The sequence below is a fragment of the Nicotiana sylvestris genome, chromosome 1 (assembly GCF_000393655.2).
Source record: "Nicotiana sylvestris chromosome 1, ASM39365v2, whole genome shotgun sequence".
NCBI lineage: Eukaryota > Viridiplantae > Streptophyta > Magnoliopsida > Solanales > Solanaceae > Nicotiana > Nicotiana sylvestris.
Genome location: NC_091057.1, coordinates 142,301,022 through 142,373,110, shown reverse-complemented (window position 1 = coordinate 142,373,110; position 72,089 = coordinate 142,301,022). Strand labels below are relative to the sequence as shown.

At 38.7% G+C, this 72,089-nt stretch overlaps 3 protein-coding genes across 3 annotated transcripts; 2 read left to right on the top strand and 1 right to left on the bottom strand.

Annotated features, from left to right (window-relative positions):
• Positions 1–43,008: 43,008 nt before the first annotated feature.
• Positions 43,009–43,422, top strand: LOC138875493 (uncharacterized). Its single transcript, XM_070154327.1, has one exon. The coding sequence runs from the start codon at positions 43,009–43,011 to the stop codon at positions 43,420–43,422; it is 414 nt and encodes a 137-aa protein (XP_070010428.1).
• Positions 43,423–45,251: 1,829 nt separating this feature from the next.
• Positions 45,252–56,217, top strand: LOC104213488 (lysM domain receptor-like kinase 3). Its single transcript, XM_070168593.1, has 12 exons — positions 45,252–46,479; positions 47,171–47,204; positions 47,310–47,314; positions 47,410–47,568; positions 47,968–48,107; positions 53,772–53,861; positions 54,569–54,656; positions 54,784–54,935; positions 55,016–55,107; positions 55,501–55,636; positions 55,795–55,893; positions 55,979–56,217. The coding sequence occupies exons 1-12, from the start codon at positions 45,816–45,818 to the stop codon at positions 56,084–56,086; spliced, it is 1,767 nt and encodes a 588-aa protein (XP_070024694.1). The 5' UTR covers positions 45,252–45,815; the 3' UTR covers positions 56,087–56,217.
• Positions 56,218–58,081: 1,864 nt separating this feature from the next.
• Positions 58,082–68,221, bottom strand: LOC104213487 (autophagy-related protein 18h-like). Its single transcript, XM_070168590.1, has 9 exons — positions 67,673–68,221; positions 64,850–65,293; positions 64,301–64,744; positions 63,059–63,304; positions 62,161–62,955; positions 61,899–62,077; positions 59,594–59,679; positions 58,951–59,508; positions 58,082–58,607 (listed from the first exon to the last, which is right to left on the bottom strand). Exons 1-9 carry the CDS (start codon positions 67,868–67,870, stop codon positions 58,603–58,605), a joined length of 2,955 nt encoding a protein of 984 aa, XP_070024691.1. The 5' UTR covers positions 67,871–68,221; the 3' UTR covers positions 58,082–58,602.
• Positions 68,222–72,089: the final 3,868 nt, after the last annotated feature.

The following is a 72,089-nucleotide window of genomic DNA, read 5'->3' as shown; positions in this document are numbered from 1 at the left end:
GATCACAATTCAATAAAAAGTTCATTCCCCCCCCCCCCTCGCAATTGGAAACTAGGGCAGAATTTTGAGGGGGACCCTAAAAATTCCGAAGTAATTTCAGCCAATCACCACAAGCAACCGTCAAAAGCGTCGACTCATCAAACTGGGGCAGAATTTTGAGGAGGACCCTCAAAATTCTGTAGCAGGAGAGGTTGCAATGTCCTGAACTACGTCGTAATCATTGGTTCATCTAAAAATTATTTTAATTATACATTTATGACATACTTTCACAAAATCATGCCTGTTTATTATTGAAATTACTTTGTTTAGCAACACTACCCCAACGATACATGCAGTATCACCAGATCAAAGCCGAGCAGGTCCAGCAGAGCCAGCGGAGATACGAACTAACCTTCCCTTTTTTTGCAAAACTCACGATTTTTCTTTGGATGTAGGCACTTGGATTGCTAAACCATCAAAAATACTATACACTCACGAGATAAATGTTGTTCAGAAATACAACTCTCAGAACCGTTGCATTTATTCACATTTGCTATCCACACACAACAGTGTCCCCAGCAGGCAAAATGTCCCCAACAGTCACAATATCGTAATTTGCTATTAGCTAAGAAAGCTTATTACCATTTGCCATTTTATTTCTTGCATAAGGCTACTATTCTGCCTTCCGAGACTAAACGTTGTCTCCATCTGTATTTTCGCATTGCATAAGGCTACTATCCTACCTTTCAAGACTAAACGTTGTCTCCATCTACATTTTTGCATTGCATAAGGCTACTATTCTGCCTTCCGAGACTAAACGATGTCTCCATCTGCATTTCTGCATTGCATAAGACTACTATTCTGCCTTCCAAGACTAAACGTTGTCTCTATTTGTATTTCCGCATTGCATAAGGCTACTATTCTGCCTTCTGAGACTAAACATTGTCTCCATCTGCATTTCCACATTGCATAAGGCTACTATTCTGCCTTCCGAGACTAAACTCTATCTCCATCTGTATTTTCGCATTGCATAAGGCTACTATTCTGCCTTCCGAGGTTAAGCTCTACCTCCATCTACATCTACGTGGCTGAAAGATCGCCACCTACTGCATTGCATGGCTGAAAGATTGCCATATCTATATCTTATGAGCTGAAAGATCGCCACCTACCACATTGTATGGCTGAAAGATCATTGCATGGCTGAAAGATCGCCACTTATTGCATCTCATGGGATGAAAGATCACCACATACTACATTTCATAGACTGAAAGATTGCCAAATTATCCAAAGGCATCATCATTCAGAGGCACCATTTTCATAGCCTGAGAACACCATGTCATCGCTTGAGGATCCCTTTTAATCTTTTGCATATCATTATTCAAAGGCATCATGGTTTGGAGGCATCATTCTCATAGTCCGAGAGCATACTTTTATGGCCTACGAATCTTTTATTATACACTTCATGGCCCAAGATTGCATGGTCTAAGGACGTCATTCTAACCGTCCAAAGACAACCTTCATGGTCCGACGGAAATTTGCATCATGTTTGAATTTATGCACAATATATGATTGTATTTGTAGGTAAACCGGCAAGCAACGGCCATCTCGGCAGGAGAGATCCCGCTCCAATTTCCGCAGCCCTATCAAACCTAAAACATTCCCGCAAACCTACCACACATTGCGTTCGTTCTTGAAAAGTCTCCATCGCCATACTCCACCGACGGATCCCGAACTACATATGGCCTGATTCTTGTAAGACCAGGGATATGTAGGCAGCTTAGAAGCCAGGTCAAAACCTAAACCTCTTCGAACCATTCCGCTTGGTCAAAATTGGCTATCATATCTTTACCCGGCAACTCTTTCATCCTTCCCGGGTAAAGAGGGGCAGTTGTTGATACCCAATTTTTCCCTGTATATTTTTTAATATGCAAAATAATTACAAAATAGCATATGTATGCATATATAAGTATGTCCAATTGTTTTATTATTATTTTTAAATTTTTAAAGATTTTTAAACCAATTTATTCCCCTATTTTATTCATAAAAACCCAATAATATTTCCAAAATTATCATTTTGGTAATTTATTTGTTGGATTCTCATATGTATGCCAAAATATAGCTAAAATAATTTTTGTACATTTTTACAAATTTATTTTGTATTTTTAAAGCTAAATTGCATATAATTGCGATATTAGCCTCTTTTAGATTTAATTGCGTTTATATCTATAAATATTTATTCTAGTATTTCTAATTTGATAATTATATGTTATAAATCATTTTAGTACTTTTAATGTATTTTCAGAATTTAATTTGCTATTTTTATAAAATAAATGGGGAAAATTAGATATTTAAAAACTAGCCCAATTACCTTTCAATTATAGCCTAACTTGAACCCCAATTGGAACCCAATTTTACCCCAACCCAATTCCCTTCAAATCCGACCCTTTACTCGTTTAAATGACCCACCCATACTCCTGCCTAATCTCAGCCGTTGATCGTGTAGATCAACAGCTCCCATTACTCCCTCCTTTTTTAACCCAAACGACCCCTTCACCCTAATCCATTTCTCACAATACGCCGACTCTTAATCCCCCTCCTCTCTCAAATCCTCTCTACAACAACATCAAACCCTATCCACCGCCACCTTAATCTACCCTAATCCATGGCTCTCGGGATCATCTACGACCTATTTGAGTCCCCCCTAGGCTTCTATGTGGTCGTTTCTGTAGTCTCATGACCATATTCTGAAGGGGCTTGGTCCAGTCTTTGATCGATGAGTGTTCTTCGGTCGTCTCTGACCTTTCTCCGGCCAGCCATGGCCATTCGAGTCAGACCCTTGACTCTCCTGTTTAGATCGATAGCTTTCAAGGCCTTTCTCGTCACTTGGGGCTCTTCTGAAACCCTAATCTCTAAGAGCTTCTCGACTTCTTTCAGGTTCACTTAAGATCTATGCTTGCTATGTGTTTTTAAATTCCTTCTCGAAGCTTCTTTAATTTTGCTTTCAGAAAAAAGACTCTTCATCTTTTTCCGATTAGGGTTTTCCTTCAAGTTCTTCTTTTCAAAATCTTTTATGAGTTTAGCATGATAAAAACCCTAATTTCTTTTGGGGTTTCTGAGACTATTTGTTAAGTGTTTGTTTGATTTACTTGTTTATCATCTCTAGACTCGATGGGTGATAAAAACCCTAATTCCTTTGGGTTCGTTCGAATTTTTGAGTCTATTTGCTAAATATTGTCTGATTTATTTGTTCATCATCTTTAAACTCGATCGATGTTGAAAACCCTAATTTCTTTTGTGGTCTATTTGAGTTTCTGAAACTGCTTGTGCGATTTATTTGTTTATCATCTTCTAAGCTTGAATGTTATTAAGGAAAAACCTATGTCTTTGGGTTTGAAATTGCTCGTTGGAATACCTGACTTGATTTTAAGTTCCTTTGTTTCAGCATCTCTTTTCTTTATGTGATTCCTTTGATTCTAGGTTCTTACTATCTTTGAAACTCAACTATGTTTTTCAGAAGGGTTTTCGCACTTGACCCTTTGCATACTTCTGATACTCTATCCTTTTTTTTCTTTTCTCTATACTACTGATTCAATGAAACTTGACCTACGTGACTATCCTGCTTCGAATGTTTGTTGTCTACTAACTTTGTTCTACTATTGCATGTTGTTTCTTTTGCCAATAGTTTGGCCTCGCATGTCCATCATTTGTGCACTCTATTTATATGCAGAGGCCCCTTCTTTGATTGATTCTAAATTTTGAGACTGATTTCAAAACATCTCTTTTTGTTAACTCTAATTTTACTCGCCTGTTAAAGTGATTGATCCCTTTCCTTAAATATTGCCTTACTGAATCATTTCCCCAAAACAAGTGTATCTCTCTACTTGGACTCTATTGTATACTCAATGTTGTACTACTTCCTTTTATGGTAATAACCAGTCGGCCTACAAATTGATTTTCTTTCCTTCTTTAAAACTTGTTAGCCCCGTTAAAAAAGTGATTCCTCAATTAAAGTGGAATCACTTGGTTGATTGATTCTGATTGTTGATTACTTCCATATGTACATTTATTACCTTATTTCTTACATGATTTCAAAACTATAAATACTCACCTTCTCTTCTTTCAAACACACAAAGACAAGGCATAAAACGCTTGAGTTCAAACACACACTCCACTAAAATCTCTCTCTTTTCTCTGTTGCTACTTGTATTGCTGTCTTACCTAGTCAGCTGAAAGCCAAGGCTAGGCTGTGGGAAGCTTGCATACTTTTCTCTGAATTTTCATCTTACTGGTATGTTCTAATTAAGCTTTTGCACCAACAACAACATGTTTCTTTACTGTCTCTTCCATCCTTGTTTGTATCATGTTTGCATTTAATCAAGTTCCATTATTAAACATGTTGTAATCTTCCCCTTCCTGTTGTGAGTTAATACTTCTGTTCATTACTTATTATGACTCGTGAATCTTAAATACCCGTCCCCAACGTGTTTAGTATCTGTGGTTGGTTTGGGGAATGACAGCATTGGACATTGTTGTGCATGACCCAAACCTGATCCCACTGGGATCATAACCTCCATGTCTCTTCTAGATGTTGTGTGTTCTGATTGGTTTATAGGCATGTCAGCACCTTCTATTGGTATGCATGCCCAAAGCTGATCTATGCCTAAGTACATGGGCTCCTTGCAATGGATTTCCAATCCCTGACCCCCTTTGTATGAAGTTATTAACTCCGTGTGTTACTAATTACTGTCTCCTTGTCACCCTTTACCCCTCTACTTTATCCCCTCAGTTTTAAGACTTTGTTCTTACACTTTCACTATCATCATACACTTAGGTTCTACCCCTCTTATGTGAGCCTTGCCTTGGTACCCATGAGCTTCCTCTGAACTTGGACACATAAGGGTTGGCACTTCCACACTGCACTCATCCCAATCTGGTTCTATGAACCTGGGTGTAAACACTGCCCGGGGTCTTTTATGACCCTTAGGGAACTTTGATACACCCAGGTCTGAGAAAGGCTTTGAAACAAATGGCATTTGAGGTGGTTTATTCCATAACTCAGAGAGGAAGTCAAGAATCAGGCTTCCTCTGGTTGTAACTCTTCTTTTGTACTTTTTTGATTTAATTCATTATCCAGTCTGTAATAATTTGTAATAAACATTGGGGTTGGCTAGTGAAAAGGGTTGGGCAATTATGCATGCTTAAGGGTAGAAATCATGCCTATAGGATCTGCTGTTTAAATTCTATATGTTTTGAGTTTTGCATTTTAGAAACCATGCCTATAGGATCCGTTTGTTTAAATTATGCATTTGTAATTCTGCACGTTAGATACCATGTCTATAAGACCTGCTTTCATTAAATTTCTTCATGTTCTACATCTAGAGAGTATGCCTATAGGACTTGCTTAAATTTTGCATATTATGGTCACATTTAGATACCATGCTCCTAGGATCTAAATGGTTTAAATCAAATATCGTGTTCATAAGGTTAAGAATCAGTACCCCTTTTAGAAATCATGTCTATAGAAATAAAATGAGCAATATTAGACATCCTGCCTATAGGATCTGCAATCAATTTAAAATTTAGTCTATTCTGAACCAGTTTTAAACAACTTTCCTTCTTTATCTAACGAGGCTTAGAAAGCATGTCTATAGGATCTCAATCGTTCATTTTCAAAATGTTACTATTTTCCCACTTTCTAAATCAGTAATAGATATCATTTCACCCAAACGCTTAGGCAAGCCTTAGGTGATGATAACAATAAAAATTGAATCCCCTTTTGTTAATTGCTACAACCAGCAGGCAGGCCTGATTCAGACTTCTTATCTGAGTTATGTAATAAACTAATCTTCTTCAATAATTAACTCCCCTCATCTTTAGTATTTTAATCAGACCTTAAAAGTATGTGCAAGTCATGCTATTTATGTGTTTTGTTTGAGGAGGTATGCATGAGCCTTTATCTGTTTACATACTTCCCCCAACATGCAGTCTTATATGTTTTTTATGTCGCCTTAGATTTTTACCTTTTGAAACCAAAATCAGCCTAATATCCCTCCCCTTTAGGAATAGTAGTCCTAAACTCCCCCGGGACTGATAGGAATAGGACGGGTAATAGCAAGCAATAGTAGTCGAGACCAATCCGCGCTTTAATCCGCGCTTTAAGTTCGAAATGTTTGATGGTACAGGGGATCCAAGGGTCCATTTGAGAATGTACTGTGACAAGCTAGTTGGGGTAGGGAAAGACGAGTGAATCCGCATGAAGCTTTTCATGAGGAGTTTGAAGGGAGATGCTTTGTCTTGGTACAATAGCCAAGATCCAAAGAAGTGGTCAAACTAGGTAGGCATGGTGTCCGACTTTATGGACAGGTTCATGTTTAACACAGAGAATGCTCCAGACGTGTTCTATATTTAGAATCTAAAGAAGAAGCCCATAGAAACATTTTGTGAGTATGCTACTCGCTAAAGGTCCGAAGCTACTAAGGTCAGACCTACCTTAGAAGAGGAACAGATGAACAAATTCTTTGTCCGAGCTCAGGACCCGCAGTATTATGAAAGATTAATGATGTTTTAGAGCCACAAATTTTTTAATATTATCAATTGGATGAAAGGATTGAAGAGGGCATCAAAAGCGGTATGGTTACAAATTTCGAGGCCTTGCAAGCTACAAATAAGGTCTTACAGTCTGGTGGTGTGTCCAAGAAAAGGGACGTGGGGGCCGTAATGGTTGCACAAAGAACCAAATCTCCTATCAATTACCAAACTTACCCAATACCTCCACTCACATATCAACTAACTCTGAACTACCAAGCACCATCACCCGAATACCAAGCTCCACCACCCACTTATCAATCACCTCCACCTCCCACATACCAGCCCACTTTGCCCAGATATTCCCAACCCGCACATGTATACCAAACCTACAATACTCAACCATCCCACTATCAATAACCTCCTGCACGCCAAAATTTCCCTAAACCTCAACCAAATTTTGATCGCAGACCCCCAAAACAATATACAACCATTGCTGAACCTATTGACAAGTTGTACGAGAGACTCAAAGCTGCTGGTTATGTTACACCCATCCATGTTGCAACCCTTGAGAACCCTTCCCAATGGGTTAACCCAAACAAATCCTATGTCTACCACTCCGACATGAAGGGGCACACCATCGATGAATGTCGTTCTTTGAAAGATAAGATCCAGTCATTGATCGATAACAAGATTATTGTGGCAAAAGAACCCGCTCTGAATGTCTGCAATAACTCCCTGTCAGACCATAAGGGTGGAGGCATTCACATGATTAAAATAGAGGATGATTGGGATCCCGAAGGATCAATCGGGTTGATCACGGAAGGAGATGACCCAAAGAAGCTAATAGTTATTCTTAATCTGATCATAGTCCAGATTCAACCATCTGGGGACGCTGAGGTAAATATGTATGTGCCATTTGAATTTGAAGCAACGTCATCCACAAAGACACCAGCGCCAATTGAGGTTGAATTCGTGTCTTTGGCAAATGCACCCACGCCGTTTGAAGTTGTAGTCTTGTCGCCCAAGGCACATGCTCCGTTCAGAGAAAGGATAGCCAAGTCGATCCTAGTGGCGATGTCGACCATGACACCATTCCATACAAAGGTTGTACCCTGAGACTATACAGCCGAGGCAAGGAGAAAAGGCAAGGTCAGGTTCGAAGATACTGTTGTCGCACAGGGTATGACGAGAACTGGTAGGGTTTATACCCCGGAACACCTAGCTGAGTCAAGCAAGCAGGCCTCCAACTGGCCAAACATTATTGAGGCAGGTCCAGACGATCTTTGGATAAAGATACAAGCCAAGGAATACTCGATCATCGACCAGTTGAATAAAATGTCGACGCAAATCTCTAGTCTTGCTTTACTACAAAACTCTGAGGCCCACAAAAATGCTCTGCTAAGGGTACTAAGTGAGGCATATGTACCAGGCAACATCACTAGAGGAGAAATAGCTAACATGGTAGCACAAGTGTTGGAAATCCATAAGATCACTTTTCACGAGGACGAGCTACCACTTGAAGGTTTGGGGCACAACAAGGCACTGCACATCACCGTGCAATACGAGGACTATTTTATCACCAGAATCCTGATAGATGGAGGTTCCAGTCTCAACATTTGTCCACTAGTAACACTCAAGAAATTGGGTAAAGGACTGCACGAGATAAAAGATAGAGCAATCAATGTGAAAGCTTTTGATGGTTCTCAATGGTCCACCATTGGTGAGATTAGCCTATGCCTGCAAATGGGACCAACATGGTTCGATATCAATTTCTAGGTTATAGACGTGCCAGCATCTTACAACCTGCTGTTGGGACGACCATGGATTCATAATGCTGGGGTCGTAGCATCAACACTGCACCAGGAAGTAAAATTCGAATGGAATCACCAAGAGGTGATCATTCAGGGTGACGGTAGCAACCCTATATACAGTCGTCAAACCATTCCAACAATCTAAGGAAGAAAGAAGCTGGGTGGAGAGACTTACCATCACATTGAACGGGTAAATTTTGTTGACAAGGACAAATGGTACGATAACAAAATCGAGAGTATACTGAATTGGAGTGGGTACGAACCTGGCAAGAGGATTGGCAAGAACCTCCAAGGAATCGCTAAGACTATAAAATTCAAGAAGCATGGCACTACTTTCGGTCTAGCATATGACTACACCTGGGAAGAATTCAACAACTGGTCGCCACCATAGTGCGGTCTTTACTATCCACTAGAGCAGCCAATACTGCGTTTGGAGCGAACTTCCCAACAGGCTGACATTGTTTATGGATCAGACGAAGAAGAAGCACTGGCAGCGGTGAAGAACTTGTTCCTAGAAGACAATGACATGGACTATTGTGTTGTTCTCGAGGAAGAGGGGAGGAAGGCCCTTCCATACAGACTGTGAGCAGAGAGGCACGCCTCAATAATTGGACCATCAGGACAACCAGAGCCCGACGAGCCTCAAGGTAGCAAGTCTAAACAAGCATCATGCAATGTTTTATTTACTAAATGAATTTTTTCGCATTCTTTCAGTTCCCGCAATAAGATCTCCAAATGTTCAAAATAGTTATGCAATTTATCAAAGCATTTTGACTTTTCTTATAAATCAACAGTCATTATCATTTTCTCTCATTACTTTACTTATACAGCATTACTATTACTTATCTTGATGAATCAATGACTGTGACATGCAATGAGACAACGCAACAAACAGACATAGATTCAGAGGAAAACGATAGAGAAGCACAAACAGTGGCACGAGAAGTTATCATTTGCTCTATTGGGGTATCGCACCACAGTCGGCACATCAACCGGAGCAACCCCCTATATGTTGGTTTATGGTACAGAGGCTATCATTCCCACTGAGGTAGAAATCCCTTCCCTAAGGATCATACAAGAAGTCGATCTCGACAATGCAGAATGGGTAAAAAGTCGTTATACACAACTAGCTCTTATAGACAGAAAGAGAATGAATGCAGTTTGCCATGGTCAACTCTATCAGAAGAGAATGTCCAAAGCCTTCAACAAAAGAGTCAAGCCGAGATGGTTTGCACTAGGGCAACTGGTGTTAAAGAAAATGTTCCCGCATCAAGATGAAGCCAAAGGGAAGTTCTCTTCCAACTAGCAGGGTCCATACATGGTTCACCGGGTTCTGACAGGAGGAGCCCTCATACTCACAGAAATAGACGGAGAAGTTTGGCCAAAATCGATCAATTTAGATGCAGTCAAGCGTTACTATATGTAATTTTCATGCTTTCCTCATTAATATAATTGAACTATGCCTGACCTGATTCCCGTTTAAGAGGGGATACGTAGGCAGCCCTAAGAGTTCGGTCACAATTCAATAAAAAGTTCATCCCCCCCTCCCCGCAATTGGAAACTAGGGCAGAATTTTGAGGGGGGCTTCAAAATTCCAAAGTAATTTCAGCCAATCCCCACAAGCAACCGTCAGAAGCGTCAACTCATCAAACTGGGACAAAATTTTGAGGAGGACCCTCAAAATTCTGTACCAGGAGAGGTTGCAATGTCCTGAACTACGTCGCAGTTGTCGGTTCGTCTAAAAATTATTTTAATTATACACTTATGTCATACTTTTACAAAATCATGCCTGTTTATTAATGAAATTGCTTTGTTTAGCAACAATACATGCAGTATCACCAAATCAAAGCCGAGCAAGTCAAGTAGGGCCAGCGGGGATACGAACTAACCTCCCCCCCCCCTTTTTTTGCAAAACTCACAATTTTTCTTTGGATGCAGGCACTTGGATTGCAAAACCATCAAACATACTATACACTCACAAGATAAACGTTGTTCAGGAATACAACTCTCAGAACCGTTGCATTTATTCACATTTGCTATCCACACACAACAGTGTTCCCAGCAGGCGCAATGTCCCTATCAGTCAAAATATCGCAATCTGCTATCAGCTAAGAAAGCTTATTACCATTTGCCATTTTATTTCTTGCATAAGGCTACTATTCTGCCTTCCAAGACTAAACGTTGTCTCCATCTGCAATTTCGCATTGCATAAGGCTATTATCCTGCCTTCCGAGACTAAACATTGTCTCTATCTGCATTTCCGCATTGTATAAGGCTACTATTCTGCCTTCCGAGACTAAACGTTGTCTCCATTTGCATTTCCTCATTGCATAAGGTTACTATTCTGCCTTTCGAGACTAAACGTTGTCTCCATCTGCATTTCCGCATTGCATAAGGATACTATTCTGCCTTCCGAGACTAAACATTGTCTCTATCTTCATGTTCGCATTGCTTAAGGCTACTATTCTACCTACCGAGGTTAAGCTCAACCTCCATCTTCATCTACGTGGTTGAAAGATTGCCACCTAGTACATTTTATGGCTGAAAGATCGCCACATCTACATCTCATGGGCTGAAAGATCGCCACCTACCGCATTGCATGGCTGAAAGATCGCCACACACTACATTTCATAGGCTGAAAGATCGCCAAATTATCCAAAGGCGTCATCGTTCGGAGGCACCATTTTCATAGCCCGAGAACATCATGTCATGGCATGAGGATCCCTTTTAATCTTTTACATATCATTATTCAAAGTCATCATGGTTCGGAGGCATCATCCTCATAGCCTGAGAGCATCATTTCATGGCCTACGAATCCTTTATTATACGCTTCATGGCCCAGGACAGCATGGTCTAAGGACGTCATTCTAACCGTCCAAAGACAACCTTCATGGTCCGACCGGAATTGGCATCATGTTTGAATTTACGCACAAGATATGCTTCTATTTGCAGGTAAACCGGTGAGAAAAGGCCATCTCAGTAGGAGCGATCCCGCTCCAGTTTCCACAGCCCTACCAAACCTAAAACATTCCAGCAAACCTACCACACATTGCGTCCATTCTTGAAAGTCTCCATCGGCATACTCCGCCGACGGATACCGAACTACATATGGCTTGATTCTTGTAAGACCAGGGATATGTAGGCAGCTCAAAAGCCAGGGCATGGCCTAAACCTCTTTGAACCATTCCGCTTGGTCAAAATTGGCCATCATATCTTTACTCGACAACTCTTTCATCATTCCTGGGTAAAGAGGGGCAGTTGTTGATACCCAATTTTTCCCTGTATATTTTTTAATATGCAAAATACTTTCAAAATAGCATATGTATGCATATATAAGTATGTCCAATTATTTTATTATTCTTTTTAATTTTTAAAGATTTTTAAACCAATTTATTCCCCTATTTTAATAATGAAAACCCAATAATATTTTCAAAATTATCATTTTGGTAATTCATTTATTGGAGTCTCATATTTATGCCAAAATATAGCTAAAATAATTTTTGTATATTTTTACAAATTTATTTAGTATTTTTAAAAGCTAAATTGCATATAATTATGATATTAGCCTCTTTTAGATTTAATTGTGTTTATATCTATAAAAATTAAGGCCAGTATTTTTAATTTGATAATTATATGTTATAAATTATTTTAGTACTTTTAATTTAATTTGCTATTTTTATAAAATAAATGGGGATAATTGGCTATTTAAAAACTAGCCCACTTACCTTTCAATTATAGCCAAACTTGAACCCCAATTTTACCCCGACCCAATTCCCTTCAAATTCTACCCTTTACCCATTTAAATGACCCACCCGAACTCCCACCTAATCCCAGTCGTTGATCGTAGATCAACGGCTCCCATTACTCTCTTCCTTTTTTAACCCAAACGACTCATTCACCCTAATCCATTTCTCACAATATGCCGCCCCTGAATCCCCCTCCTCTCTCAAATCCTTTCTACAACAACATCAAACCCTAGCCTCCGCCACCTTAATCTACCCTAATCCATGGCTGTCCAGGATTATCTAAGACCTGTATCAGCCCCCCATGGCTTCTACGTGTTCGTTTCTATGGTCTCATGACCAGATTATGAAGTGGCTTGGTCCAGTCTTTGCTCGATGATTGTTCTCTGGTCGTCTCTGACCTTTATAAGGCCAGCCATTGCCATTTGAGTCAGACCCTTGACTCTCTTATTTGGATCGATGGCTATCAAGGCCTTTCTCGTCACTTGGGGTTCTTCTGAAACCCTAATCTCTAAGAGCTTCTTGACTTTTTTCAGGTTCACTTTAGATCTATGCTTGCAATGAGTTTTTAAATGCCTTCTCGAAGCTTCTTTAATTTTGCTTTCGGAAAAAAAGACTCTTCATCTTTTTCCGATTAGGGTTTTCCTTCAAGTTCTTCTTTTCAAAATCCTTTTTGAGTTTAGCATGATAAAAACCCTAATTTCTTTTGGGTTTTCTGAGACTATTTGTTAAATGTTTGTTTGATTTACTCGTTTATCATCTCTAGACTCGATAGGTGATAAAAACCTTAATTTCTTTGGGTTCGTTCGAGTTTCTAGACTATTTGTGAAATATTGTCTGATTTATTTGTTCATCATCTTTAAACTCGATCGATGTTGAAAACCCTAATTTCTTTTGGGGTCTGTTCGAGTTTCTAAAAACTGCTTGTGTGATTTATTTGTTTATCATCTTCTAAGCTTAATTGTTATTAAGGAAAAACCTATATCTTTGGGTTTGAAATTGCTCGTTGGAATACCTGACTTGATTTGAAGTTCATTTGTTTCAACATCTCTTTTCTTTATGTGATTCCTTTGATTTTGGGTTCTTACTATCTTTGAAACTCGACTATGCTTTTCATATGGGTTTTCGCACTTGACCCTTTGCATGCTTCTGATACTCTATCCTTTTTTTTCTTTTCTCTATACAACTGATTCAACAAAACTTGACCTACGTGACTATCATGCTTCGAATGTTTGCTGTCTACTAACTTTGTGCTACTATTGCATGTTGTTTCTTTTACCAATAGTTTGGCTTCGCATGTCTATCGTTTGTGCACTCTATTTATATGCAAAGGCCCCTTCTTTTATTGATTCTCAATTTTGGGATTGATTTCAAAATTTCTCTTTTTTGTTAACTCTAATTTTACTCGCCTGTTAAAGTGATTGATCCCTTTCCTTACCTATTGACTTACTGAATCTTTTCTCCAAAACAAGTGTATCTCTCTACTTGGACTCTATTGTGTACTCAATGATTTACTACTTCCTTTTATGGTAATAACCAGTCGGCCTACAAACTGATTTTCTTTCCATCTTTCAAACTTGTTAGCCCCGTTAAAAAAATGATTCCTCAATTAAAGGGGAATCACTTGGTTGATTAATTCTGATTGTTGATTACTTCCATATGTGCATTTATTGATTTATTTCTTACATGCTTTCAAAACTATAAATACCCACCTTCTCTTCTTTCAAAAACACGAAGACAAGGCATAAAACACTTGAGTTCAAACGCATACTCCACTAAAATCTCTCTCTTTTCTCTGTTGCTACTTGTATTGCTGCCTTACCTAGCTGGCTGAAAGCCAAGGCTAGGCTGTGGGAAGCTTTCTTATTTTTCTCTGCATTTGCATCTTACTACTATGTTCGAATTAAGCTTCTGCACCAACAACAACATTTTCTTTATTGTCTCTTCCATCCTTGTTTGTCTCCTGTTTGTATTTAACCAAGTTCCATTATTAAACATGTTGTAATCTGCCCCTTCCTATTCTGAGTTAATACTTCTGTCTATTACATATTATGACTTGTGAATCCTAAATCCCCATCCCCAAGTTGTTTAGTATTTGTGGTTGGTTTGGGGCATGCAACATTGGACAATGATGTACATGACCCAACCCTGATCCCCCTGGGATCATAACCTCCATGTCTCCTCTAGATGTTGTGTGTTCTGATTGGTTTATAGGCATATAAACACCTTCTATTGTTGTGCATGCCCAAAGCTGATCCATGCCTAAGTACATGGGCTCTTTGCAATGGATTTCCAACCCCTAACCCCCTTTGTATGAAGTTATTAACTCTGTGTGTTACTAATTATTGTCTCCCTATCACCCTTTACCCCTCTCGTTTATCCTCTCAGTTTTAAGACTCTGTTCCTGCACGTTCACTATCTTCTTAGACTTAGGTTCTACCCCTCTTGTGTAAGCCTTACCTTGGGACCCATGAGCTCTCTCTGAACTTGGACATATAAGGGCTGGCACTTCCACACTGCACTCATCCCAATCTGGTTCTATGAACCTGGGTGTAAGCACTGCCCGGGATCCTTTGAGACCCTTAGGGAACTTTGACACACCCAAGTCTAAGAAAGGCTTTGAAACAAATGGAATTTGAGGTGGTTTATTCCATAACTCAGTGAGGAAGTCAAGAATCAGGATTCCTCTGGTTGTAACTTTTCTTTTGTACTTTTCTGATGTAATTCATTATCCAGTCTATAATAATTTGTAATAAACATTGGGGTTGGCTAGTGAAACGGGTTGGGTAATTATGCATGCTTAAGGGTAGAAATCATGCCTATAGGATCTGTTGTTTAAATTCTACATGTTTTGAGTTCTGCATTTTAGAAATCATGCCTATAGGATCCGTTTGTTTAAATTATGCATTTGTAATTCTGCACGTTATATACCATGTCTATAAGACCTGCTTTCATTAAATTTCTTCATGTTTTGCATCTGGAGAGTATGCCTATAGGACTTGCTTAAATTCTACATATTATGGTCACATTTAGATACCATGTTCCTAGGATCTAAATGGTTAAAATCAAATATCGTGTTCATAAGGTTAAGAATCAGTACCCTTTTTAGAAATCATGTCTATAGAAATAAAATGAGCAATATTAGACATCCTGCCTATAGGATCTGCAATCAATTTAAAATTCAGTCTATTCTGAACCAGTTTTAAACAACTTTCCTTCTTTATCTAACGAGGCTTAGAAAGAATGTCTATAGGATCTCAATCGTTCGTTTTAAGACTATTACTATTTTTCCACTTTCTGAATCAGTAATAGATATCATTTCATCCAAACGCTTAGTCAAGCCTTAGGTGATGATAACAATAAAAATTGAATCCGCTTTTGTTAATTGCTACAACCCGCAGGCAGTCCTGATTCGGACTTCTTATCTGAGTTATGTAATAAACTAATCTGCTTCAATAATTAACTCCCCTCGTCTTTAGTATTTTAATCAGACCTTAAAAGTATGTGCAAGGCATGCTATTTATGTGTTTTGTTTGAGGAGGTATGCATAAGCCTTTATCTATTTACATGCTTCCCCCAATATGTAGTATTATATGTTTTGTATGTTGCCTTAGATTTTTACCTTTTGAAATCAAAATCAGCCTAATATCCCTCCCCTTTAGGAATAGTAGTCCTAAACTCCTCCAGGACTGATAGGAATAGGACGGGTAATAGCATGCAATAGTGATCGAGACTAATCCGCGCTTTAATACCTTAACAGGGAGGGAAGGGTATATATGGATATGATGACGGGTGCGCTAATACCACGTGAATCCCCTATTTTGAGGAGTGTCATATCGGGTATCGCACCTAACACCTTCCCCTTATGATAAATTCAAGCTCTTACCCTATCTCTGGTTGTTCAAATAACTTAGAATTGAACCCTATAGGTGCCCTAATGCACCTTAAATCATTAGGTGGCGACTTTTCAAACGCAAACCCGGTTCCCAAAAGGAACGAGTTGTCTCACACCAAATGTCATAAACCCGATTTCGCGAGAAAAAGGGGGTGCGACATCTCGTAGGCCTTGGTAGAGAAACCCAAGGTGCTCTGATTGGGCAGAGATGCAACGAAGCCCATTTCCCTCGGAGTATTTTCCGACGTCCGAGAACCAGCTGCCAAACCAGGTAATGAAAGACTTTCGCCTTTCCTCCCTTATGGAATCCCTCCCTCGAGACTAGGGGCCTCAAGCCCAGCTGGCTCAACAGTCTCGGGAGGTCTCCTGATTCGAGCCATCAATGGAAATTCATCCTCTCAAGGGTGCATTGATATCCACAAAACGACCAATAAAAATGAGATATTCGTCAATGGCAACATCCTCCTCGTGCCCCCGGGCGGATCCTTCTTTGCTATGGGAATCCTCGTCCTTCGAGGACCTTTTCCTTTTATTATCCTTCTCTGTCTCGAAAATTAAAGGTCGTTTCTCCTCCTCGAAAGGGGATGGTGTCGCCTCAAAAAACTCACTGATGCCTGCAACAAAGAAATTAGTACATGAAAGAGAAAATACTCTTCAAGAGAAGGACTACATAGCACATACCATGGTGCTTAGCCTCCCATTTATCCTTTGACAAATCTCGCCACTTACGCTCATCACAAGTAGAAGAAACCGTCAATTTGCGGGGCCAGTCCGCAAGACTAGGGACCTCACTTGGCATCCACAGGATCGCTGCGGAAAAGGAAAGAAGACATCCTTACGGAGTCTGGGTCTACCAATAACAAAAATAATAGGGTACAATGTATCACCTACGCTTGAAATTCCATTTTTTGGGAAATGACAGGAACTCCGTAGGAATAATGTCAACAGTCCGCACTCGAACAAACCAACTCATCCACTCTCAATCCTTGTCCTCGTCACCATTGGCAATAAAGGGCTTGGTGGATCGACATCGCAGTGTAATTAGACGTCGTTGATGCAAAGGCCGATACAATCTGATGAGGTGGCTAAGAGTGAACTCGAGCTCGGCCTTTTCAGCAAAAATCTCATCATCAACATGATCCGCAAGAAAGACGGATGGATCTGAGTCAATGTAACTTGATATCTTCGACAGAATTCAAGCACGAGTCGGTCAAGAGGACCCAACGTAAAAAGGTACGTGTACACCTTCAGAAACCCCTCTACGTGGGCCGTAATGTCCTCTTCCCGGGAGAGTACCTGCAGTCTCACTTTTTCTCCCCATTTGCGGTCTCTCCTCACAACCTCGAGGTGTCTCTCTTCTATTGATCGAATGAACCCCTTGTGTGTTCTTGATGGACTGGAATGTCGAGAGGTTTCTCTAATGTAAAATATCTCATTGAGACAAAACAATTCAAAGTTAGCTCAACAAACGCCGGCAGTGTATCACTGGTCAAGCGGGAAGTAGAGGTGGGACTTCTTTCTTCCTGGTGAGCGGATTTGGGCATGGTAGCCGTGGCTCCTTCAAAGCAAGAAAGGGAAGATAGAAACTCAAGTGAAAGCTTTAATCTAATGTGGCACTGGAACTAGCGCATAAAGGTAACTTTATAAAGAAAGGTAGTTACACAAAGATGTTGACTCCTCTTCCAAGGCCTTCGCTTCTTCGATCTCGGCAGAGAGATCAAAACCCTTGGCATGCACTTCCTCAAAGGCCTTTCTCTGAGATTCTAACGGAGCATGTGCAATGGCGCGAGTCAATTTGAGCTCGGCCTTTTCAGATATCTCCCTGGCTCTAGTATTTGTTGCAGCAGCGTCATCCCGATACGAGGATAAGAGTGCATCAGCTTTAGACTTGGCCATGGATAATGTGGCAGCCAACTCAGCATGAAGCACCTTGAATTTGTGAGCCTTCTCTTTAGAACCTTGAAGAAGACCCTGGGTCGAGGCCAGCTCCCCTCAGAGAGTATCCCTTTCCAGGGCCATACTATCCTTGCACCGCTTCAGCTCAAAGATCTCGATGTCTTTGGCCACGATCTCTTCCCAAAGCTGCTCTGTTAAGGCATAATTTCACTTAATCTGCAAATGTCAAGTCAATATAATAAACACCAAGTTATGAACACAAATAGCAAGCCTATGAATATTGAACTACCTGCTCGATGAAGTTGGCCCGCTCTTAGTGCACTTTCTCCGAGCTTGCTCGAAGGCTATTCAGTTCCTCCTCCCTTTGGGCGTAGTTTGTAGCTCTTTTGACTCCGTAGCAAACTTCTTGAACTCCTCCTCACTATGAACCAGTTCAGCTCTTAACTTGGAGAAGGCCTGGTCGTACATCATCGTGACCTATACCACGAAGGAAAAAAGTTAGAAAAACAAAGGTCGAAACTCAAGGCACAAAGTTCATGTCAAAATCACCTATTTTTGGAGTTTTGCAGCCTCCTCAAGGACGACTGGGGCATCATCATCGTCCTCTTCAATACAGGCAAAGAAATCTCCAAATGCATCATACTCTCCCTGGGATGCCCCCACATCGAGAGTCTCCCTGTTCTGGGCATCCCGTATTTGCCCTAGGGAAAATGATGGGCCTAGCTGAAGATCGCATAAGACATCAACCTCTATCGAGGTTTCCTCTCACCCTCTAGGGGCCTCAGAGCTGGATCCTCCGAATGTGCCAACTAAGTGCTCATCAGTACGATTTGTATCATGTTCAATAGTTGGATCGGGGACTGCATCCAAACCCTCCTCCAGGGTCTCCTCAATGCGAGGTAGGACTGCATCGGTCACCTCTGGCTCGACAGTCTTTTGCCCGGCAACCCTCGAAGCATCAGCGCTTTGTCTTGCCCTATGTACCAGTGGGCAACTGTCATCGTCTTCGTCTTCAGCACGAAGACTCTCAGCGCCACCGAAGTTAGGATCGTTGCATCGGCCCTAGGCTTTCGAGCCATGGCTCTCTTTGGTTTCGGAGACTCTGACAGCGTCTCCTTCTTTCTTTTTCTATCTTTGGTAGGTTCTTGGGTCTCTTCTTCGCCAGGAGGAGGCGGTCTCATTGAAACGGCTTCCCCGAGGCATGCACAGGCATAAAATGTCAAGTATACCGCCAAAAAATCTATTCATAAGGGATTTAGAAATGACAATGCTGAGGGCGTACCATGATTTTTGGCCTCCCATCGAGTTTTGGCCAAATCACGCCAAATGTGCTTGTCGTTTGGGGAGGTGGAGTCTAAGAGTCTAACCCAGCCCGAGAGGTCCTTGACCGCACCAGGAACCACACGGTGGCTACCCAACCAAAGGGGAATCAATTCAAAAGAGAAAGAAATTAGTTCGAACGAGGACATTCAGATGATAAAACATGCTCAGTGTAACAACACTTACGTCTTATATTCCATTCCATAGGGAATGGCATCTTCTCGAGGTTCGAAGTCCTGACTCAAACGAAGCGTCTCATCTACCCCCAGTTTTTATCTTCGTCGATACTGGCAAAAAATGCTTTGGTGGACCAGCACCGCTGTTTGACTAGGCCCCCTTGATAGAGGAGAGGGTTATACAATCTAATCAGATGGTCAAGGGTGAAATCCATCCCCTTGACCATGTTCGAGAAATATCTAATCAAATAGATGATTCTCTAAAAAGAGGGATAAATCTGACCTAGCGTCACCTGATTTTGTTGACAAAAGTCGAGGATCACCGGGTCTATCGATGGAGAGGAAGAATCTACAGGACCTAGGGTAAAGGGATACGTATATACGCTAAGAAAACCAGCTTTATGTTTAGTTACATCCTCTTCCGATGAAGGGATCTCTACTTGCACCACCTTTCCCCAGCGGCAATCTATTTTCACCTTCTCTGTGTCGGTTATTAAACTGATGTACCGAGACATGGGCTCGCATCGGCCCGGTACTGAAGAAGGCTTTTCAATTTTGAGATCGGAGGATGTATCGAAAGGCCCAGGAACGCACTCGTCAACACTGGGAGGCACTACCTTTTTGCTCTTAGACGAGCGTGACGAAGAAGGGGCTTCCCCTTTTTGAGGCATTGTCTTAGAAGTTTTGGCCATGGTTATAATACAAAGTTTCAAAGAAGTGAACATAGAAGAAGGGTAAAGGCAGGAAGTTGTTAACAAAGATTTAAAGATGTTGCAAAAGTTTGAAAGATAGGGAACTGAAGTATTTATAAGTCATCTAAGTGATTTGGAGGAGTTGAAAAGGTGACCAATAGCGGTTCGTGGGCTTTTCGAGAACTGTGTTTGACAAGACCTCTGTACAATTTTTCTGCCACGCCATTTAATGATCTCACGTGGCTGATGTCATAATGGGAGTATCGAAGAGGCAAGAACTCAAGATAGTTTCTTATCATTTCATTCTAAGAAACGCAGGGACTATTTGTATACGGCCAAAATTGGGGAGTCCGACTTTGGGGCTATCATGTCACCCCACGCCCAGCCTCGAGGAGTTCGAAGAAGAGTTTGAAGTGTGACCCCGAGGTGCATCCATCGAGGAAGCATATCGAAGGTCAATCTCGGGGCAGTCCAAATCGATGATCGTCATGGAAAGGCGGAAAAACTCTCAAGTACGCGTGGTTAGAGTTGACCAAGTCGGCAAGAATAGTACAAATCCGTACTAAGCTGTTATACAGCTGTACCAATATCGTTTCCTCATTATTATTATTAGATATGTACTACGTTGGGATTCACCCTCCTATATAAAGAGGATCATTGTCACTTTGTATGGGGGATAATTATTGAATACTAGAAAACATTCTCTGCTTTTCTTAACTAAACGTGCCCAATAATTACTTTACAAATTTATTATTTGTTCTTCATTTATTGCTTCCCATTTATCGTGCTCATTCATGGTTCTTCATTTATTTCCCGTATTAACCGCAAAAGGCTACCTTTGAGGTCCTGTACCGCCGAGCTCGAGGCCCTCAACCTTGTGACCACACGGGTTTGCTTATCATTTCTTGCTCATTTACACTTAGCATTCTTCAGCTAACAACTAGTATTAAGATAAATCACGTATTTTTAGAATCACAAATCAAATATAATTGTTATTACCATTTTTCAAGGTAAACATATTTATTATATGTCATTGCCACTGTCCGGCCCGATCTACGTAATATTTATTGTCTTCCTTAAGAGCTCCATCTAGGGATATTATTGTTAGCTAAGATTAATCCTTACTCATATAAATTTAATTATTTGAAATGAGATCTATATTATTTATAAGTATGTATATTTAATTCCCACAAAAAAACAACTGGTGTCCTAACTCTATTCACACAGAATATTGCACGCGGCGATTCTCATGATGTAAAATGCGTCATCTTTTTCATTGTGTTTTTTTTTTTTTTTTTGGGGTGGGGGGAGGGGGGAGGAGGGTGGGGGGAGGGTTATGTAATACTCTAATCCCGTAACATCATTTGATTTGGATTTTAAACATGGATTCAAGTTGTTTGAATGAGTTTACGGTGTGGAAAACAAATTAATAATGAAGTGGAACAAGACTGATAATTCAGTCAGACCTCCTTAGAAGTACATGATGTAGGAAGAACCCGGACCTATTTATTTATATGGGACTCGCCTCCTGTCGAAGCTTCCCGAACTTGATGTGGAAGTTGGGAGCTGCTCAATTAGAAGAAGCGTCAAGTGATTTTAGGTATCATATATGAAATATAATTCTCAAAAAGAGAAAATCTCTCCTTTGTGTATTTCGATTATATTAGTTTTAGGATGCTATTGATCAGCTACTGATGATGGGTTTTATCTGCTGTTTATTAGTATACCTTACATCTTTCTCGTATTTCCTATATCTCTTATATTGCTGTTACTTTGTTATTTTATGGTATTTATGTTATGTTATGGATTTTATGGTATTTTATGTTATTTTATTATGAGTCTATTGATAGTACTAATATAGTGTCTCTTGTTCCCTTATTGAGCCGAGAGTCTCCTGGAAACAGCTTCTCTGCCCCTCGGGGTAAAAATAAGGTCTGCGTACATATTACCCTCCCCAGACCCCACTTGTGGGATTACACTGGATTGTTGTTGTTGTTGTTATATTTCGATTATATTAGTTAGATCAGTTAGTTTCAAATATCACAAGAATATCGATCTCCTGCAAATTAAACAGAATAAGTGAGAAGATGAAATAAAGCAAAACCTACTTCCCTTTTTAGACTATAAAGAACGGATTAATTGCTAGAGGAAATCGACATCTATAATATATTACTACAATATTTAATAGGGAATATTCAATCTCAACATCTTTAATCTTTTACCAAATTAAAACATCTAAATTGACCTTGCAAAACATTTTTAATGTTGTTATGCTTAGAGCACAAAGTAGACATGCAGGACATCATGATTTCACGTACGATTTGACCTATTTCTTGGAAGACACTAATCATCCTTTTGGAACTTAGACATAAACAATGTGACAAATTTCCAGTGGGATATATATCTGTAATAGTCCAAAGGGACCACTTGGCCGTGGCACTTGCAATTTGATCTCGTACTTATTACTGCATACTGGGACATTTTGGGTGAGCTAAGTATCCAAAGCTTTCAAAACTAGATGTTAGTACTTGTCATCTTAGTAGCATGTAGTGTTTAAAAAACATAATCATTTATGGAGTTTAATTAATTAAGGTGAAATGAGGTTCAAGTTTGATATTGAGAAGAAGACTCCTTACAACTCACTCAAATAACAACATTATTAGTGATATATAATATTCTGGTTTTATCCGAAACGATCTTTGTTATGGAGCTAAACGCACTTTCACTTCTTCTCAACCTGGCATGGCTAGCAAACTACACAATTTCAGTTTTTTCTTTAATCTGTTTCGATTGGAAAAGGACTCATAACGTGTCATATATGGAACTTTAGTAAGTCACCCATGAAATTGAATGACCTATATTTGACTCAAAAGATATCGGAACCTTTTTGAACAAATCAATCAAAGAAAATGAAGGGGTAAATCTTAGTTAGACATAATAAATTCCAAATCAAAGAGCAAATAGAAAATGGATTGTATATAGGACGAGAAAGATATAAACGATCTTATTGAAATTCAATATTGTGACTACCATCGATCGATGGGGAGGATAGCTTTACATGTTCTTCTGTAGATTGCTTCTTTCCTATAAAGATTACAAGAAGAAAGCTTAGGGGAGAGAGAGGGGGGAACAGCCCCCTTTAATCGAAGGTTTTCCCCTACTATATATAGTCAAGGCACCCTTGCCATTTACTTGGTCCAACGCTCTCTCGCCTCCAGTATGTCTTGGTCGTCCTTTAAGGCATCGCTCTTTCTGACTCGACGGGTGTCAGGAAAAGGATGTAGAGTGGGCTATGTTATCTTTCATTGCCTGATCAAGCTGATGTTCCGACCCGTGTCGTTCGCCCGACGGGTGAATCTCCGCCTATTGGGGAAGAAGAGGGGCCATCAAAAAGACGGCAGGTGGAGTTTGAGACAGCGCCTCCGACAGTGATTCATCTAGATGACTCTCCTCCGACAGGATCTGGAGAAGGGGTTGTTGCGGCTCCCCCCGTAGGGATAGAACCGGCCGTCGCCTCGGCTCAATCGGAGATTCCCACCGTTGTCAGTGGTCAGCAACCTATCGTGGAGGAAGGTCAGATGTCCGGGGCTGCCGTTGTAGTTTCGGACGTACCCTCATCTTCCACAGTTGGCCGTGCTTCCTCTTCGGCAGCTGAGAGAGGAAAATCCGTGGTGGTCGACGACTACAAATCTGAATCGGACCTCGACCCTGATGATGTCAGGATATTTGAGGAGGGTCTTACTCACTCGGTGGTTCGTGCAGGAGGCTCGGCCCGTATTCTTGAGATCCCTTCGAATGTCAATCTCTTGGGGAACACGGAGGACCTGGTGCCACAGTTCTGCATGCTATGATCCGCAGCCAAGAATGCGGACCTTCGAACCGTTCTCGATGCTGACTTGATGGACGAGGTGGCCGCTATGGGCTTAAGGGTATGTTACGCTTACTTTTGCTTTTCCCACGTCTTTCTTGATGATAGGATTCTAACCCGTCTTTTCATTTTTCAGACGTATATGGTGGAAGTGGAGAGCATTCGCAGGGCCAACATTCGGGCCAAGTTTTTCTCGAAGATGTTCGAGAAATATTGTCGTTACTACAACAAGTGTTGCGAGATGCATGAGCAGCTGAAGGCAAACCCCGGTAGTCAGGCTCTTGGTGAGGAGTTGGAGAAACGGGACCAGGAATTAATGCAGGCTATCCGCATCAAGAGTGTGCTTGAGGAGAAACTTCGAATAAAGAACGAGGAGCTCGAGTTGGGCAAGGGAGTTGCCGCAGAGTGCGAGCATCTGCAGGAGAAATTGAGGTCGATGCAGTCATAGATGGATCAGAACTTGATCAAGGTCGAGGCGCTGAGCGCAGAATGGATGGGGAAATTGATTGAGCTGGAGAACAAGGTTGTTGGGTTGGAGAGCATCGAGTGTGCTTGGTCCGTGGCTTCGGCGAGGGCGGCGGCCCTGGAGAACACCATCCGTGTCCTCCAGTCCGAGAAGGAGTCGGAGAGAGCGACAACTACCCTTATGGAGGCAAGGATTGAGCGCATTAGCGAGATTGACCAAGAGGCATCGGTTCTGGGAGATCGGGTCGCAGCACTGTAGGCAGAAAATGGGCGATTGTTGGGTCAGATTGAATCTTCCTCCACCGCCGTTCCCTGCCACATACATGAGCTTTGGGTTTACGCCGAAGCCCAGCGGGATATATACAAGAGTTTGTGGGAGGCGGGTATTGTGACTGAGGCTGCATATGAAGACGTGCGAGTGAAAGCGCGGGAGGCTCGCGTCAATTATTGGTATGATGCGGCGACACAAAAAGCCAATGGGGGTGCAGACGCCGAAGGAGAACTTCCCGAAGATGGCAGTGAAAAGGGTGGCGATGATGATGTAGAGTAGAGGGATAATGATATTGATCTGTTTTCCGTTTGTTGTTTTCTTTCTAATTTTTCGTTCGTAGTCGATTATCGTTGTTCCTTTCTTCTTTTTTCCCTTTGCTGTTGTTTTTTTAGATTGCTGACTTGGGTCTTACGTAATCTGCGACCATTTGCGCGTAGACTTTGTAAAAGGAGAATTTTTCGTCGTTATTTGTCTTGTCTTCTATTCTTGTTTTTGTTTAGTGTGACTTCAGTGCGAGATAGACTCCCGCATGGCAAGTCTTGGTCTTTTGCACCTTCTGATGATCCTTGGCCTTAGGAATATTTCGCACTTTCTCATTGGCGATGGCTTATTTCGAACTCTCCTCTTAGGCAAAGGCCCTCGGCCTTAAAGGGTATTATTTCGAACTTATCGAAATAGTAACCCGCCGTCGCTCGATCGAGATCGAACTCTTATTTTTGGCGAAGTCCCTTGGCCTTAAAGGGTATTATTTTGATCTTATCGAAATAGTAACCCATCGTCGTTCTTCTTTATTGGCGAAGGCCCTTGGCCTTAAAGGGTGTTATTTCGAACTTATCGAAATCGTAACCCATCGTCATTCGATCGAGGTCGAACTCTTCTTTTTGGTGAAGGCCCTTGGCCTTAAAGGGTGTTATTTCGAACTTATCGAAATAGTAACCCGTCGCGTTCGATCGAGGTCGAACTCTTCTTTTTGGCGAAGGCCCTTGGCCTTAAAGGGTGTTATTTCGATCTTGTTGAAATAGTAACCCGTCGTCGTTCTTCTTTATTGGCGAAGGCCCTTGGCTCTAAAGGATATTATTTCGAACTTATCAAAATAGTAATCCGTCGTCGTTCTTCTTTATTGGCAAAGGCCCTTGGCCTTAAAGGGTATTATTTCGAACTTATCGAAATAGTAACCCATCGTCATTCTTCTTTATTGGCGAAGGCCCTTGGCCTTAAAGGGTGTTATTTCGAACTTATCGAAATAGTAACTCATCGTCGTTCGATCGAGGTTGAACTTTTCTTTTTAACGAAGGCCCTAGGCCTTAAAGGGTGTTATTTCGAAATTATCAAAACAGTAACCCGCTGTCGTTCGATCGAGGTCGAACTCTTCTTTTTGGCGAAGGCCCTTGGCCTTAAAGGGTGTTATTTCGAACTTATCAAAATAGTAACCCGTCGTCATTTGATTGAGGTCGAACTCTTCTTTTTGGCGAAGACCCTTGGCCTTAAAGGGAATTATTTCGAACTTATCAAAATAGTAACCCGTCGTCGTTCTTCTTTATTGGCGAAGGCCCTTGGCCTTAAAGGGTGTTATTTATAAGTTATCGAAATAGTAACCCATCGTTGTTCGATCGAGGTCGAACTCTTCTTTTTGGCGAAGGCCCTTAGCCTTAAAGGGTGTTATTTCGAACTTATCGAAATAGTAACCCGTCGTCATTCAATTTTTTGGCGAAGGCCCTTGGCCTTAAAGGGCGTTATTTTGAACTTATCAAAATAGTAACCCGCCATCATTCAATCAAGGTCGAACTCTTCTTTTTGGCGAAGGCCCTTGTCCTTAAAGGGTGTTATTTCGAACTTATCGAAATAGTAACCCATCGTCAGTCCCAGTTTTGGAGAGCCATGCCTTTTCTGGGAGAGTCCCAGTTCGTTTGACATTGCTTGCATCAGGGGGTGTAATGTTGGAGGATATGAAACGTTGCTATTTCGCTTGGGTTCGTTCTGCGCACACATTGTAGTTTCCTTGTCTGACTTCTGCCTTCCGGCTTGGAGGTGTCACCGGCGGGCAGTGTTTAGGTTGTTTTGCAGTAGTTTTTCGTTCTTTAATTGAGATGTTTCTTTACTTGCTAGTCCGCGCGGCCTTTGTGTTCCTTCTTGAGCGAAGAGCAGAAGGTGAGTTGAAATGATACTTTCCTTGCCCTTCTCCGGTGGTCCAATGGGGGAGAACAGGTAGGTAACATTGTTCGTCTTGTTTGGAATTTCGATGGTTGATGGGGCAAAGATTTCTAAATTTGGTGATTCTACTCGGCTCTCCTCCCCCTACCATGTTGTGCTTTTGTCTCGCGTGGGTTGGATTTTTCCTTCGCGCTCTTTTTGGTGAGTGATCGTATTTCTTGTCTTTGATCTGGGAGAAACTAAGAAATTCTCATAGATGGCGCCAAATTGTTTGATTCAAAATATATCGGAACCTTTTTGAACAAATCAATCAAAGAAAATGAAGGGGTAAATCTTAGTCAGACATGATAAATTCCAGATCAAAAAGCTAATAGAATGGATTGTATATAGGACGAGAAAGATATAAACGATTGTTTGACTCAAAATATATTAAAACCTTTTTGAACAAATCAATCAAAGAAGATGAAGGGGTTAATCCTGGCTAAGGATAATTAAATCTATATCCGAGATGAATAATACGAATTAAAAAACATAGCCGAATATAAATGTAGAGGCGATTATGGCCAGATTTAATAGCATAAAGAAAGATGCATTAAGTAACAAAAATGTGAATAAAGGAAAAGATTCACCCGATCTTTAGTGAGACGGATCTTCTTTCATTTAATAAAGATGAATGATAGGCAAATACAAGAACCTTAGGACCCTTTTGGATCTGATGAAGATATGGGATCACAGATCCTCTTCTTTGGAGAGGTGTGCTTATATATTTTCTAGAAAGAGGGAGAGGGAGAGAGCTAGAGCTCCCTTTTTGGGAAGTCCTCCCCTCATATTTATAAGGGGGTCTCCATAGAAAATCCATAATAAAAAGATACAATTTAAAGGGAATATTCGGTAGAATATTTCCTTTTGAGTATTCCAAAGCAAACTAGTTGTTTCATAACTGTCCGACCTCGGCTATTGATGATTGTCCGTCCTCGGCCTGTCCGACCACTACCTTATGTCTCCACATGCCAAATTTCTCTAATCTAATTTTGACCCATATAGTTAGTCCCTTCGCTTATTGAGGTCGTCTCTTGGTCGAGCTCGGTGAGCGGACTTCATTAATCGTAGTTTGAGAAATTCGGATGGGGAGGTCAACTACTGTGGATCGCGGCTGAGGGTGCCGATCTTTAGGTCAAAGTGGTATCCCCGTTGGCTGAAATTTAATAGAGTACAATCAGGGCCAATGACTCGAGTGATTAGTCGATCGAGAAGACGGTAGAGTTGGAGAAGGCCGTCGAGGCCGGGATGGCGATTTTGGCAAGGATGGAGACGTCGGAGGAGGTCATTCGTATCCTCGGATCTGGACAGGCGAGTAGGCCGAACGTGAATTCGGACAAGGTCGCCGAATGTAAATTCAGGCGAGGTCGAAGGCCGATTCGGACGAGGTTGAAGGTCGATCTGGACTAGGCCGAAGGTCGATTCGGATGAGGCCGAATGTTGTTTCGGTCGAGGCCGAAAGTTGATTCGAACGAGGTCGAGTGTTGATTCGGACGAGGCCGAGTGTTGATTCGGACGAGGCCTAGTGTCATTTCGGACGAGGCCGAATGTCATTTCGGACGAGGCCATGTCGTTTCGGACAAGGCCGAATGTCATTTCGGACGAGGCCGAATGTTGGTTCGGACGAGGCCGAATGTCATTTCGGACGAGGCCGAATGTTGGTTCGGAAGAGGCCAAATGTTGATTCGAACGAGGCCGAAAGTTGATTCGGACGAGGCCAAATGTCGATTCATTCGAGGCCGAAGGTTGATTCGGACGAGGCTGAATATTGTTTCGGTTGAGGTCGAATTCTTCTTTTTGGCGATGGCCCTTGGCCGTAGGGGTCGTCCTATTCTTTTTTAGATACGGCCCTTGGTCGTAAGGGTCGAGCCCCTCTTTTTTGGCGATGGATCTTGGCCGCATGATCGATTCGGACGAGGCCGAATGTTGTGTCGGACGAGGCCGAATGTTGGTTCGGACGAGGCCGAATGTTGTTTCGAATGTTGTTTCAGACAAGACCGAATGTTGATTCGGACGAGGCTGAATTTTGTTTCGGACGAGGCCGAATTCTTCTTTTTGGCGATGGCCCTTGGCCATAGGGGTAGAGCCCCTCTTTTTTTGCGATGGCTCTTGGCCGCACGGTCGATTCGGACGAGGACGAATGTTAGTTAGGACGAGGCCAAAAGTTGATTTATTTCAGATGAGGCCGAATGTTGTTTCGGTTGAGGCCGAATTCTTCTTTTGGCGATGGCCCTTGGCCATAGGGGTCGAGCCCCTCTTTTTTGGCGATGGCTCTTGGTCGCACGATCAATTCGGACGAGGCCAATGTTGTTTGGACGAGGCCGAAAGTTGGTTCGGACGAGGCCGAATGTTGTTTCGGATGAGGCCGAATGTTGATTCGGACGAGGCCGAATGTTGTTTCGGTCGAGGCCGAATTCTTTTTTTTTTTTGCGATGGCCTTTGGCTGTAGGGTGTTATTTTGAACTTATCGAAATGTTAACTCGTCATCGTTTGGTCGATGTCGAACTCTTCTTTTTGGCGAAGGCCCTTGGCCTTAAAGCGTATTATTTCGAACTTATCGAAATGTTAACCTGTCGTCGTTTGGTCGATGTCGAACTCTTTTTTTTGGCGAAGGCCCTTGGCCTTAAAGGGTGTTCCCTGGGGGAGTCCCAATTTGCTTAATTTTGCTGGCATTAGAGAATATGACGTATTTCCTGGGGGAGTCCCAGTTTGCTTAATTTTGCTTGCATTGGATTCCCAGTTTGCTTAATTTTGCTTGCATTGGAGAATATGATGTATTTCCTGGGGGAGTCCCAGTTTGCTTCTGCTTCTATTCCACTTAGAGAAATAGTCAGTTAAAACAAAATAAAAGCGTTCGTTACCTCGATTTGATCGGTCGACGAGTGGAGAGGAGTGACCATATTCCCTTCTCCGGTCATGCTTTCAGTGGCCGCTACCAATTTTGGCGTGGTTGTCCACTTTAGTAAAATATTTTTTTTGTTGTACATATAGCGTATTATGATATTTCAAACATAAAGTTAAGATTGCTCCATCTGCCCTCTTTTTCCACTTCGACGTTCTATGGGCTGCCATTTTCTTGAGTTTGTTTTGTGCAATTGCAGCCCTTCCATCTTTGTAACTTGGACGTTTTTAACTTCTATGTCCAAGCTCTTTTCATTTAAGACAATTGAACTCATAAGTCCTTGAAGTCACTTATATGTTTTCTATAGTTAAATATATAATCAAATTTATCCAATGATAAGAAACGCCTTTGATTTGGCATTTAAAGAACGCGGAAGTTGTACGAATATTCTCTTATACGGATAGTATATTAAAAATTTGAAGCTGCAGAAGCGAAAGAGAGTTTAAGAAAGCTACTTCGTCTTTCCATATTATGGTAGACAGTCGTACTAGGAAATATCTACCATGAACAGAACGTGGAACTGGAATTGAATTCCAGATCTAGAGGAAACTAAAATTTTAACTAGAAAATTTCCACAGACGGCGCCAAATTGTTTGACTCAAAAAATGTTAAAACCTTTTTGAACAAATCAATCAAAGAAGATGAAGGGGTTAATCCTGGTTAAGGATAATTAACTTTAGATCCGAGATGAATAATACGAATTAAAAAATATAGCTGAATATAAATGTTGACGGCGATTATGGCCAGATTTAATAGCATAAAGAAATATGCATTAAGTAACAAAAATGTGAATAAAGGAAAAGATTCACCCGATCTTCAGTGACGGATCTTCTTTCATTTAATAAAGATGAATGATATGCAAATACAAGAACCTTAGAACCCTTTTGTATCTCATGAAGATATGGGATCACAGATCCTCTCATTTCTTTGGAGAGGTGTGTTTACATATTTTCTACAAAAAGGGAGAGGGAGAGAGCCCGAGCCCCCTTTTTGGGAAGTCCTCCCCTGCTATTTATAAGGGGGTATCCATAGAAAATCCTAAAAAGGTACAATTTAGAGGGAATATTCGGTAGAATATTCCTTTTGAGTATTCCAAAGCAAACTAGCTATTTCATGACTGTCCGACATCGGCCTGTCCGACCTCGGCTATTGATGAATGTCCGTCTTCGGCCTGTCCGACCACTACCTTATGTCTCCACGTGCCAAATTTCTCTGATCTAATTTTGACCCATACAACGAACTTATTGAAATTCAATATTGTGACTCCCATCGATCGATGGGAGGATAGCTTTATATGTTCTTCTGTAGATTGTTTCTTTCCTATCAAGATTACAAGAAGAGAGCTTAGGAGAGGGGGGGGGAAGCAGCCCCCTTTAATCGAAGATTTTCTCCTACTATATATAGTCAAGACACCCTTGCCATTTACTTGGTTCGATGCTCTCTCGCCTCCAGTATGTCTTGGTCGTCCTTTAAGGCATCGCTCTTTCCGACTCGATAGGTGTCGGGAAAGGGATGTAAAGTGAGCTATGTTATCTTTCATTGTCCGATCATTTAGGTGGGACGTTGATCAATTCGGCCACGACGATCAGATTTTGACCAATACAGCCTACTCAAAAGAAATGAAGGGATTGAAGATAGGGCTTTGGGGGATAGATAAGTCTTAGTATTAGAAACCACAATGAAAATGTGAAGGACGAAATTTTGGCTGTTCAATAGGCACGCGACACCAGAAATATGGGCTATGTATGTCGGTCGTATACTATAGCACTATAATATGCAGAAACAACCACCACCATTGGGATTAGACCTGTGCTTGTTGAGTTGGCTACACCTCTGATTCAGGATTTAATTTATCCTAGAGATAAACTTATAAATTATTAGTTCCCGTACTGAAATGATAGAAGTGGTCTAGATGAGAGAGACGTTATGTTTCCTGTGAAATAATACTGTGGATTAGGGGTGTCAAACGGGCGAGCGGGAAGGATATGAGACTGAACGAAAATTGGTAATAACATAAATATAGATAAATTATCCGTCCTGGTCCATAATTAATATAAATAAAAAAATGGGTTAACCGGCAGATAATAGGATATCCATATTATCCATGGCTTGTAGAGTATGATCACTTTTGGGAAAATTCCTAGTTAGTCTTCCAAACTTGAGGAACCCCCAATTTGAGGTTTTACAAATGTAAATGTTAAACTCATTAGTTAACCATTGATTATTCATTTTCTAAGTGGATAATATAGTTCTTATCCATATATGACCCGTTTTTAAAAAATTCATTATCCAACCTATTTTTTAATGGATAATATGGATAGATAATTATTATTTTTTATCCATTTTGCCACCTAGAGGAGTTGTGTCTTAATATGTATAGGAAGTCGCTAAACTTGATATACAAGAATATAATGATAGGCTATTTTATCTTCCAAAGTTACACTTGCTTGGGTAATTCTTCATAAGCTCTATTTGGTTTGTCATCTTCAAGGGGATATCTGCAATTAACGATGATTTATCAAAATTAACTGTAGTTGGAATGCCAGTATTATGTTAATCTAGCTAAAAATGACTCAAGGACCACTGATTAAAAGAAGTAAAATTTTGGAGGACATAGGGACTTGGGTAGAAAATGTTTCACTTTGAAATAATTTTCTGAAACAATTCCAATTATTGGTTGGATATAAAGTAAAGTGACATATAATAATTATACAAGGTTAAAGACAAAGTATAGTGTAGTATTGGGTGATAATTTTGAACATTAAAGACTGACTGTAATATATAGTTATTAGTTGAAGGAAGTGATAGAGTAAAAAGTCGCAATATTTGTTAAAGAAGATTATTCCAGTCCATTAAATATGAAACTCGTTTTCTTTTGACCAAAAAAAAAAAAAAAATCTCGTTTTCTTCTTTTAAAACTCCAATAACCAAACACTAGAATTCTATCACCAAAAACGTCCTTAATAAAAGAAAATAATTCTCTCTCTGTTGATATTTTTTGCCTTTTTAGTTTGTTATAAAGAATGTCAACTTTTATATTAAAAAATAATTGAATCTTAGAATTACTTCTAGTAAGATGATTTATGGGCACACATATGTAATAGTTATTTTAGACCATAATTTTTTAAAGTTCTTAGTGCTTAGTTCTTACCAGTATTTTGAAAGGCAAAGGCATAGGGCGGAACGTTTTACTTAATACGAGGCGAGGCGTAAGCCCCGAGGCATGGAGCATAAGTCCTATGGATCTTTAAATTATATAAATTAATAAAATTATAAAATAATCAAATAATATATATATATATATATATATAATACATATTAAAGTTTAAGAATATTTTTAAAAAAAATCACGAAAATAAAATATCTAGCATTTTTTTATAAATATAAATATATACAATAGTGTTAAAGTTTCTAAAAGCCAAAAATCAACTATAACGTTTTTTCTTTCCAACAATTAAAATATCACAATATTTTAAAAAATATTATCAAATTACACGGTTTGCTTCTCTAAAAGTTACTAATCAATAAACTCATCAATGATGTAATTTTGAAATATCACTCCTCGTGAGTAAATATAAAATTGCTTTCAAATAGCAAAATAACAAAATCTTGATAATTTTGAAAGACATCGAACTAAAATACAAATACTTATAGTAAGTGAAGATGTAAATTTTGGCTATTCAAATAATATTCATTCTCCAATATAATATTCTAAATTAGTAAATATACAATATTATGACTCATTATTTCGAGTTATTCTGAATCTTCATATTTCTATAGATAAATACAACCGTAATCGCTCATTTGTTAAAGAAATTTGAGTTTCAACAATGCTTAACTAGGGATTTGATGCACAATTTGCGATAGGAACTATTAGGTGAGTCTCTAGTGTAGAATAGGGCTGTGCACGGATCGGATTGGATCGGATTTAGCCTATTTCGGATTCGGATTTCGGATTTCGGATTTCGGATTCTGAAAAGGGCAATCCGAATCCGATCCGAATTAACATTGGATTGGATCGGATTTTAAACTTTGGATCGGATAATTTTTCGGATTGTCGGATCGGATTGTCACAAAAAATTTCAACAATTTAAAGTTCATTCGGTGTCTCTATCTCATCTTCCATCTACCAAAACAAACAAAAAAATCAAAATAAAATCAAAAGTTGAAGAATAGAACATGAAATAGACATAAAAGACAGAAGAGAAGAGAAGAGAGGCGGAAGAAAGAGACATAAAATCAAAGTAAAATCGGAAGTTTGAGTCATTGAGACTCTTTTAGTCTTCACTGAAGAGAAGAGAGGTGCAAGAGAGGCGGAAAAATCTAAGTGAGTGAGGGGGTGTGTGAAAAATGAAAAAACATAACCCTAAAATTTTAGTGTGTATTTATATAGGTACATATAATTTCGGATATCGGATCGGATCGGATTAAAATCATATCAATCCGAATCCAATCCGAAAATTCGAAATTTCATAAAACACAATCCGTATCCAATCCGAAAATCCGAAATAGAGTGGATCGGATCGGATTTCGGATATCCGATCCAAATGCACAGCCCTAATGTAGAACGTTAGGCTTGTATCGGGCATCCAATTAGGCGCTTGGGCATAAGTCTCACCGAACTAAATCCCGTGCATGAGCCTCCTAGCGTTTTGATACGCCTCCCGGCTAGTTCTTAGTCCCTTTAAAACACTGGTTCTTACCAATGACACTCCACTTTCCAAAAGAGTTTATGGGCCTCTTTTTCAGTGATAATGTCATTTTTCTAAATTTTCCGACTAGAGCACGAACATATGATATACGGCCTTATCTGAAAGTACAGTTGATTCATTATAGAGCTTTTATTACTCTTCCAATGGAATAAATTACAGTTATAATCTCTTCCCATTTTTTTTAAAAAAAAAAATTAAATTAGGAATTTTTACCTCCTATAGCAAATGTTAACACCTTATTTATTTTAAATAAATACCATTTAAAAAAATATATTCTATAGATACCTTTTAATGTTTATAGCAAAATATCTAATTTTGGTTACCTAAACCTAAGCCACTAAATACGTTATTCAGTTACAATATTTTTTTTCTCTCTCTACTTTGATACATGTCATTCTCTTCCCCCATTTCTCTCACCCACATCACCTACATTCTCTCTAATCCCAGCCCAGTACAACACAAAACAAACAATTCTCTTTCCCTACACAGAACAGCACGACATAAAAAATCTACACATAAAAAAAGAACCTACACATCTCTACTCAATCACGCAGAACAAAATCATGAAGGAAGCCATAGACGATAATTATTGTGCCCTAGCTTTAGAAGCTTCGGATACTTGCCTGAAATTGCCGCTAAAATCTCCGATGAATATCAAGAGGCAGCGGAGGAGAAAGCTAGCGATTGCTTCGACGGAGATAACAACGAGGAATTAGATTTTGAATTCTCAACTATGGAATTCATCTACGGCGGTCAAACTGAATTTCAGTCAATTTTTCCTGTTTTCAACCGCGATCTATTATTAAACGTTAATTCCATGGATTCATATGGAGTTAGGGTTTGTTCTTGAACAAAGACGACGGAGTTTGGGGCTGAGCAACTTGATTTTTTGTTAATATATTTCAATGTATTTTCAACGTATCACGTTGTATTTTCATAAATTTCATTGTATTCATTTTCTTTTTTTCATTGTAATTCAATGTATCTCGATGTATTTTCGTGTATTTCATTGTATTCACTATCTCTTTTTCATTGTATTTCAATGTATCCCGATGTATTCTATGTATTTCATTGTATTCACTGTCTCGCTATATGCCATGAATGTATTCATATATTTTTTTAAAATAATATAATTTATGTATTCAGATGTATTATATAATTTTCTGAAGATTGCTATATTTTTGGGGTATTTTTCGTTTGAGAATCTTTTTTATAACTGAAAATACAAAATTTATGTGTTATAATTGAGTTTGTTGAGTTATATTAGGTGACTATTATGTTAATTGATTCACTTTCCGTTTAAAAACAATGTAATCCCTTGTTTCACGCCGTGAATACAGTCGAATACAATAATTTATTCAGCTGTAATCTCATGTTTCATGTCATGAATACACTCGAATACAACAACTGATTAGCTGGACTTCTCTGATTCACGCCTATTTTTGCTACTGTATTCATGAATACAGTAGTTTAAATACATCTAATACATTTTATAACAACATAAAACGTATCTAAAATCCGTAATATAGCAAATGGTATCTATAGATAGCTAATTACCACTAAAAGATAGTGTTTTATGAAAATTTCCCAAAAAATTATAGGGATTTTTACCTATCTATACCATATATGAAACCTTATTACCCTCAATGGTTAAGGTTTGATTTAATTACAAATATGTATACCAAATTACCAATCCTATACCATACTTAATTAAGGGTCTAATTAATGGGCAGTTTTTACTCCTTAATTAAAGGTATCCATATATCCCACGTTTCTTTCTCCCCTTAATTCCTAAGATCTGACCATATTCGTTTTCCCCCTCCCATTCTTTCTCTTCTCCATTCCTTCTTCTTCTCAAAAAATACAGAGATGAGACCCATTGAGTATATCATCTTCATCGTGGTAGATGTTTTCCGCCATCTGCCAGATTTGTAGTATATTGTCTTCAGCAATACTAGCGACGACCCAGTCTTCACATGGGTTCCATGAGAAGTCAAAAATTTTACTTGTATGGCCACCATGAATAAAGAGCAACTTCGGTGGCCCATCTTCTGCATCTTCTGCTGTTTTGTTCTTCATTAATCCTGGAAAAATTGATTTGTAGTTTATTTGTAGAAATTTTGTAGATAAAGAAAAAAACTTGTAGTCAACATTTTTTTTCAACATAGATTGTATTGTAATTGTACTATAAATGTAGTAATTTTGTAGATACCATTCAAAACAATACTGCTTTATACATACATAAACTGATTTGTAGTTTCTTTGTAGATTTTTTGTAAAAAATTTGTAGATATCTACAAACTGGATACATTGAATTTTAATATCCCAATTTCCATTTCAATTGTAGCATAATTGGCATTTTCGACATAATTGTAGAAGATTTGTAGAAATTTTAGTCTTCCCAATCTACAATTTATCTACAATTGATCTACAATTGATCTACAATTCTACAATTTATCTACAATTTCTGAAAATATGTCTTCTTCTTCTTCTTCTTCTTCTTCTTCTTCTTCTTCTTCTTCTTCTTCTTCGAGTTTCAATCTGAAATTCAGTCAAAACCAAGTCTAATCTTCACCAAAACCCCTCAAAATTGAGATATAAACTCCTAAACATATTCCGAATTATTTACAACAACACCCAATCCAAACAAATAATGATTTTTGAAAATCCAAATTTGAATTCAAAGCTTTCAAGCTTTTTAATGGCTATCAATGGTGGAAAATATATGGAAGAACAGATTTTTTCAACTTTGAATTGTTGAAACTCGAAAATTTGAATTGTTCGTTCTTTTTTTTTCAAGAATTTGAATTGTAGTTCTGGAGAAAAATACGAAGATGAGAAATCTCCTTTCCCTTTTTAAAAATTGAATTTAATGTAGAATCAATTAACATCAAGATTCTCTCCTTAATTTTAGCGCGTTTTTAGGGAATATTCTGCCCTTTTAATGCCTAATAGTCGAATGATATATAAATTATAGTTAAAGTGTGGACTGGGCGGGTAATTAACAAACTATGCACATTTAAGGTAATAAAATTTCATATATGGTATAGTTAGAAAAAAAATCTGACCGGAAATAAGCCTATGGACCAAATTCTTTGGGCCTAGGTCATAGGTTGGTTTATGTAGTTTAGGCCCAGAGCTTTCCGAAGCGAGATGTCGGTCCATTAATCGCCTGTAAAACTATATGGCCTTCCTTGTAATGGAAAAATGAATTAAATTTTAATTCTATGTTTAGTGAAACAGCTTTTATGAAATTACCTAAAATATTTAATCATTATATTTGATGTTATCACTTATAAGCAAAACCTATTCGGATTTGGGAATATGCAGACCATACTTAAATTATAACGAATGGAAAACCTAAGACTCGTTTAATTCAGTCCAGAAAGTTGCTAATCTCTGTTTCTTGGGTTCGTACGTATGTGTACTGTATCCTCGTTCCCCATTTATCACTTTTTCTATACTAAATTATGGTTATGTGATATGCCGAGGTGGTTGGATTGATTCCGAAGAGGTTTCATAGTAAATTGGGATACTTATAGCCTATTTGGCCAAGTTTCTAAAATCTGCTTATTTTGAAAAGCGCTTTTCAAAAAAGTACTTTTGATCAGAAGTAGTTTGTATTTGGTTAATTAATTTGAAAAACACTTTCAAGCAGTAATAAGTGTTTGACCAAACTTTTAAAAAGTGTTTCTAAGTGTATTTTCCTGGAAAGTGTTTTTTAAAAAGATTCTTTTGGAAAGAAACTACTTTTTTCTAATTCTCCAAAACTACTTCTATTTCTACTCAAAAAATACTTTTTCCCTTCAAAAAGTTTGGTCAAACACCTTAATTTTGGTACTTTTGACTAAAAAAAGCATTTTGACCAGAAAATAAGCTTCACCAAACAGGCTATTAGTACCAAGGTTAGAGGCTTGAGATGGAAGAGTTGACCGGAGTTTGTATTTTGAGTAGACGACTCCGAAATGGAGTTTTGATGGATCTGATTGCTTCATATGGTGATTTTTGACTTAGGAGTATGCTCGGATGTTGATTTGGAGGTTTGTCGGTCGTTTTGGCTTGAATTGGCGAAAGTTGGAAAGTTAAAGGTTTGGAATATTGAGAGGTTTGATCGAGAGTTGATTTTGTTGATATCGGGTTCGGATTGCAGTTTCGGGAATTGGAGTAGGTCTGTTGTGTCATTTATGACTTGTGTGCAAAATTTAAGGTCAATCGGAGTTGGTTTGGTATGATTTGAAATTAGTTTTAGAAGTTGGAAATTCATTAGGCTTGAATTGGGATGCGATTCATGATTTCGATGTTGTTTGATGTGATTTGAGCCTTCGACTAAGTTCGTATTGTATTTTAGGACTTGTTGGAATGTTCGGACGGGGTCCCGGGGGCCTCAGGTGTGATTCGGATCAAGTTCCACTTTATTTTGGACTTTGTTGGACTGCTGATATTTCTGTTTCTGGTTTCCTCTTTCGCGATCGCGAAGAATGGGGCGAGATCGTGAAGAGTTATTATTGGCTGGAATTCATTAATAATGTTCGTGATACTGTGCACACGTTCGCAGAGCTTTGAGGTCTCGGGCATCGCAGAGCAGTCAGGTGGAGCGTCAGGTTTCAAGCCTACGCGAATACGGTATTGTGCACACGTTCGTGAAGAGTTAGGTCTGGTAACCATCGTGTTCGCGGCTGTGGCTTCGCATTCGCGTAATGTATTTTGAGGGTAGTGATCATTTGTTCTTTGCGATCGCGAGGTTGGTCCCGCGATCGCGATTCATAATACCTGGGCAGCAGATTTAAAATTGAGAGTTAGTGTTATTATTTCATATTTTGAGTTATAGAGCTCGGTTTTGGGTGATTTTGGAAGGGATTTTCACGTCTTGGATCGGGATACGTATTTTTTACTTGAATTTTTATTATTTCATGATTTCATTTTCATTTTTAGCCTTTAATTAGTGAATTAAAGTGAAAAAATGGGGGATTTTGTGGAAACGTTTTTTAAAATGAAAAATGGTTGAAAGTAGATTTTAGGTGGGAATTGAATTATTTTGGTATGGTTGGACTCGTAATTGAATGGGTGTCCGAAATTTGTAAATTTTTCGGGTTCCGAGGTGCGGCCCCGTGGTTGACTTTTGGGTTGACTTTTTGATTTTGATAAAGATCGAAACTTTATTGTTTGAAGTTGTTTCCTACGGTATTATTTGTTGATATTGAGTTATTTGTGACTAGATTCGAGTCGTTTGAAGGTCGATATGCATGTGAAGGGCTTGTTGGAGTTATGATTTGTGCGCTTTGAGGTAAGTAACACATCTAAACTTGGATTTGAGAGTATTTAACCTTGAGAACTACATTGTATGAAAGATATTAAGGTGCATACACGCTAGGTGACGGGCGTGTGTGCGTGCCTTGGTGTGTTCATGATTGGGGAGGCCTTTAGGCTATTACTAGATTTGTTTGCCATCGTATCATGTTACCCCCGTGTTCCCTTTACTTGTTTGATTATTTGAATTGTGAATCATGCTAGACATCATGTCTAGGTTATGTGCTAACTGTTTGAGACTTGATAGGGCTATTCTTGTTGTTTCTGAGTTATATACCTTATTTGGACACATGTTCTCAATCATGATACTATATCCGTGTATGATATCTCTATCTCCGTATTTCTTATTTGATTCCTCACATGTTGTTGATACCTCTTAAGGGTAAAACTATTAAACTGAGTTTTTGAGATGTGTTTCTCTGAGACTTGAATGGTAAATGACTGAGTTTGGGCCTTAGAGCCGGTTTGATACTGATTTTGAGGTGACGCGTACGCCATGCCCATATTGGGCTGAGTGTTATTGTTTTGGGGCGATGCGTGTACCGAGCCTCATTATTGGGCTAAATAATTATAATTAGCACTTGGCCAGGATCCGCCCCTCCGGAGTCTGACATGCCAGCAGTGGGCGCAAGCATAATATTCCACATATGTGCTTAATGATGAGCAGTTATGTCAGGCGCTCGTACAGTGCTATGTGTAAATATTCTTGATGGATCCATTGTGATACTTTTGATTGACATGTATACCTGACATGTACGCATAGACATGTACTTTTCTCATGCTAATATTTCTACGGTTTATCCTTTATATTCTGAACTGTTATTGGTTTTTGGTATTGGCATTCGATTGTTGTTCTGAGCTCGTCACTGCTTTCAGCCCAAGATTAGTGTTATTACTTATTGAGTACATTGGATCTATTGGACTCATACTACACTCTTCATTTCATGTGCAGATCCAGGTACATCTGGTCGAGGTGATTTTCAGGCTTGATTTGTGCCAGCTTTGGGAGACTACGATGTAGCTGTCATATTGTTTGCAGTCCTTGAAGTTCTCTTCCTGTTACTTTTATCTTTACTGTTCTTATATTTATACAGTTTAATTGGAGTATTTTGCTTGTACCTTGTTATTTCATAGTGCGTGTACTCATTGACACCATATTTTGAGGTTAGTTGTAGTAGCATTTTTGCTTTATTCTCCGATATTTTTATGATATTCTTCCGCTGTTGAGTTATTAAACCATGTTATTCCATTTCATTGATATTATGTGATTGTTGGCTTACCTAGCCAGGGGTGGATTTATAGGCAAAAATATGGAGCACAAGAACCCATGGTCTTTCCGTCAAACTAGGTATTTTATGTACATATTTTTTAGAATTAGTCTAGTATTATCTGTTGGCACCCATGCTCCAAAGAGGCTAAATGGTGTACTTAGTTTAATGTTGAGTTATTTACCTAGAGGACTAGGGACGAGGGTTCTTTTCCGTCCACCCCACCCCCGGGTGCCCATTGTCTTTGCAGTTCCCTTATTCCATCGTCTTTGCAGCCCAAGAACTAATTGTATTCCAACAGCAGTCAAATAAAGATCTTATAGCAGATAATAAATTGAATTTTTCTTCTCTCTCTGCATCTGCATTTCAGTTTAATTTCTCTTTTACTTTTGTGTTTCTTGAGAATCAAATCAGGGTTCTTGGAATTACAATATTAATTTTCCGGCAAAGTTTGTTATTTCTTCTAGAGATTTATCGATTTTTCGGTGACCTTTCCGACGAGGTGTATGGAAGATTTTCAAAGAGTATATATGGAACATTTGGGTTGAGTGGTTAAACAAATCGAAACCTAATACATATCCAAAAAAATCCGACTGATTTTAGGTCCACCAATTTCAAACAACGACATTGTTCCTCCAACTCGTCGCAATCTATCACGGCCAGATTTCCGTTAATTTCAAGGGCTGCAATCTATATTCTATTGTTCCTCTCTTGCCTTGATATTTTAGGGTAATTGTATCTCACTGCCCCTATTTTGTTCTTGAATCTTTAGTTAGTATTTGCCCTAGCATTGTTAAATTAATTGCATTAGTGATAGCTTTGCATTATAGTTATGCACATTTTCTTTGTGATTTTTAATTGTAGATTATAGCCCCCTTTAGCTCTTGTACTGTATTTTCTCACCTGTTTTTTGACCTTTAGTTGTAGATTATAGTTCTCATTAGTTCCTTTATTTTATTTCTTCACATGTTTTGCGACCTTTAGTGGCAGATTATATTTTGGTAATTCATTTTATTTTTGTCGCTTGTTTTCGGGATAGTGCTTGCGTAGTGACTCATAGATTATAGTGGCTTTGGTGAATGATGGTAGGTAAGGTCTTGTCCTCGGGGGTATCAGCGCGGGGGAGGGGGTAAGGGGGTAAGAGGGCTAAGGGAACTAGTAGCTGAGAGTGGCGTCTTGGAAGATAGGAACTTTGATTGGAAAATCTATAGAGTTAGTGAAGATTCTTGAGAAAAGGAAGATTAATATAGCTTGTGCACAAAAGACTAGGTGGGTAGGAGATAAGGCGCGGGATGTGGGCAGTTTCAAACTTTGGTATTCTAGGAAGGTGGGGGCAGGAATAGGGTAGGTATCTTGGTTGATAAGGACCTCCGTGAACTAGTGATGGAGGTTAGGAGAGGGAATGACAGGCTGATGACTATTAAGCTAGTTGTTGAAGGTTTTACTTTGAACATAATCAGTGCGTACACACCCCAAGCAGGCTTGAATGAGGAAGTCAAGAGGCGTTTCTGGGAGAATTTGGATGAGATGGTGCGTGGTATCTTATATACCGAGAAGCTTTTCATAGGAGGATATTTCAACGGCCACAATGGAGCGACGTCTGGTGGTATAATGATATGCATGGTAGCTTTGGTTTTGGATATAGAAACGGAGGAGGAACGTCTCTGTTGGACTTTGCTAGAGCATTTGATTTGGTGATAGCAAACTCGAGTTTTTCGAAGAAGATGGAGCACTTGGTCACCTTCCAGAGTTCGGTGGCCGAGACTCAGATTGATTATTTACTCTGCAATGAGTCCGATAGAGGTCTTTGCATGGATTGCAAGGTTATCCCGAGTGAGAACCTCTCGACCCTTTATAGGCTCTTAGTCATAGACCTTGAGATCATGAGGAAGAGGAGGAAGAGGGCGATGTAAAGACAACATAGGATAAAGTGGGGAGCCTTGACGGAAGCTAAAGCGCAGGAGTTGGGGGTCAAGCTGGTGACTATGGGGGCTTTGAGGAGTAGTGGGGATGCAAGAGCTATGTGGACCACGACTGCGCAGTGCATTAGAGAAGTCGCGATAGAGGTATTAGGGGTCTCAAAGGGTTACTCTGGTAGTCACAAAAGAGACTGGTGGTGGAATGGAGAGGTGCAAGGAAAAGTGAAAACCAAGAAAACAGCGTATCTGAAGCTAGTGAAAAGTGTAGACGTTGAGGAGAAGAGGGCGAATAGGGAGCTTTATAAGTTGGCTAAGAAAGAGGCAAAACTAGAAGTTACGGCGGCCAAGACTACAACTTTTAGTGGTTTGTATGAGGAACTCGAGGGTCGGGGTGGGGATAAAAGGTTGTTCAAGTTAGCCAAGGCGCGTGGCTTGTACCAAGTGAAGTACATCAAGGAAGAAGAAGGTAGAGTTTTGTAGGATGAGGGGCTTATCTATTGGAGATAACAGACCTACTTCCATAGTCTCTTGAACAAGGAGGGGGACATGAGCATTGTATTGGGTTATTTGGAACTCTTCGGGAGTCGCTGTGACTTTGGGTATTGTAGGCGGATTAGAGTTGATGAAGTTGAGGAGGCTATGCGTAAGATGAGCAGAGGCAAATTGAACGGGCCAGATGAAATCCCGATGGAGTTTTGGAAGAGTGCGGGCAAGGCAGGCTTGGAGCAACTCACTAGGTTATTTAGTGTCATTTTTAGAACTAAGAAGATGCTCGAAGAGTGAAGGTGGAGCATGATGGTTCCTTTATACAAGAACAAGGGTGATATCCAAAATTGCAATAACTATCGGGGTATCAAGCTGCTTAGCAATACTATGAAAGTCTGGGAGAGAGTGGTAGAGCTAAGGGTGAGAAGGAGTGTTTTTATTTTCAAGAACCAGTTTGGGTTTATGCCGGGGTGTTCGACTACAAAAGTCATCCACCTTGTTAAGAGATTGATGGAGCAGTATAGGGAGAGAAATAAGGACTTGCATATGATGTTCGTCGACTTAAAAAAGACGTACGATAAAGTTCCGAGGAAGGTTTTGTGGAGATGTTTGGAGGCTAGAAGTGTACCTGTTGCCTACGTTAGGTTGATTAAGGACGTGTATGATGGAGTAAAGACCCGAGTGAGGACGGTGGGTGGGGACTCAGACCATTTTCCGATTATGATCGGGTTGTATCAGGGATCGGCACTTAGCCTATTTTTGTTTACTCTAGTGATGGACGTATTGACACGCCACTTCCAAGGAGAGGTGTCGTAGTGTATGCTATTTGTAGATGATATTGTATTGATTGATGAGACGTGAGACGGGGTGAACGCGCAGTTAGAGGTATGGAGGTAGACCCTGGAATTTAAAGTTTTCAAGTTGAGCGAGAACAAGACAGAATACTTGGAGTGTAAGTTCAGTGGCACGTTTCAAGGAGGGGAAGAGGAGGTGAGGCTGGACTATCAGGTCATCCTAGGAGAGGGAGTTTTAAGTACCTTGGGTCTATTATTCAGAGGGATGGGGAGATTGATGAAGATGTCACACATCGTATTGGGGCGGGATAGATGAAATGGAGACTCATTTCCGGTATTTTGTGTGACAAGAAAGTGCCACCGAGACTTAAGGATAAGTTCTATAGAGTGGTAATCAGACCAACGATGTTGTATAGGACTGAGTGTTGGCTAGTCAATATCGCTCATGTCCAGAAGATGAAGGTAGCAGAGATGAGGATATTGAGATGGATGTGCGGGCACACCATGTTAGATATCATAGGATTAGAAATGAGGTTATTTACGACAAGGTGGGTGTGGCCCCTATTACCGTGTTTGACAAATGACAGACCCACCTTGTCGCAAGTAGAGGATATTGTTGTTTCTAGTGGTGCACCCATGTTATAAAAATACTAGATTCGCCTCTGTACCTAGCGGGTAGGATTAGGTGTCATCGCGGCGTGTGAATTTGAGGTCGTTACAATATGGAGCACCCCCATCACCTTGTTTATTTATTATTTGAAGTAAAATTAATAACTAGACCATGTTTATTTATTATTTGAAGTAAAATTAATATGTTCTGCTGACACGTTTGCTTTCATTTCTAAGTCTCATGGTTATCTCTTGTACATTTTCTAAGGCGTGTCTGTCATTTATCAAACACGTTTTTGGCGAAAATGATGTAAGCAACGCCTCATCGTAGATTTTCACATAGACAAAGATAAATTAATGCATAGGTTCAGCTACTGGCTTTTAAGGAAAGTCGATGCATATAAGATAGCTACTGGCTTTTAAGGAAAGTCAATGCATATGCTAAAACAGCATATCTGTTAGAAAATGTCACATATCTTCACTTCAAATGCTTTTAAATTCATCAATATAGAAACTTCAAAGGTAGATTCTTTTTTTTTTTCTCAATTTAACATCCAGCAATACTGTCTAATTATGTACAAGGGTTTCAATATTATGAACTTTCGACATGTTTAAATACAGTCAACCCTCTCTATAACAGTCTTGCGAATTGTTGTTATAGAGAACATATATTATAACATATCATGAAAATTGGTTCCGGAAAAGTTTTAACTTTTATAGTGAAGTGTTTTCAACAGCTATGTTGTTACATATATCACAGGTCTGACTGCAATGTGTTATTGTTAAGAGTAGACTGATTCTGCACTAATTATAGAATTGTTTAATTCTTGGCGCTAGAATTTGCCGTTTGTCACTGTTTGACTTTCAAGTTTCAACCGTGGAAGCAATGTCCACTTTCCTGTAAACTTCCTATCGTTGGTCGTTCTTCCTCCTTTTATTTAGCCTAATAATTATGGACTGATCGACTAGTGTTATTTTCCAGGAATGTATCTTTTCCAAAGGATAACGATAATCCTATTTGTGATTTACTACTTTTTTCCAGTTCATTATTATTATGCAGTAGTAGCTGATTCCAGGTGCACAGAGGGCTGTGCCTTAGCTTTAGCTTCATACTCTCTTCATCGTGGTTATTATGACGAATTTGTGTCCGACGTATCCCGCCGGTTATTCCCCAACGTATCTGTCCCTGAAATTCTTAGCTACAACCCTAGTTTCGTAATTCCGCTTACTCAGGCTGAAGCCGAGATCATAATTAAGATTAAAATACCCTTCCGTTGTGACTGCCTTAATAATGGCGACTACTTGGGACATGTTTTTCCCTACAATCTCCGCTCTGGGGATACTTATGGTAGCGTAGCGGCGGAGTATTCCGATTTGGTAACTGAGGAGTGGTTGATGAGGGTTAACAGTTATCCGTATAATAATATCCCGGATAATAATGTAACGTTGAACGTGATAGTGAATTGCTCGTGCGGGAACAAAGATGTATCTGAGGATTATGGGTTGTTCATCACATATCCAATGAGGCCAGGGGAAAGTCTGGAGTCGATCGCGTTGGCTACCGATACAAGCTCTGAATTGATCCAAATGTACAATCCAGCGGTGAATTTCAGTGCTGGCACTGGGCTGCTCTACATTCCAGGCAGAGGTGAGTTCAAACATGATAAAAACAACACCAAAGAAGATATTTATGTTGCTATCTTGGAGTCGACTATTTGGATCATCTATATTTGTTCCACTCAGTTTCGGCACATTTTTGCTCCAAAAATTTGTTTTTAATATGAATTAAGGGTTCTGGAAAACTAATTAGATTCTCTAAAGCTCGTGTAGTGACATATAAGGTGTGTTTGGTATGAAGTAGTGATTTTCTTACTTATTTTCTGGTGGGGGCGTGGTGAGGGGGTAGGGCTGAAGGGGTGGGGTGGATAGGAGTGGAGGCCAGCGAGGTTTGGTGTGGGGTTAAGAGGGTCGAGATGGGTGCGTAAGGGTTGAGGTGGGGTGGGGATGGGTGTAGGTATGAGATAATCAGCGTGGAATGTCACTTATGGAACTTGTTTTCCCTAATGGCAGAAGGGAAGTCATTTTGAACCTCTGATGCTTCAAATGTCCTCACTATTGTCAACTGATGAGATATTGATTGATTTTCTGATCTCCCTGCATTTGCTGAAAGGAAGTAGTATTCTGAGGTCGATTGTCGCAACTTTGCATTGTGGATTTTGACCTGACATAGCTTAAGTTATATACCTGATATTTGGGGTTTGGTAAAATGTTTACTTCTGTTGTCATACTTTTTTTAATTGGTGGAAAATATTCTGGCCATGGTTCCTTGTTTTATGCAGATAAACTTGGGAAATATCCACCTATGCCAACCAGGTATCTTTTTCAGACTTGAGGTGGTAATAGATTGAACATTATATCATGACTCATACTTGTATATTATTAACATTATGGTCATCCATGTTTCCCCTGACTTTGCAGCAAAGGTGACTGCCCTCTTCTTTCACCCAAACCTAGTCAGTGATGGAATTATTCATGCTATCCCAGCTTATTGATTATTCTGTACCGAGTGTATGATCAGGTTCATCAGGTAAATTTATTGCTGGAATGGCAGTAGCATCACTGGCTGGAGTTACATTACTCATAGGCATCATTTACGTGGGAATTTATAGAAAGAAGGCACAAAAGGTTGTACCACACATCTCAGCATCTGCTGATCAATCACATCCATCTGGTCAGGGTAATTCTCTAGATTAACAAAAACATTTTCGCAACATAAATTCTTCCAAAGGTTCTGGTGTCTTGCTTCCTCTAGTGTGTGCCTACTGTTTTTTCACACGAATCAATATCAGTAGTGAATTGGAAGTGTTAAAATCAATGTCCCTTTATGATTACCTTTGGGGTGTGATAATTTTATTGCTCTAAGCAAAACACTGCATGGACATCTTGGGTTGTTATTATTCCCTATTAACAAATTGTCTAATTCAAGTAGCCTAGACACCCAAGATTTACCTGATATACTGTAGTAAACAAATCTAAATAGGGGGTGATAGTCGCTTCACAAGTTTGATATAAACATTTCTTCTGAGTAAGGCCTGAGGGGACTAAGGCAGTGACCTTTCTGATGGTGCCTTGGCAGGCCTTTTGGGCATAGCTGTGGATAAATCTGTTGAGTTCTCATACAAAGAACTTGCTGAGTCGACTAATGGCTTTAGCATTTCTAATAAGATTGGAGAAGGTGGCGTTGGAGCTATTTATTACGCTGAGCTGAGAGGCAAGGTCTGCAATTCAAACTTTTTTTCTTCCAATAACTGTAAAAATATGTCTGCCTGTCTACTCTGGAAGTTGAACTATTTCTATCTCGTACATGTTTGTTCCTAGCTATTTGGCATAAATAAAAGAGGTAAAGTCTTGGAACACCTGTCTTTCTTTTTATCGTGTTAGCTAAAACTTATTTGTTTTTGTTCATTCCAATTTCAATAAGATGGACTGTACTGAGGGAAGAACGGACCCTCCCTTTCCCCTATAGGTAGCAAGTCAGCTGCTACTTTATTTTCTTTCTTATTCCATGTATTTCAGAAGACTTCTATTATGAATTCAATAAGTAGAACAAAAAATCTGAGTCCTGGAATTTAGGATACCTTTGGAGGAATAATGAGAAGTTTGATAAACCTAGAGTAGCATAATTTATAAAAGCTATGATTATTATTGAAAGTGTTGGTTTATGTTTAGTCAATAATGACATGTCAATTGGAAGAGTTGGTGGAAAGAGTTGGTGTGGATGCTAGGAGGAAGCTTCCTCCTTTGATGTCACCCATGACATCAAGAGGAGGTAGTTTGATGTCATCAATGACATCAAGAGGAGGTATTTACCTCTATAAATAGATGCACTCCTTCATTTGTAGAAACCATCCCAAAAAATAATACAATATATTGTAGTGAGTAGAGAGTTAAGAGAGAAATTCTCTTAAGTGTAATTGGGAACTCTCCCCTTCCTTTGTTAATAATAAAAAGGCAATTGTTCTCTGGTGGACATAGGATTATTTTGATCCGAACCACGTTAAATCTTGTGTTCTTTTTTTTTACGTTTCCGCTAACAAATGGTATCAGAGCAACAAGATTCTTTAACGATCCAAGGAGGAAGAACAAGCAAAGATGAGTTCCATAAAGTTTGAAATTGATAGATTCAGTGGACGCAACAACTTCAATATCTGGAAAATCCAGATGATGGCGTTACTGCGGAGGGAAGGTTCAATCCATGCTATTGACAGAAAGTATCCTAAGGATATATCAGCTCCCGACAAGGAGAAGATTGAAGGGGATGCATTGAGTGCAATCCAACTATCCCTTGCACCTAACGTGCTTTGTGAAGTAAGTACAGGTACCGAAGAGACGACCAAACAGTTATGGGAAAAGCTAGAAGAGCTATAACAAGACCGATCAGTGACAACAAGGATGTTGTTACAACAGCGTCTTCACACATTTAAGATGGGGTCAGGTACTTTGTTACAAGATCATTTAGATACGTTCAATAAACTTGTCATGGACTTACAGATTGCAGGAATTAAAAAGGAGGAGGAGACGCTTACATGTGCTTTGCTATTTTCATTGGCTTCAGGATATCGTGATATTGAGAATTCAATGATGTAAAGCAAGGAGCCTATCAAGCTTGAGCAAGTGGGGAAGGCACTTAACTCTAGTGATGTGCGGAGGCACATTGAAGGAGATAGAGATGACCAGGCAAGTGGGCTCTTTGTAAGAGGCCGGACTAGCCAACAGGGAAAGAGCAAATCAAAGCACAGATCAAAGTCTCGTGTGAACAAGAAGAATACAGAGTGTTGGGGTTGTGGCAAGAAGGGGCACTTTGAACGAGATTGCCCAATGTCAAAGTCCAAGGAAAAGGCGAGTGCATCTACAGTTGAACAGGTACATAATTTTGATAATGATTATGTACTAACAACATCGTGTAATAATAATAGTAGTTATGAAAACAAATGGGTGTTAGACTCTGCTTGTACTCTGCATATGACGTTCCGAAAAGACTGGTTTAGCAGCTACGAGAAAAGTGGAGGAACCGTAGTAATGGGCAATAATGCAACTTGTGCAATAGTTGGCATTGGCTCAGTTCGGGTTCGCTGCCATGATGGAATCGTGAGGACTATTACACAAGTCCGTCATGTTCCTGATCTGAAGAAGAATTTGATCTCCTTGGGTACTCTGGATGAACAAGGCTACAGGTACATGAGCGAAGCAGGAACTATGAAGGTGACTAAAGGTTCTTTAGTCATGCTGAAAGGCAAGCTGGAGAACGGCCTTTACACATTGGCCGGAAGCACCATTGTTGGCTCTGCAAATGCATCTACAGTGCAGTTATCTAATGATGACAAGGCAAGACTATGGCACATGAGACTGGGTCATATGAGCGCACGTGGACTGGAGATGTTGAGCAATCGTAACCTTTTGGAAGGTGAGAAGATCAACATACTTGACTTCTGTGAACACTGCGTTCTAGGGAAACAGATGAAGGTTAGCTTCAGTACTGGCAAACACAAGACAAGAGGAGTGCTAGACTACATCCATTCAGATTTATGGGGTCCCTCTAAACTTCCATCGAAGGGCAAAAAGAGGTATCTTCTCACTTTTATTGATGATTTCTCACGAAAGGTTTGGGTGCATTTTTTGAAGGCAAAAAGTGATGCTTTTGAAGCATTTAAAGAGTGGAAGATTTTGGTTGAAAATCAAATGGAGCGGAAAATCAAGTATCTTCGCACAGACAATGGCTTGGAGTTTTGCAATGAAGAGTTTAATGAATTCTGCAAGGTTCATGGGATCTCAAGACATAGGACTGTCAGGCATACCCCACAGCAGAATGGAGTTGCCGAGAGAATGAACAGAACTCTTCTTGAAAAGGCTCGTTGTATGCTCCTACAAGCCAAAATGTCCAAAGTATTTTGGGCTGAAGCAGTTCACACTGCTGCTCATATTGTCAATCGATCTCCAGCATCGGCAATTGACTTTAAGACTCCGAATGAGGTATGGTCAGGTGAACCCTCTAACTATTCATACTTACGAGTATTTGGGTGTCCAGCTTATTATCACGTTAATGAAGGAAAGCTTGAACCAAGGGCTAAGAAGGCCATATTCGTAGGGTATGTGGATGGAGTAAAAGGGTACAAACTTTGGTGTTTGTCTTTACTCAAATTTATAGTTAGTAGAGATGTCACCTTCGATGAATCCTCTATACTTGATCCCCGTAAAGTTTCCGTGGAGTTTTCAGGAAACAAGAACAACGAGCAGGTGGAGCTTCCGGTGGAGCTTGCCAAGGAAAAGGATCAAGAGACTCAGGTTAAAGATGAGTCAGAAGATGTAGGCGTTGAAGAACTTGCTGTCAATGAACCATACACAATTGCGAAGGGGAGGGAGAAGAGGCAGACACGAGAACCGGAACGCCTTATAAATCAAGCAAACTTGATTGCATATGCGTTCGTAGCTGCACAAGAAGAGATTAAGGATCTGGAGCCCTCCTTGTATATTGAAGCAACTTCTTGCAAGGATGTTGTACAATGGCGGTTAGCCATGACTGAAGAGATGGAGTCTCTTCACAAGAATCAGACATGGGTCTTAGTGAAAAGATAAAAGGGGAAGAGGACAGTTGGATGCAAGTGGGTCTACCGAAAGAAAGAGGGAATTCCTGAAGTGGAAGATGCTAGGTTCAAGGCGAGATTGGTTGCAAAAGGTTTCAGCCAAAAGGAGGGAATTGACTACAATGAGATTTTCTCTCCGGTCGTGAAGCATAGCTCAATTCGCGTGCTACTAGCATTGGTTGCACAATTTGACTTGGAGCTTCAACAGCTTGATGTCAAAACTGCTTTCTTACACGGTGATCTAGAAGAGACAATCTATATGGATCAACCTGAAGGTTTCCTAGCTGAGGGAAAAGAAGATCACGTATGCCAACTAAAGAAGTCTTTGTATGGTTTGAAGCAATCCCCTAGACAGTGGTACAAGAGGTTTGATGCATTCATGACTACACATGAATTCTCAAGGAGTGCATTTGATAGTTGTGTGTATCACAAGAAGATGTCTGGTAACTCAATGATTTATTTACTGTTGTATGTTGATGATATGCTTATTGCTGCTAACAACATTACAGAGATAAATGCTTTGAAGAAACTGTTGAGTAAGGAATTTGACATGAAGGATTTAGGAGCTGCAAAGAAAATCCTTGGTATGGAGATTTCAAGAGAAGACGGTGTTGTACATCTTTCTCAGAAGAGGTATATTGAAAGGGTTCTCAAGAGATTCAATATGCATACGTGCAAGCCTGTAAGTACACCATTAGCTCCTCATTTTAAACTTTCAGAGTTACAAATGCCTCAGTCCGAGGATGAGGTGGAGCATATGTCAAAGATTCCTTATGCCAGTGCAGTTGGTAGCATTATGTATGCTATGGTATGCACACGTCCAGATATTGCTCAATCTGTAAGTGTGGTAAGTAGATACATGTCCAGCCCAGGAAAGAGGCATTGGGAAGCTGTCAAGTGGATATTGAGATATCTCAAAGGAGCTTCTGGTGTTGGTCTGACCTTTCGAAAAAGTGGTGGAGGTATTTCAATTCTCGGTTATGTAGATTCTGACTATGCAGGAGATCTTGACAGAAGAAGGTCCACAACTGGATACATCTTTACCCTCGTTGGCAGTGCCGTTAGTTGGAAGTCGACTCTGCAGTCGATTGCCGCTTTGTCTACGACAGAAGCAGAATACATGGCAGCAGCGGAGGCGGTGAAGGAAGCTATCTGGTTGAAAGGTTTAGTAGCGGAATTGAGTTTGGTTCAGCTGGAATCAACTCTTAGATGTGATAGTCAGAGTGCTATTCATCTAATGAAAAATCAGAGATTTCATGAGCGCACTAAACACATTGATGTCAGATTTCATTTTATTCGAGATGTTGTTGAAGAGGGAACTATCAAGGTCGTGAAGGTTATCACAGACGATAATGCTGCAGATATGTTGACCAAGATAGTCCCACTCGCTAAGTTTGCACACTGCAAGGACTTGGCGGGGGTGTGCATCAACTGATGCAACTCCGAAGAGAACAGTTGTTAGGTGGAGGTGGTATGTTCAACAATGGTTTGATTCTTCTTGTTTCTTACAACGGGGTTGCCCAGTAAGCTTAGAAGTTTTGGCCAGAGTTGTTCACACGCACGCTCGAAACGCAAACCAAGGTGGAGATTGAAGGTGTTGGTTTATGTTTAGTCAATAATGGCATGCCAATTGGAAGAGTTGGTGTGGATGCTAGGAGGAAGCTTCCTCCTTTGATGTCACCCATGACATCAAGAGGAGGTAGTTTGATGTCACCAATGACATCAAGAGGAGGTCTTTACCTCTATAAATAGATGTACTCCTTCATTTGTAGAAACCATCCCAAAAATAATACAATACATTGTAGTGAGTAGAGAGTTAAGAGAAAAATTCTCTTAAGTGTAATTGGGAACTCTCCCCTTCCTTTATTAATAATAAAAAAGCAATTGTTCTCTGGTGGACATAGGATTATTTTGATCCGAACCACGTTAAATCTTGTGTTCTTTCTTTTGTGTTTCCGCTAACAATTATGAAGAATTATAAGTCCAAGCTTATAGAGTAAAATTTGGGGATGTTAATGACGGTTATTTTTCCAACACTATACTGCAACTGCATATGATAAGGTAGCAACTGCCGAACACCTTCTGGTTAGATTCTTTAATATTTTTATACAATAAGATATTGCTAGTTATCTAGTTAGAAGTGTTAAGGGATTTCTAATTACATAAACTGATAATACTACTGCTTACAAATGGAACTGTGCTTAAAACTGTAACTTGAAAGTGGGCAATTCACCATTCAATGGGGCATTTAGTTTTTTATGCTCTAAGTCTCTGCTAACATATACTGAAAATTTAACAGATAACAGCAATAAAGCAAATGAAAAGGCAAGCAAAAACCGAATTTCTTGCTGAACTGCAAATTTTGACGCGCGTTCATCACCTGAACCTGGTATTATAAATATCTTCTCTGTCAATTATGGTTTCCTTTTTTTTTTTTATCCTGGATAAGGTAAAGATTTCCTTTAGAAGCTTCTTTCGATGAGCACAAGTACAATCCAAATAGGATTAAATGTAAAATCTTGCACGGTTAGCCTCACATATATTTTCTCGTTATTTCACAAAAGATACAGCATCTTGACATCATCGCATTCATGTTTGATTTTTGAAATAAAAAGCTAGTTTATAATTCACTTCATTAACATTTATGGACGGCACTTCACATGTTCCCATGTCACTGCCACAAATAAATAACAGAGAGTCTTTGCTTGTTCAGTTGATCGGTTTGAACGGATAGAGAGAAATGTTAAGGAAAGAAAAGAAAGAGCTTAAAGTGTTGTACTTATTTTCCCTCATCTTCCTGTTCCTTTCAATTTTAACCATTCTAACTCTCAGTATAAATGAACTCTTAAAACTGCTAGTTTGTCATATTACAGTATAAATAGAACTCTTGTAAGAGATGATTCATGTTTTACTATTATGTGTTTCTGTACATAGTGTGTGGACCTAAGAAATTTTGAGGGATTGACTACTTCTGTACTTGAAGTTTGAAGTCTTGAATTTATGTATATCATTTACTGATCTGGAAGGGAAGTTTAATGTTGTATTATGCTTTATTAGTTTACTTGTTTGATTTTTTTGGTCACTGAATGCATGCAGGTGTGCTTGATAGGATATTGTGTTGAAAGGTATCTTTTCCTTGTATATGAGTACATTGACAATGGTAATCTAAGCCAACATTTACATGGTATGAGAACTTTATGAGCTATAGTGATGTGATGGAATAGTTAATTATTTATATTTTTCTTCTTATTTGCATTGCAGATGTTTATACGCTTAAGCATTTGTTAATTACTTGATAATTCTATTTCCAGGGAGGGACACACTGCCATGGTCAACGAGGGTGCAAATTGCATTAGATTCTGCCAGGGGTCTTGAATATATACATGAACACAGTGTCCCCGTTTGCATTCATCGTGATATTAAATCAGCAAATATTCTGATAAACAAAAACTTCCATGCAAAGGTCTTATTAAGGCCTCTAATCTTTGTTTTTTGACAAATTGAAACAACTGCTCTCCTAATTGGTAAATCACATACTCACAGGTTGGAGATTTTGGCTTGACGAAACTTGTTGAAAATGGAAATTCAACGTTGCCTACACGTTTTATGGGTACATTTGGGTACATGGCACCAGAGTAAGTTTTTTTCATTGTACAAAATGTGTCTTAACACAGAAATAGCTGCTGCTGACCTGGTTTATTTGATAACGAGTATGACAATAGGTGGTCTTTAGGGAAACAGAGTTGGCATTTATTATTGGTGTATTCCAAACAATCTCTTTTTGGAAGTGGTTTAGCTAAAATGTTAGGAAGCTGAATTAGGTCGAGATTTGATTCATATATATATGGTATCTTTGATTTGTTAGGGTCATCAAATAAATTTCCAACATATATGAATTACCCTTGCTGGGAACTTATGCAATGAAAAGGGTGGGGTGGGGGGTGTAGTTGAACCCCCTCAAGTTGGGTATACCACTAGTGATGTATCACAGATAGATGGTAGCAAATAACCATTGCTGAAATATGCAGGTATGGTCGTTCAGGAATTATCACACCTAAAGTAGATGTCTATGCTTTTGGCGTTGTCCTTTATGAATTGATTTCATCCAAGGAAGCGGTAGTCAAGGAAGATGGTGTAGATGATGCAAGAAGCCTTGTTGCTTTGGTAATTTGCTTCTGCATATTTCTTTACCGAATGTTATCGATTGGCACTGAGATGACCTTTTCATGGATTTAATGCTTCTTGCTAGTGTTACTTTGTCTACTTCAAGGTATCATAAAAATTTTGCACCAGTTGATGAGCTAATGATGATTGTTCCCTAGTTTGAAGAAGCTCATAATCATCCAAATCCAATTGAAGGCATTTCCAGATTGATAGACCCCAAACTCGGCGATAACTACCCCTTTGATTCAATCCACAAGGTACAAATTACACCTTTGTTGCACTATGTTCCACCTTTTTTTCCCCTTTGTTTCTTTGAAGCATCAAAACACTTGTCTGCCGCAGATGGCACAGCTTGCTAAAGCTTGTACAGAGAAAGATCATCAAATGCGTCCAACTATGAAATCAGTAGTGGTTGCGCTTATGGCATTTTCATCATCGACAGAGGATTGATAATTTGATGTTCTGGTTTGGTCCTGTAGTGTTTCATGAAGAAGAATTTCTTGAAATCAAGAGCTTAATTTCGACTTCTTTTAAAGATGTTCAGAGAAATATTAAGAAAAAATCTAGTATTTGACTTCTCAGATTGTTATAATCAATCTTTTTTGGGACAACGGAAGTACAACAACAACAACAATATACCCAGTAAAATCTCACTAGTGGGGTCTAGGGAGGGTAGGATGTACGCAGACCTTACCCCTACCCCGGAAGGGTAGAGAGGCTGTTTCCGGGAGACCCTCGGCTCAACAGAAGAGATAATAATTTCAGAAAAGAAACGAAAGAAGAGATCTGTAACAACAAAAGAAGCAAGAGAAGTAATAATAATATCTTAAAATACACCAAATAAGTGAAAAGGAGTGCAATAATACATTCATATGCAAAACAACAAAATAGTATGAACACAACATAGACCACTACCAGACATAGGCAAAATGTTATCAGACTATCCGGTACAAAAAGGGAAAAACTATGAACTACCCCCTAACCTACAATCCTAATGCTCGACCTCCACACGTTCCTATCAAGAGCCTTGTCCTCGGAAATCTGGAGTCGCAACATGTCTTGCCTGATCACCTCGCCCCAATTCTTCTTAGGCTACCCTCTACCTCTTCTCCGCCAAAGACAACGGAAGTACAATTACACAATCATTTATGATATTCTAGTTATAATTCCATTTACAAGTTTATCTTAACAACCTCTCGTCAGAATTGAGGTGTTCTTAATTAGTTGATAATGTGGCTAAATGACCAGTGGCTAAATATGTAACACTCACATTAGCTTCAAGTAATGGCCTCTCAATTCAACACGAAGAGCTTGTTTATTTGGAGTGCAACGGCAATGCTTTTAATAGTACACGTTGAAAGATGGGCGACCTATCTATGGACCATGAAGGTAACTAATGTGATATTGTGATCCAACAACATAGTCAAGAGGTTGAGGAAACGGCCTCTTGCATGCAGGGTAAGATTGCGTACGATAGAATCTTGTGGTCTGGTCGTTCACCGGACCCCGCGTATAGCGAAAGCTTAGTGCACCGGACTGCCCTTTTTTTTTCTTCATTACACTTGTGACTTGTGAATGCTTATGAGCATGGCCAGGTGAAGAGCTTCCTAAACAACGTATCAATAAGTTTCAAAATCAACAAGAAATTGGTCCACTGGTTCTTTTAAAACACAGCTCTGACGGAAAAATCAAGTAATCAACTAAAGTTTAACTAGTGTATTCGCTTTATAGCACAGAGATTTGGGCATAAGCCATCTTAATTCTCAAATGATAGTTCCTGCTGAGGCCTCTGGTCTACTAGCCCCACGCTGCGCTTTGCTTGCCACTATTCTCCTTTTATCATTAAAATTCACCTTTGTGGTTTAAAACAAAAAAGATACTGGATCATTTTCCAGTAAGTTACCAAGGTGTGAAAGATCTGATTTTTGCAGAAAGCAACATACGACCATGCATCCTCGTACTAAACATCCCCTCTCCCAACTTGCAACTCAACTCACTAAGAATCAATTTGCTAAAGACTTTCAACTTTGGAACTAAAATAGAACCATACTAGAAAATGAAAGCAACACATTACAGTCCTGCAAATATGGGGTCGGTGTCGGTTGGAGGGAACAGAAAGGAAAGGGGTAAAAGATAACACAAGGAGTAGTACTTTTGGCATAGAAATGGACTCTCATACTTCATTCCTCCCTTTGTAATTTAGCCAATCAAACCACTGAAACTTATCATACATTACATGGACAATTTAGAATTCGGATGCGATATTTTAGTTAATGCAATGGCATTAACTGAAAAGGGAGTCGAAGTAACAGTTATACTTTATCATACAATTACCCAAGAGCATTATGTAACTACCAAATGCCAATATGCACTAACATTGACAAAGAAGAACTGTCTAAACATACTTTTTTCTGTCAATAATAAGCAACTTCGACCCATTCGACATCAAGCAACTCATTCCCTATCATTCAGCATCATGCTTATACATCTGTCAACTTTGCCAAAATATCCCTGATACAAAATAAACATCAAACAACAAAGTCTAGTATTCCAATCAAACGGTCAATGAAACAGAAAACAGCTGTACAATAAATGGCGATTTTCTTCTTTTTGATTTTTTATTTTCTTTTCTTCTTTTTTTTCATGTAAAAAAAAAAAGAACATAGTTTTACACAGCATAGACAAAAACATGTCCACACCAATCATTTGCATCATGAATTTTACTATACAACATATACAGGAGAATTGGACATGAGAAATCAGGCATCTTCACTCCGGCAACAGGAAAGAAATAAGTCATATTTCACATATCAGTCAGTAGATTTCTTCCGAAATGTTCAGCTCTATATCAATGGTTTATACGATGTGTTCCATTGATTTGCCAATCCCTACTACCAGGTACCAGCATTACTAAATGTTATTGAAATAAGAGTAGGCTGGTACGACGCTGGGATCAGAGTCGGGCATCAACCTGCAACAACCAAAGGTAACTGCATTACATACAGAAGAAAACAATAATGACCTTTGCAACTAAAAGTTCAGAAGATACTCGATACTGTCAAAGAAATAGAGAAAGCCCTGATGGGGGACTACCTAAGGTCTATCTGCTCTGTTGTAGTAGATCTTTTATGTTTCTCTCTGTCCTATTATGATAGATTAAATCTATAAAACATTTTATCGGCCTAACGCGAAATGGTATTGCATGAAAAAGATCCACAGGTTCATGAAAAATTATGTTAAGTAACACAGGAAAAGAATGGAGGGACAAAGAAATAAGCAACTCCACAAGATAAAACCCTCTTAATCTCACTCACCTTCTTCGGAGAAGTCAAACACACCTCCCAGCATATCATCGCTTTCCCCATCATCATCAGGTTTCTCTTTGTCGCAAGGACTACTACTGCTATCCATATCAGCAACCAGTTCATTTACCTCATTTAATTTATTGTTAGTTGAAGCCTTACAGTAGCCTTCTTGAAAAAATTGCCCAAAATCTACAGGGTCACATATATCTTCATGAACAGTTTGTTCGTCAATAATGTTCATACTCATGTCGGAACGATTGGAACTTGAGTTTGAAGCTTCACTAGTAACAACACTGTTTGAAGACTGAACCTCTCTTGCACTTATTCCTCTGGTGGAGAAGGATTCAATTTTGGGAGGAGACTGACTATTTAAAACATAGCTTTCCTCAACGGAGCACAAGATATTTGGGGATGATTCTAGACCAGCCTGCACTTTGTTACTCACTTGTGGGGCTACAGTATAACTAGAGCTTCTCAACCCATCATTTTCTTCCATAGATAGTTCAATACATGGATAAGAAATTGGACCTACGCCCACTTCATGTAAACCAGGAACTTGTGAAGACCCTGAAAGCATATATGTTAGACAAAGCAGAGAAAAATTCAACCATAAAACAACTATTAATGCTTAAAAAAAGTCGAACAGTCTCACCAGAAGGAAAGCTTTTCTCAGAGAGCGAGTCTGCCCTGGCAATACCAGTTGTGGTGTCTCCTGACTTTTCTTTACCCATGGCAGAGCTGAATAATGGAAGAAAAGACTCAACATTATTTTGACTGCATAACACTGTATAGTAAGATATACCAACTATTGCGAGAGAGAGAGAGAGAGAGAGAGAGAGAGCTACAAGAAAATGACCAAAAAACATATCACAACTATATGAACAAATGAACTGAAAACCTAATGATGAAGCAAAATAAATGAAGTAAAACCATGTCAATCAAGTTCCTAAATCATAATTTGTGATTCATATACAGAAGATGTAATTTTTCTAAGTGTCTAATGCAAAGACAAATTATAAGACTCCATATTTTTTTTTCAAATAACATATTCATCTATAATGATTTCCTTAACAATTAATATATCTACTATACTAATCGTTTAGTAACGTCTCTACAAAACAGAGTCCATGGGTGCTGAGTTGCATGCCTCGGTATATTGGTGCCTGCACTGACGTATCGTTTAAGCAAGAGAAAGCGGAAAACCAATCATTGCATCTAGTTTTAGGATTTACACAAGCCACAAAAAAAATTCAGCAACACTGAAGTAAAGACCCATATTAATGATCTACGTGTAACTAACTAGGATCAGTTATAGTATGCTAATCATGTCGGAAATAATGAAACATATAAAGCTCTTCTCATCCGATCTTTCACTGTAAATCGTCAGTGTACTGCAATTGCATGCAAAAGGTTAAACTGAGAATCACGAGACAATGACAAAATGCAGAATGCAGAACTTGCTCTAACAATATGAACCAGTTGACCCCTATGAGCAAGAATACACTGGAGCATTTTCTGGATGGCATTGAACAGCCATTCGGCAGCAACTCATCAATCTTTGCCAATAACACGGTCTTTTTTAACTACAATTTTTTTAAAAGGTCTAGACACAATTTTTGAGATGAGAGTTGAAAAAAGGGGTTCACATTTCTCCGAGACCACAGATAGAGTGATCGTAACTTCCATTTTCTTAATACACGGGGCACTATTACACAAACATGAGAAGTATTAAACTGCCCCATAAAGCTTCCATGATTTAACTAATCATAAAAGAAACCACGGGCAACCAGAACCCTATTTGGTACGAAATGGAAAGTATCCAAACCAAAAGTGAGGACTAAAAGCAAACGAAAGCTGTATAATGCAAGAGACACGGCGGCTTATCTCCATACAAACCATCGACTTCTGTACATTCACTTAAATCACTTCAATATCTATACAATCAGTGACATATCGGACGATGAACAGAATTTAAACCAGCTTCACTGCATGCCTACAGACAGACACTAGAATTCTTCAAAAGCAAATGTTCTTCCAAAAGTCATCATTCCACCTATTTTTAACTTCTTGCGTCCAGCAATTCATGGTCACACTATAATTTGTTTCATGGATTAGCCAGCAACTCAAGTTATAAACAAAACCAATCTGAACTAACAATCACAGGGACACATTCACAACCACAGATAAGTACAATGATCAAATGACCACCATTAAGGCTGAACCTGAAAGGATATAGAAAAGATCAATCTCATACACATTTCTAGACACAACTCTTCAGTCAAGGCATAAATCCTCAAAGTCATTCTCCTCTGCTAAGGTAGAAAAAACATTATGCCACCTAATTGTTGAACTAGTGATCCAGTAAATCACTTTATCTGCTCAGGTTTTGTTGGGTCTGAGTCCACTGGATGCTAAAACATAACTGCAATGGATAAATATTACGGAAGTCTACTTGCCAAAGACCCAAGCTGGAAAGACTGACAAATATCAACATTAAAACTAGTTTCAAGACCTGCAGTATGGCCTAGTGTAGGCAAACCTTGGAGATCAGGGTTCAAATCCCACAAGGATAAAGACCACTAAATAATTTCTTCCGATATGTCTAAAAGCCTTGGTGGGAAGAGTTACCCGATACTTGTGTTGGTGGGAGCAGGAACTCAGTGGAATAGCAAAGTTGCGCACAAGCTAGCAACACGCAACCATTATCACCCCAAAAAAAGGTTTCAAGACCTATTTATCAATGTTAAAGAACACATACAATGCCATCGAAAACTGAAAACAATATTTACTCAGTCCTAAGGCGGTAGGCCTCAACTCTGCATCATGCAGATAATGCGAAGTAAAACCCAATTTTCCGACACCCTATCTCATTTGGTCTGGATCAATTCAACCTTTACGAACATAAAAGTCTCAGTGCTACAAAATGAGCAAAGGATCCATAATAACTATTGCATTACCTATCATCAGACCATTTTGATGGAATTCTGTGGAAATGGTCAAACACAGGCAGTAGATCTTTACGCCTTATTTCGACCTCATTGACAGGAATCTTCTCAATCTCAATCTCCCCAGCAGAAAAACTTCTAGAGAGATCCTGCTCTTCGTATCCAGAAAGACTCATGGTACAGAAGTATATCTAGAACAGATACAAATAATATCAGTACATATATTCAAAAGTATTAGAGGAACCAGACAATTTCCACAAGAGATGATAACAACCTTGGACTTTTGCCAAACAGGTATCCTCCCAGACTTCAACTGCACCTCAGCATTGGAAAGGTACCAATGGGACCGGTCACATAGCTTAGCAGAATCCTTTTCACCCGTATCATCATCTTCAGAAAGAGAATCTCCCATGACAATGTCTGTTACTTCACGGCCACCTATAGTAATGCCATGAATACATTCCTCTCTTTCAGGCCAATCAGCTCTTCGACAAACATCCCACCACTGAATGGAGTCAACTTTCACCCCAGCGTCATCCTCTTGCATTTGAACTACTGATGAAGTCCCGGTTCTCAGATACGCGTCACCCTGTTCTCCACCAAATGAGGGCATCAACTCATATTGAATTAAGTGACCAGATGGAGTATAAGCCAAAAGATGCTCCAACGGATTGAAGTTTTGCGGAGCAGGTTGTTCCCGGCGTACAGAACTATGAAAAACAGCAGCAAGAACACCAGAAGGCACAGAAACCTTTCCGGCTGCAGAAGATGCGGCATTGCTCACTGTATTTAGCCAACCTGAATTCACATTCTTTATCCTGTTGACCACAGAGAGAGTGATAGGTGCTGGCGCTGGCGCAAAAGACTGCTGATTGACCATGAAAGATGATGTAGACCACCATGGTCCCGAAAGAATAGGTAGAAGTATGGGTCCATCAACATGAGAATTTTGTAGTTGAAGACCAGTCTCACCACCAAAAGGGGATAGGACAAAAAGATGGCAAGTTCCCCTGGAAGAAATAATAGCTACCCACTGACTGTAGTGACTAAAACAAATGTCTTGTATCACCTATTCAAATTCAGATTTTAAGAGAATTGTATAATCATAATCATTATAAAGAGACAAACTCAGTATTGAATATCAAAGAAAAACACTGCAAACAGATACGCACAGCTGGAGTCACACCCCGATGAAGCTTGTAGAGGTGGACATGTGAAGCTTTCCAATCGCTGCTTTGGCTGCCTGCTCCATTTGGTGAGCAAGAAGGTACAATGCGAAATATGTTTATATTATTCCCACGTGTAGAGGCAGTTACAAGAAGAGTGCCACTAGGGTCAAAACACAGAGCAGATATAGGACTGGAATGCGCCCTGAATTGTGAAATAACTGCTCTAGAAACAAAATCTTTAATAACAACCTGCAGCAGAAAAGTTGGCAGGAAAATTCAGTTCTCATCATCACCATAACTGCTCTGCCACAGTTACTCTCTGTCAAAATTGCATGTAGCACAATCATCAACTTAGGAGCTATAAACAGTTGGTTAATGCTTAGTATGGAACATCTGGACAACAAACTATTCACATTTAAGAGAGAGAGAGAGAGCGAGAGAGAGAGAGAGGGAGGGAGTAACATATTGCTTGCTCTAGTTGTCCTCTGATATCGGGTTGTAGTATGCTACTTAGGATAATAGAGCTTAATTTTGGATAGTCGAAAAAGTAAAATTTAACATTCAACTTGTTTTATGACAGTAATAATTTGCTTAATAAACGAGAAAACGTTGTTTCCCCCTTAGAAACTTGCTATATGATGGACCAGCCCCCTACCCTTCTCCACTTACAGACTTTATTTGGTTTCAACCTTGTGACGTGTACTTACCACATATCTCGCATACAACTTTTACCATTGAACCAAAGCTCTGGGGTTAGGAGGGAACAAAGTAGGAATAATATTGCACTTATTACGCTTCATTCGATTTAATTGCCGATTACAAAGAGGATCCAACAGGTTCAAGAGCTCAACTATAGCGCCAAATTAAGGATGAAGATAATTCACTGAATATTTATGCCTGGCATCACGCTGAACTAGGAATATCTGATGCACCAGCAACAAATGAAATCATAAAGTGTGAGATAAAACCAGCAAATGAAAAGATTCGATGAGCTGTAAACATGCACGAATAGCAGATATCCTGTCCTCAACTGTACACAATTTAATCTTTTGGAGATATGGCCATCAAAAATGTCAAAATCAGCAGAACAGCGAAAAATAGCTGTATAACAGTCAACAAACTTGAAACATGAAGCCCTTCCTTCCCTTTCCTTATGAAGCTTGGTTTCATTTTCAACAGAACTTCTCAATTAAGTTAATTTCATAAGCATCTTGATAATACAAACAAGCTTTAAGTAGAATATACCATGCCCGCGGCATCTGTTTCAGATGAATGTGCTGGAACCCTCCCAACTTTCCAGCTAGCACTTGTTGACACTGGTGAATTACTCCCGTCAGGAAGAAGTTCATGACAGTATTTTGACAAAGTTTTGTATCCCATGTCCCCAAGATTGATCAATCCAGCAGCTAGATGTTTGCTTGATTCCATGGCATACCTAGCTACCAGATTTCCGTTACCAGGTGAAGTAGAAGGGCTAACACCTGGAGAAGGACTAAGACTTTGGGGACTCAAGCGCCCTGTGTTTGACAACAGCGGATTATTTGAAGCATATGCTAACCATCTCGGTCCTACAGCCATGGGACCGTAGCCAATGTTGACCCCAGTCACACCTTGGCCACCCAACTGAGGCACAGGATATGTGAGCACGCTAAACTTGTTCTCTAAGGTAAGAGCATCAAAACAATATATCTGCCAACACATCAAACATACAAGGGAGCACAAAATCTTCAGTGTAATTCTCAAATTTATGGATAAAGGCATAAACCATCACTATAAAAATTACAAGATGTTTACCTGTGCTGCAAGACCAACAGCCACTACCTTCGGACTGCATCTAACCATATACACAGTAGAGCGGAATCGCAAAACATGAACATAGCTGTGGGACCTTAAAGAGTAAAAACGTACAGCTGTAGGTGAGTGTATAATGCTTCCTCCCTGAGGCTCAATGAAACCATCCCTCCCAGTTTGAACTGAAGCTGAATCTGCACTATCATCACATGCCACAACCAAGAGCAAGGGATGCGATTTCTTATATCCTTCACGACCATCAGATTTTGCAGGGATAGGTTGCATCTGTAGAAAAGTTACTGGATCATCGCGCCTCGAAACTAGTTCACAAACATTTGAAGCATCTTCAACATCCAGGACTTGAAATCCATCAGAGTAACCAATAAGGAGCACTCGTTTGAAAGAAGACAACCCAAGCTCTAGTCTGTCAAAGCAAGCCCATAAAACCTGTTTGGCCAGAAAAGAACGAGCCAATAACATTCAGTCAGATCATATGTACGTCCTATACCGACAACCTAGAAAAGTTATGATGCGGTGAAGCAGAAAAGACTACAATATTCCATATCAGAATACAGTCGGAATATCTTACTTCACTTGAGTATCTAAAGATGTCCAGAACCAAGGCACTTTGCTAACAAATATAACAATCAACATCGAATCTTTTCCAAATCCCTGCAGTTGTAAACCACAAACCAAAGTTTACCCTTCATCTAATATTTTTTCTTCAATTTTCTTCTTTTCTGTTGAGCAGTAGTTTATGAGGGTGGGGGGAGGTCAGAGGAGAAACAAGGACCAAATTAATTAGATGAACTTTTCTCGAGCGAGCCAATAAGCGAAGGGAAATGAAGTACATTAATACTAATCAAGTTATCAACCCCATCCCTAGATTCCTTGGCTGACAAGAACTGAAGATTTCTTATATAAGACCTGACAAGAACTGAAGATAAATAGCACAAGTAACATTTTTCCGCCCCATTATCTCTCCTATATGTGGGATTCCTATGGTGGTCTTCCTTACGAAGAAGAGATGGAAGCTGAGACTAGGAAGCTGCTGCATAGGAGATCTTGTTTGATCCCATAGTCAGTTGTCTAAATTTAAAGATGCAGAAAAAATAAGAGTAAAAGACTATGAACTGCTTCGAGCTTAAAAAACAGAAAGCACGACACAAATCTTTATATATGGATTAAATTACAATCTGCTACATAGTTCCATAATCAATAAAATTAGAACACTAATAGCACTGATTACTTGGAGATTTTACACCCAAAAAAAGTAAATATAGGAGTAGTAAAATTTTGCTGTTAATCCTACAACAAACCCACTAAAGGAAGCATAGAGCTTATATGGCGACGAGATGTCCTAGACTAACAAAGTAGTGTCACCTTTTTATCTCTTTTTATAAAGTAAATGGCCACTTTTTTATCCTAGAACCAAATTGAGTAAAAAAATGGAACTCAATAAAGATGCAAATGTTTTCTTTTGATACAATGGAAAATTAATTATATACCATTAGTAGTTCAAAATTTGAGCCCAAAATTGTATTCCTCGCATTCCACAGTTCCAAGTTGCAACAGCTTAACTACACATGATCCCTAGGGAAACCTCATGAGGCGCATGGTGATGGTTATGTATCCTTTACCCTAATGAGAATTTAGTAATCACGTTGGCATCCAAAAACTCAAGAACTTCAATCACATTTTATTAGATGGTGATGACAATTCCAAGTAACAGGCTGTAAGTTTATAACTGAGAATCATGCCTATATTAACCCCCCCCCCCCAAGGGCCCCTTCTCCTTTAGCATTTTCCCTTCCCAGGGATGAAACGGGACAACAAAAGCATTGCACCTGTGAAATACCATTACTAGAAGGGATTTAGTTACGGACGGGTCTATAAACATAAAGATGGGGACGGTCCTCAAAGCACACCAGATTTTTAATATACAACAACAACTACACCTCATTCACAAATAAGTTGTTCACATTGACCATGTTTCTCCAATTAAAATTCATCTCAGAAGATGAAAAGAAGAAACTTAAATTGAAATGCAATGTGCCTAATAGATCTTCTACATAATCAAAAGAAGAGGGAATTGTCCAGTCTACCCAAAGAATTAATAAAACGATTATGGTTTGATCCTAGAAACAACTGAAATGTATAAACACTTTGGGGTGAATTACTTCATCAAAAAAAAATGAACACTATGGGGTGAATTATCTCCCTGCCAACTTAGCATAGCATAAATCAAGTCCAAATAAAGGCTAGGAAGTAGGAACCTAAACATCTAATCATGTTGCACAGTTAAAATGCACTCACAATCATTTAATCTCACTTTCCGTAGTAATGTAACACACTCTTCGAGAAAACAAAATTAAAAGAGTAGGGGCAGTATGCAGTACCACATCCATTTCAAGCTCCAGTACTTCGGCCGTGATGCCACATAACCTTGGTTCTAGAGTTCAATTTTTTTAGACATCAAATATGTCTTCTTTTTTTCATAAACATCCACATTTCTATCTACATAGCATTGTCCAAAAAATTTCAGTTGAACTCTCAGTGTAAATGATCTCAATTTTAATACCAAATGTAGTTTCTGAGCCAATTCTGCTACACACAATGCTATCCAAATACCTAATGAGTAGATAATAACACACAGTACAAAGTGAGAATAATAATTTGGAATAGGTGTTTTCAACCTTCTAACAAATCTATAACTTGAATCCTCATCCTAACTCGCCAAAATCAACTGACTAGCATAAATCAACTATAAGAATGAAATGATCAACACTCAAAAGCATAAAATGAATGAAGAAAACCGAAAGGGACCTGGTCTTTGCGGTGATCATCGGAGACGGAACCGGTGACGGAGGCACCGGCGGAGCGGACATTAGTCGACACCGTTTTGATGCAAGATGAGATGAACTTGAGAGAATTGGGGATAAATCCATTGGTATTTGTCCCATTCTTCACCTTATTTTTATTATTATTACTGTTGCTGCTGCTGATGTTTTGGCTTTTCTTCATAATATATAATCAAATACGAAATCTAGAATCTCTCACTGGTAACCAGCAAGTAACCACCGGAAAGAAGAATCAACCACTTCAACTTCTTTCAGTCCTCCAGCGCTTACTCCGCCGCCACCGTCCACCGCCGCCGCTACAGCCGAGCGCTGACGTAATTTGATGATCAGATAAAGCATGAATATCAGGAACAGTTCACCGGAAAACCTGAGGAGATAACACCGGCGAGAACTTTTTGGTGTTGATGTTGGTGTATTGGGTTTGACTATCAGACGGTTCCCTTTCCTCTCTCTCTCTCTCTCCTCTCTCTCGCTCTATTTCCTTTTTGTCTTTGTATTTTCTCTATTTCTACTTCTACTTCTATTTCTGTTCTCTCTCTCTCTTCATTGTTAACTGCGGTGCAAGCCAATCCAAATGTTTTCTAATTTTTGCATTTGACCAACGACTTTTTAGAAAGTGTCATTTGCATCCCACTAATTTTGGGTAAAAACTCCAATTAAATAGTATAACAAATATGCTAATCATAGAAAGTTACAATCTATAACTGTGTTGTTTTGCTACTTAATTCGTTGGCTCGAGATGCTTTTGTTCTTTTCTTCCATTAATATGATATATTTGGTAATTTTAATTAATAAAGTGAAATTGACAGTAAGAAATTAACTTAGAAATGTCATTTTGTACCTGTAGGAATGACAACAAAGATGTACATCAAAATTTGTACTACTTAAGTTTTAAATTTATCTCAATCTTAGTTTAGCAGAATTCCAATCATTAGATAGACATATAAAGTAATGTGAAAAGCAGTCACATATTATTGGAGTACAAATGTTTATACTTCATACTTAGAAACGGCCATGAATTTTTTTTCATTTTTTTCGAAAATATTTTTACTTTTTTCGAAATCATTGTTTGGCCATAAAATTGTCAATTTTCATTCAAAGATGAATTTTAAAATTTTTCGAAAATTTAAAAAACTCCAAAAAACTGTTTCCAAAAATGTTCACTCAAATCACTCAAAAAATTCAAAAACAACCCAAAATTATATCGAAACACAACTCATATCACTCATAAAATTCATGTCCAAACACAACTCTAAATTTTCAAATACCATTTTCACTTAAATATTTTTTTACTTTTTTCGAAATTTTATAATTCTTATGTCCGAACGTCCACTTAGAATGTTGCTTATGCATGCACATAAGGACCACATTTAATTAAAAGACGAGTAACAATGATTTTTATGCATTTATTTAGAAAGTATAATATATGTTTTTAGTTTTAGTCAAGTCACTCTGACTACATACACATATGTCCATATTTTAGTTTTACCATTATTGTTGGAGTAAATTGATTTAAAGATAATTCATTAATTCTTTATTGCGTGTTAAAAGTGAAATAATAATTATGGTGGTGTCATATTAATGTAAGATGATTATTATGGTTGCAAGTTTATTAAGAGAAATATCATATGCAAAGAAATTACATTTTAATAGGGAATCAAATTTAACAGTACACACATATGCTCAATGATTCAGTTGATTACAAATAATGAAGTTGAACTACTACTAAAGGTCAAAATTTTCATATAGAAATGTACATATATTTATATACCTGTAAATGCATTTGGAGGGGAAAAAAAAGGAAAGAGAGGGAGAGCAAATGACAATTCTTTACTTAGGAAATGTCATTGCTAGTTTGTCAATACACTAAATGGTGGAAGTGAATGGGTCAAATCTAGAGGGGATTCAAAATATAAACTTTGTTGGTTTAATTTTTAAGTTTGTTAGCATTGATCCATTATATTTTTAAAGTTATAAGTTCATATCTATCACTTTTATAATTTTAACAAATTTTTATATATAAATTTGTATTCTGCATCGAACGTTATGGGTCCAATTGATCATGTCATTAGCACACTACATCTACCCCTCATCAAACCTAATCAACATTTATAGCTAAGTGGATGCGGCTTTATTAATGCGATTGTTGCGCGCAATTATTTGTTTCTACCGTACTAGATAGGGGTGTACAACGGAAACCGACAAACCGCACCAACCCGATAATTCGAGTTAAACCGGAAAAAAAAAACGACTATGGGTTGGTTTGATTTGGTTTGGTGTTGGGGAAAAAAACCGACCATAATTGATTTGGTTCGGTTTTTACTAAAGAAAGTCAAACCAAAGCCAAACCAACCCGACATTACATATATAGAAATTTTAGATATATTTAATATATAAATATACTTATTGTGATGTAATTTATAAATATTTCTTAAAAGATTTCATAATTTTATTTTTTGAGGTATTATTTTAAAGTTGGACTTAGAACTTTTGAATGTTCCAATAAGTTTTATAGCCATTAACATTAGTAAATTAAATAGTGCTAACAAAAGCCCAAACCAAAATCAAATCAATACTAATGCTAACAAAAGACATTTAATTCAATACTGCGAACGAGAATGTATTGAATATCTATTTTTTGTTTTGCAATAATTTAGATAAAAATGCATAACCTATTTTTATTTTTCTTTAGCGTTTAGTCATGTATTTAATACTCCCTTATTAGTTTACTTATTTTAGCATGACTTTGTACTCTTAAATTATGTTTATTTTTATTATGGCTTTTTATAGCAATATTTATATTATATAAATTTATTGTCTTTATTGTTGAATATTTTAGGATAATACCATGACATATCTCATATTTTGTATTATTTTCTTGGAAAATACTTTATATAGTTGTATCTTATTAGGACTAAAGAAATATTCTGAACATAATTTATATGTTTTGTTCTACGAAGATTTTATCGAAAAAAACCCGAATAACCCGAAAATCCGAGAAAAATCTAGAGTGAAAAACCTGAGTTTTATTGGTTTGGTTTGGTCTTTAAATTTAATAATACAACACAATTGGTTTGGTTTGATAATTATTAAATCCGAACCAGCCCGACCTATGTACACCCCTAGTACTAGATATCAGAAAGGTAACTCGGAGTTGGAGAAATTTCAAATTTCAAGTAGATCAAAATTATGATTTCATCTCAAATGGCATCCTCAAGTATAAAGGCCTTATTCTACATGAACTATTTGGGGTATTCAAACATAATGTCAGCATGTTTACACATATAAAATACAGTCATTATCAATGTTTATTCATGTTCTGTTGTCAATATTTGGAATTGACTATTTTGTTTTCAAATTTAATTATAATGGATTTATAAAATCAGTAATATTTTTTAAGATATCTTTAAAGTCACTGCATAAGTATTCGTGTATATGTATTCAATTACACATCTGGAATAATACATACACACACAAACATGTATATATGTGTGTGAGTATGCACGTGCATACATATGTAATCTTTTTTCATAATCAAATATTATGTGTAATTTACAAACCACTAATGGATAATCAATTGCCAGATTAGTAGCAAATAATATACATTTATCAATCACACTTTGTGGGCGTTTGGACATAAAAATTGTAAAAAAAAATTAAAAAATTCAAGTGAAAATAGTATTTGAAAATTAAAATTGTGTTTGGACATGAATATAATTTTGGGTTTGGTTTGATTTGTTTTGGTATTGAGTAAAAAAAAACGATATATAAATATATAATTTTTATATATACTTTTAAGATTTTTATAGAATTATCTTTACAAAAATATCTAGAAATATTGGGATCCTCTCATGGGATATAATATTTAATAGAACTATAAAGTGCATCCATTTTAATTTACTTTAAATAATGGGTTGTATCATTGTTTTCTTATCAAGTGTTATTGAAATGGCTCAATATCTTTATTTTTTAATATAACTATTAAATTTTTATATCTTTTTCGAATTTAAAATGGTATTTTGATTATTTAAAATTAATAGAACATATCATTATTTAGGTATCATATTGATTTTTATGTTTAATTATTAAATTCGGTTAACCTTGAAAGCATAAATCCATAAAAAATTGTTGTCACACGACTAAGAAAATAACTATCATATGTTACTTAAAAATTCTTTAATAAGAATATTTTAATAGGTAATATATTTATAAATATCCATTTTTACTACATATTATCAAAACTTTATTTATAACTTTAACAAAGTAAAATTAAAATAATATTTAAATAACAAAAAATTTAAAAAATCCCATAAACTCGAACTAATTCAAACCGATATAGTCGATTTGGTTTGATTTTAATAAAAATAGAATCAATCCTGTCT

Excerpts from the sequence above, each read along its gene's own strand:
- LOC104213488 (XM_070168593.1), top strand. The coding sequence starts at position 45,816 with ATGTATCTTTTCCAAAGGATAACGATAATCCTATTTGTGATTTACTAC. Across the intron at positions 53,862-54,568 it reads GCGTTCATCACCTGAACCTG|GTGTGCTTGATAGGATATTG; the intron begins GTATTATAAATA and ends GAATGCATGCAG. Across the intron at positions 55,637-55,794 it reads CAAGAAGCCTTGTTGCTTTG|TTTGAAGAAGCTCATAATCA; the intron begins GTAATTTGCTTC and ends ATTGTTCCCTAG.
- LOC104213487 (XM_070168590.1), bottom strand. The coding sequence starts at position 67,870 with ATGAAGAAAAGCCAAAACATCAGCAGCAGCAACAGTAATAATAATAAA. Across the intron at positions 65,294-67,672 it reads ATGATCACCGCAAAGACCAG|GTTTTATGGGCTTGCTTTGA; the intron begins GTCCCTTTCGGT and ends CTGGCCAAACAG. Across the intron at positions 64,745-64,849 it reads CTGTTGGTCTTGCAGCACAG|ATATATTGTTTTGATGCTCT; the intron begins GTAAACATCTTG and ends ATGTGTTGGCAG.
- LOC138875493 (XM_070154327.1), top strand. The coding sequence starts at position 43,009 with ATGGGGGCTTTGAGGAGTAGTGGGGATGCAAGAGCTATGTGGACCACG.